The following is a 72,089-nucleotide window of genomic DNA, read 5'->3' as shown; positions in this document are numbered from 1 at the left end:
CACTCTACCCTCCTTAGTGCTTCTGCACTTATTTATTTCTTTATTTCGATGCACCCTCTGTATTTACATGCCGGTGTACATTCGAACCCCGCACCTATCCATGGCTCGTCCTTCAGGCTTCTGCCTTTCTCTTGGCATCCAACACCACGCAGTTGGATCTCTCAATCCAGATATGGCTCTAACTCCCCTCAATTTTAGGGCATTATAATCTTATTAACTTAAGCAGTCCTTCGATATTCGGCCTTTATCAGACAGATGGACCTCAATTGGAGACACACTGTTTCCCTTCCCAGCATCCCGGTGGAACCGCGATTGGCCCCCAACTGCAGATAATGCTGCTGCATGGCTAAATACTTGTAAGGCCCCCAACTGCGAGAACAATTGCATTGCAAATGTTTGTTTTTATATATGGATGTTTAAATTAAATGCAAAATGGCATAGAACACGAGTATTGAAGAGAATCCTCTGATGCAATAGCTAATAACCAGATTGTAACATATTTTCGGACTTTCAAGTGGCTCGTGCTCTGATCAGAAATGTACCTTATGTCACCAGACACATCTTGGGGCAGCAATAGTCACATCACAAAGCAGACATTGCCAAACTGAAAACATAGAACTGCAAAAGAAAGACAAATCAAGAAGGCATCCTTCTGCATCCTCTCTTCCAGGATCTGGAATAACATCCTCATCAGCAGAAAAACGTCCTTGTCTCTGTTACATTTCAGCAAGGAGTGGGATGCCCACCTCTCCAGACATGTTAGGTCTCACAACTCAGGAGCATCCGGCTTCATTGTAAATGAACTTGAATTCTATCCCAGAGCTCTTGTACTTCTTCAACACTGTGTAGCTTCCGGGCTAGGTTAGTGCTCTCTACCTAGGTAGCCTCACCGCATCCGCTAAAATTAAGCGACTGCTAATTAAAGTATCATCAAGGTGTAGCTTCTGCCATGCCACACAGTTTAATACAGAGCCACTTACAAATTACCCATCCAGAGAGGTACTGCCAACTCACATTTCTAAAACAAAAAAAACGAGTGCTTGCCAGCGTGTGGGTGTCAAACAGAGTTACTGAACCCCTTGGCATCCTACCATGGAGCTACTAAAACCTGATATATATTAGGAGAAATTGCCACCTTAGATACCCCATTATCAAAATTCTCACACAAAACTACTGCCACTCTACACATCACAAGACAACGCTTCTGCCAACCTTTAGAGATATATACTGAGCAATAGCCACAGATTACTGGCACAGAGCGGCTGCCACCCTACCCTTGCCAGGACAGAGCTTCTGTGAACCCACAAGGCTTTAGGCAGAGCTTGCACTACTTAATGCACACTGTCTTAAATTAAATAAAACAAATATTTAGGGAGAGAAATTGGGACACTTGAAATCCCACTGTAGATAATCGTAGGTCGATCCACCATTACCCTACAAATTCCAAAGCAGATCAGCAATCATCATACAAATCATAAGGCTGAGATTCCACCAGGAAACAGAGAAGGGAAACAGTGTGTTTCTAATTCATGTCCAGCTGTCTGAAAAATGACAAATGTTGAAGGATTAATTAATAATGCCCTAAAATTAAGCGGAGGGGGTGTTAAAGCCATATCTGAATTGAGAGATCCAATTATTTGGGGCTGGGTGGCAAGAGAAAGGCAGGAGCCTGAAGGTCGAGCCATGGATGTGTGCGCCTTGAATAGCAGAGGGGTTCGAATACACATCGGCATGTAAATGTAGTTTGCGATGGTGCATCGAGATAAAGAAAGGAATAAGCGCAGGTGCACTGGGAAGGGTAGAGTGTGGGCGAGTGCATTTGATGGCCATATTGGTAGAGGGGATTACAGTACATCAGCCCTTGCAACAGCTTAAGAAAAGGAATAAGGAAAAATACAAATAAAATCAAGTAAACAATTTGCAACAATAAAGTGTTAAGTGACTGCAGCCTTCAGCCAAGAAGATATTGTTTCCAGGCCTTTATCTGTTGATACAGAGCAGATGGGAAAACAAAAAGTCCTTATTTACATGAGGCACACCTACTTGCAATAACAAGACCTCATCTTAGAGTGCACTCTACAGTCTATGCATCAGCATTTCTAGCTAATTCTGTCCAGATGTCTTTGATATGGGTTTCACATGCTACAGCACGGGATGCCTTTGATACAGGTTTGATTGACAGCACGGGATGCCTTTGATACAGGTTTGATTGATGCAGCATGAACTGTCTTTGAAGTAGTTTTTGCATGGCTGCAGCACGGGATGCCTTTGATACAGGTTTGATTGATGCAGCATGAACTGTCTTTGAAGTAGTTGTTGCATGGCTGCAGCACGGGATCCCTTTGATATAGCTTTTGAATGCTGCAGCATGGAATGCTTTTGGCGATGCAGAGAGCACGCAGTAAATAGTTTTATTTATTTACTTACTTTACTCCTGGCTGTCGTACATCTGACTCCACTACCCCCAACCATGTCCCTCCCCACCCGCCCCACTGCCCCGTAGCACTCCCTCTGCGAGCCAACACTGGTCAGAAACTCTATTTCAGGCTGTGTGGTGTGGACGTAGCTCTAGTTCAGGATGTGTGTGTGCCAGTAGCTCTAGTCAGGGTGTGTAGTGTGTCAGTAGCTCTAGTTCAGAGTGAGTAGTGTGGCAGTAGCTCCAGTTCAGGGTGTGTGGTGTGGCAGTAGCTCTAGTTCAGGATGTGTGGTATGGCAGTAGCTCTATTTCAGAGTGTGTAGTGTGGCTGTAGCTCCACTTCAGAGTGTGTGATGTGGCAGTAGCTCTAATTCAGGCTGTGTGTGTGTCAGTAGCTCTAGTGCAGGGTGTGTGGTGTGGCAGTAGCTCTATTTCAGGGTGTGTGGTGTGGCAATAGCTATAGTTCAGGGTGTGTGGTGTGTCAGTAGCTCTAGCTCAGGGTGTGTGGGTGTGGTAGTTAGGGCCGGACTGGCTACCGGGCAGTTTGGAATGCTGCCGAGCTGCTGGAAGATTTTACTGCAGTGGGGGCTGATTTAGTACATGGAGACCTGCGTGTACTTCGAAATAATGAAAACAAAACGAAGTCCGTTTAGTACACGCAGGACCCCATCAACGAAATTAGCCCCCAGCTCAGCAGCATTCCAAACTGCCTGGTAGTCAATCCAGCCCTGGTGGTAGTACCTCTAGTTTAGAGTGTGTAGCGTGGCAGTAGTTTAAGTTTAGGGTGTGTATGGGAGTAGCTCTAGTTCAGATTGTGCAGTGTGTCAGTAGCTGTAGTTCAGAATGTGTATTGTGGCAGTACCTCCAGTTCAGGGTGGGTAGTGTGTCAGGAGCTCTAGTTCAGGGTAGGTGGTGTGGCAGTAGCTCTAGCTCAGGGTGTGTGTCAGTAGCTCTAGTTCAGTGTGTGTAGTGTGGCAGTAGCTCTAGTTCAGGGTGTGATATGTAGCAGTAGCTTTAGATCATGGTATATGTGTCAGTATCTCTAGTTCAGATTGTGTAGTGTGGCAGTACCTCTACTTCAGGGTGTGTGGTGTGGTATTAGCTCTAGTTCAGATTGTGTAGTGTGTCAGTAGCTCTAGGTCACAGTGTCTAGTGTGGCATTAGCTCTAGTTCAGGTGTGTGGTATCGCAGTAGCTCTAGTTCAGGGTGTGTGGTGTCTCAGTAGCTCTCGATCAGGGTGTTTGGTGTGGCAGTAGCTTTAGTTCAGGATGTGTAGTGTGGCAACAGCTCTAGTGAAGAGTGTGTGGTTTGTCAGTAGCTCTAGTTTAGGGTGTGTGTGTGGTAGTTGCTCTAAATCAGAATGTAGTGTGGCAGTAGCTCAAGTTCAGGGTGTGTAGTGTGGCAGTAGCTCTAGTGCAAGGGGGGTGGTGTGGTAGTAGCTCTAGTCCAGGGTGTGTGGTGTGTCAGTAGCTTTAGTTTACGGTGTGTGTGTGGTAGTAGCTTTAGTTCAGGGTGTGTAGTGCGGCAGCAGCACTAGTGCAGAGTGTGTGATTTGTCAGTAGCTCTAGTTCAGTGTGTGTTTGTGGTAGTAGCTTTAGTTCAGAATGTAGTGTGGCAGTAGCTCTAGTTCAAGGTGTTTGGTGTGACAGTAGCTCTAGTTCAGGGTGTGTGGTGTGTCAGTAGCTCTAGTTCAGGGAATGTGGTGTGTCAGTACCTCTAGTTCAGGGTGTGTGTGTGATAGTAGCTCTAGTTCAGGGTGTGTAGTGTGGCAGTAGCTTTAGTTCAGGGTGTGTGGTGTGTTAGTAGCTCTACTTCAGGAAGTCTAGTGTGTCAGTAGCTCTAGTTCAGGATGTGTGGGTGGTAGTAGCTTTAGTTCAGGGTGTGTGGTGTGTGGTGTGGCAGTACCTTGGGGTCAAGATGTGTAAGATGGTGAAAGCTTTTTGCCGTATGTTTATGTAGGTCTTGTGGTCTTGTGGCCAGACGCTAAGATACATGAATTATAAGGTGGCTGCTCAGTTCAGAAAGTGTATTCAAGTGGTGTCTATGGCTCAGGATGTATCTGTGGCAGCGTGTCTGTGATAGTGGATGCTGTGCGCCAGCACTCAGGATTGGAATGCGTAAGGTGGTGGCAGTTCCAGAAGTGTGTGCACCTATAGCTCTTCTTCAGCATGCAAAGAGGTGCAGTAGACCTGGAGAGGGATATTGCCTGTGGGTCGGTCTCATGTTATAGTCTCAGCCACTTTGTAGAGACGCAGCAGCTAAAATGTGTGGTGTGTATGATGGAAGAAGCAATATCTGCATGCATGTACAGTGGATCTCCTTACATTAGAATGTGCATGGTGTCGGTCTAAGGATGTATTTGCAGGGAGTAAATCTGCTCAAGGGTGTTTAAAATAGCACTAACGTAGCTCTATTTGAAAATGTGAGAAGTGCCCATGGTGCTAGTTCCTAATGTGTAGGGTGACAGCAGTTTTATCCCAGGATATATAGGGCTGAAGAAGGACTTTTAAAAACGGTAAAGGTGGTCGTTTCCCACCATATGGAAGGAGAAGTTACATTTGCAGCCTATGGCAATAGCTGTTCTGTGGGTCAGTGTGTAAAACTGCAGTGGCGAAGACTCAGGAAGTGTACGACGACACTACGTACATTCATTGTAGTCACAATATCCCTGAATCGCGATGTGTATGGTGTAAGTAACTATGTCACAGGAGGCGTTTGTTGGCACTTGTTCTGCCTCAGAAATGAAAGAGGGTTAGGTCTCTTGTGTAAGTATGTCTATGATGAAAGTAGCTCGCTTTCGGGATATGTAGCTTTCCACAATCTCTGTCAGGTCTTTCTCAATATTGGTCATTTGGGAGAAATGTTGCCAAGAAACATGTATGTCTGCATTTTGGCATTCACACATTGTATAGACGGGTGGCATCTCTACTCCTTGATGCGCCTGATGGCGGTATATGTGTCAGTTTGTCCAGGATGACTTTCAATCAGTTTCTAGTTGCATTGGTTTAAACCAGCCAATCTGAAGGTATTTTATTTCTTATTTTTGTAAAGCATTCACACTGGCCATTGGTTGGTCAACCTTTCATGTGTTCTTCAGTGTATGAACATAGCAACTTTGGGGCAGATTTACAACAAACTAACACAGCGCGGTGTTGCAAGTCATTTTGAATGATGAATTTCACCCAGATCTCTTGACTTGGGTGAATGTTTTGATTTGTTCTGCATTCCGTCCATCAATTGTGTGTCTTTTGCTTTATAGCTATAAATGCTCTGGGTGTGCCCCAACGAGGGTCCCAGGCGTACTGTGCCACTGGATTCAAGCTATCCTGGCTGTTGAGGGTTGAAACCTCTAAATCCGGTCCTAGGAGGCTTGTTTCCGGTCCAGGGAGGACCTGGCTTGGCAGTTGGGCTGGACTGTTCCCATGAGGCACAGGGTCAAGACTGATTTGCATATGGCCAGGTCTAAACTGGGGTGGCATGGTGAGCAAAAGAATGATGGATTTAACCCAGATCTCTTGACTGAGAGGTGAATGTTTTGATTTGTTCTGCATTCCGTCCATCAATTGTGTTTCTTTTGATTTATCTCCCTAAATGCATCGGGTATACCCAGACGTGGGTCACAGGCTCACTGTGCCACTGGATTTAAGCAATCCTGGCTGATGAGGGGTGAAACTGGTACTAGGATGCTTGTTTCCAGTACAGGGAGGACCTGGCTTGGCAGTTTGGGCTGGACTGTTCTCATGAGGCATATATGGCCAGATCTAAACTGGGGGGGGCATGGTGAGCAAAAGAATGATGGTTTTAACCCAGATCTCTTGAGTGGGGGGTGAATTTCTTGATTTGTTCTGTATTCCGTCTATCAATTTTGTGTCTTTTGCAAGTCATTTTGTTTACCCGCACGGCGATAGTTTCGAGGCACGAGGATGCAGCTTATTTACAACAATATGTTGCATCTTTGTGCTTCCCCCTGTGATGTCGCACAAACTGCTGCCATGTGCCATCTCAGGCACCCTTGCACCATGGTGCAAGGATGCCTGCATGGTGGGGAGATTGTTTTTGTGCAGTAAGGGGCACCTGATCCTGTATCACAACTGGCCTGAACTTCTGACTGTGCCCTGGTCTGTGCGACCAGATAGCCGCAGTTGATGCTTTGCGCCTCTTGGTGCTATTTTTACCTTAAACGTTAAAAACTCATAACTCTGGTTCTACTGTTTGGATTTTTGTTGCTTTGGTGTAAGTTTTAAAAAATATTCTCTATTTTTCAAAATCGGCTCAGGATTTTTCTTGTATCGCTATCACATTGTTACTGTTTGAGTACTGCAAAAAAACTTTACACATTACCTCTGAGTTAAGTTTTACTAATTCGTGACAAGCTACCAGAGGGCTAAGCACAGAAGTTCACGCTGTGATTATTTTTGAAGAGGGTTCTAGCCCCTTTAACCCCTTCGAAGCTAATGACGAGCTGGGCTCGTCATGGCGCTTACCTGCCGTGCGCTGATGACAAGGCCAGCTCGTCATAAAACAATGTAAAACAATAATGTGCAGCACAGGACGGGAAAACGCCTAGCAGCCATGTGGTTAACAAACAACCCACAGTTTTACAGTCTAAAATCACATCAAGGTCTCAACCATGAACAGTTGTTTTTCTTCTTTTGCCTGAAAACCTTAAAAATTGCATTTTGTTGCCCCCACAAAATGTTAATGATTTGATGTCTTTTTGCTCATTGTTTCCATATTTGTCTACATTGATTGAAGCATTTTATTATTTTATTTTGCTGCATTCTTTACTTTAAAATTGTTGGTACTGCTTGAATTTAACATTAGATTTTCTGTTGAATGCCTGCTGCTTGTGCAAGGGTGACCAGCTCTTAGGACTTTGCTACCTTGAACAAATAGTGTTTATTAATTTGATACTAGTCACCATTCGACATTAATAACACAATTTGTGACAAGGCACATATGTTGCGTCTGTTTAGAGAAAAAACTCCTGATAGTTCAGTCATTCCCATTTACTGGGTAGGTATTGAGGTACACACACGCCTGGCTTGTACATCCACCAGAATTACCTAGGTATGCAAAGCTTCTTCACATGGGTGTAGAAACTGCTGAAGTTGAGGATACCCAGTTGTATGCCAAATAAAGTTTACATTTCATGGAGGAAACCATGACAATTGTTGCACTCCAATGATGAGGTGAGGAAGATGGCTCCAATGAGCAATTTTCATTCTAATGCCATTCTTCCATCATGGAGATAGAGAATGGCTTAGATGGGTGGTGATATTTGGATGCAGGTGGGTCAGAGGTTGAATATTCTTGTACCTTAATTCACTGTGCACCATTGATGGAGGTAGAATGTCGGAGTTGCATGCAGTGAGGCTACAAAGTAAAATTGCATACGAAGAGTCTATGGGATACAAGAGCAAAACCTCCCAATTTCACTTTGACCCCAATTATATCCTCCTGTTTTTGCTAGGGTTTTCCCACAACCTGGTTACAGTGATTCTCCACAAAACACACTTTCAGGGAAAAACAAAGTTATCTAGCAGTCTGCCGTAACATTTTTCCAACCCTAACTTTTCCAACAGTTTGTGTGATTAAATCAACAACTTTGCCTTTGTGCACTACAGGTTTCCCCCTCATGTTTGTTCCTCTATGCCCAGCTGCAAGGAGTGGGCAACAGCCTTCTCCATATCACACCGTGTCTATAAATTGGGCTGGCATTTGAGACTTGGATGCTCTTGTCCTCTGCAAACTGCTGCCACTATACTCTAAACCTGCTGGCTAGGATCCATTATGCTTTTCCCCCACCTTGCTGGATCCTCTCGAGGGTAGTGGGGACTTTTAGCTGATGGTGAAACCTACAGCACCTTCTTGTGTGTTGGAGCTTATTCAAGGTGCCTTAATCTAAGAAATTCCTCTAAAAACCCTCTTCTCCATTAGAAAGCCAAACAGGAAGGAGAACTGAGCGAATGTTGCCAATGGGTTGTGAAAACTCTGTCTTCCATCTCATCAGAGAAGTGTTCATTCCATCATGGTGGTCGTTGATCCAACCAGAGGTCGTAAATATCGACTCTCTTCAAAATCTTTCTCTGAATAAGTTAAAAAGGGCAACCTTATCACTGTCCTCGAGTTACCCATGTCGCAAACTTTGGGGCTAAAATTAGAATAATCTGACCTATACCTTAATTTGGGCAGACCAGAAGATCACCCACTTTGTTGGACAGTTAAAACTTCACCAGAAATTGTCAGAAGAGCCCACCAACATTGCTGTACAGCTGAAGAAATAGGATACGTTACAACGCTAACTTTTACAATGCATGCGTTTACAACGTAGCTTTTACATCGCAACATCCATTACAGTGCATGATTTTACAACGCATGCCATCACAATGCATTTTTAGAAACTACACTTACAACGCATTCCATTACTATGCACACCATTACAATGCATACTACTTTAAGGGCAACAGTAGCGTAAGTGTAGGGGGTAAAATTACTATTCCCACTCCAGTGCGAGCAACAGTAGGGTAAGTGTTGGATAGTGTAGGTGTAAAAATTACTATTTCCCATTACTTACTTTATAATGTGTTGTAATGGCATGCGTTGTAGTGACATGCGTTGTAATGGCTGCGTTGTAATGGCATGAGATGTAACGGATGTTTCGTTGTAATGACTGCATTGTAAAAGTAGTGTATTGTAATGACTGTGTTGTAATGGTTGTTTCCCAGCTGAAGGAGAAGCAATTTTGAGAAGATGATAGGAGAAGGTGTTTAGTTGGCACTGCTGAAATGTAAATACATTTTGAAAGCAACTCTCATAGCCGACCATAGTTCTTTCCATAATTCAGCTCCCTGTTGTTCAATATTAGACAACTAACTATCAGACACAGAGATTTCTGCGTAAGAGAACTGCTTCTAAAATGGATGTTGTACTCCCATCATTACGACCTGCAATGTTGTTTTTCGGCACAAAGGAGGGATAGTTGGCTGGAGTGAGACTTCTGGCTCCTTCACACTCAATGAGGCTATCTTTCGATTTACACTGCAATTTTGCTAAGCAGATTCTGTTTTTGTATGTCAAGAAAATGTCTAGATATTCTATTGCCATCTCTGAGTTTGTCCTACAATTTTGATATGGCAACAGGGCAAAAACATGGAGGATCAGCCAGTGTTTATTTATAAGGAATGACATGTATGAATTTGAAAATATACAGACATGGAAAGTGTTGCAAGGGCCAATCTATTTCCCCTCAGCCCAGATAGTGGTCGTAGGATGAATATAAACTAACACAAGCACTGGCAGTCATGTAAAGAAGGCAGAGTTGTTATAGACATCAAAGCTAAACAATCGAAGGGAATGCCAGCAAATCCCAGGACCAGCATTAACAGTGAAGCACTAAGTGTTAGAGGTATCAGAGACCAGCTGCAGGCTTTAAGTGGGGGAGAAGAACAAAACAGAATGATAGGAAGAGAGAAGAGCAAGAAAAGAAAGCAAGACAGAAAGAGGCACCATATCTTCAACAAAGCCAGCAGCTCCATCGCACCCCATCTGCGCAACGCCATCAATCTCTCCCTCGAGACCGCGACCTTCCCAGGGAGCTGGAAAAACGCCGAGATCAAGGCCCTACTCAAAAATCCCAAGGGGGACCCAAGAGACCTCAAGAACTTCCGGCACATCTCTCTGTTTCCATTCCCGGCCAAGGCCATTGAGAAGATCGTCAACAGACAGCTAACCTGATACCTCAAAGAAAACAGAATCCTAAAACCTTCCCAGTCAGGGTTTCGCAGCAACCACAGACCGAGACTGCCCTCATCGCCGCCACCGACAACATCCACCATAACATTGAGTAACTTTAACCCCCGACCATGAGAATGACCTGTAGTACCTCTAAAGCTCTCCTGAAAATGTACGGAGGCCAGAAAAGTCTGTTATTTCAGAGTGAAACACATTAGATTACGGAGGAGCCCCAATCTCCCAATACCAGGTAGAGATTGGTCTCGTTAACTTCGAAGATCTCCTATCTTGAAATTGACAATGACCTAGCCTTAGGTAATCTAGCTTCAACCTGTTGGAACTCAAAGGAACCCACAGTGTTAGAAACTGGGTTGTACTTTGACTGGGGTATGAGCCCTAGTCAAGAAGCAACCACAATCCTAATCAAGGTAAGAAGCAGGCAAACCACTAAATTAACCTTTGCTCACCCTCTGGTAGCTTCACACTGAGCAGTCAGCTTAATTTAGAGACAATGTGTAAAGTACTTGTGCAACATTTCAAACAGTAAAACAGTGACAATACAACAACAAAAAAGATTCCACACCAGGGTAGAGAAATAGCTCTTAAGTTCATAAATAAAACAAGACCAAAATGACGAAAATCCAATACGTAGAAATTCAGATATAAAGTATTAAAGAATAAAATGTAAAATAGCACTTAGAAGCAATAAGTGTTCACTTCGGATATCAGTTTTTCCGAACTGGAGCAAAGTCAAAAGTTCAGGGTGATCAAAAGTTCTGTTGTGAAGGATTTGCACCAGACACCAAACAAATGGAGATAAGTGGTTTATTTCAAGAACAACGGTCAAGAGCACCGGCTCCAATGCTGACCAGTGTCCAACTGCCCACCACAGAACCATGCTACTGAACATTTGTGTGGAATACTGTAGAGCCAGGATTCCCTTACCCTGAAGGCATGAGATAAGTACAAGCCTTCTCATGCTCATAATACATAAGCCATGTACAACAATTTCCTTAATCCTTGCTGCATCAATGGCGAAGATGTGGGGTGCAGCCGAATCGATGCATTAGTTTTGATCCACACAGTGTTGACGATGCACCGTCCTTATCCACGCAACTGGGCACTGCATCTGCTTCATAGAGCAAAGAGCTGCGATACAGAGAGTCATAGTCGAGGATTCCATTGATATGGATGTGAAGAGTGGCACAGTGGTGGTTCTGAAGGAAATGCGTTGGGCCGATCCAGGTAGCAGAATTGATGAACCGGTTCTAATCCACGCAACTGGAGCAATGCGCTGGTTCTGATCCATGCAAAGGTGATGATATGCTGGTTCGAAAGAGGATGCATGGGTTTTGCTGGAGCAAGCATCTTAGGCCCGCCACCAAGGGTCCAGGACTGGGGTGGCACCACTTAGCAGACTCACAGATGGCAGAGTCGAGGTGCGGAAGCAGGTAGGTTGGAAGTCTTTTATGTCGCTGAGACTTCAGATCAAGAGGCCAGACAGCTAGCTCTTGGAGTCACTCTGGGTTCAAGTGATGCAGGCCCAGTCCTTCTCACCTAGGGCAGGGGAACAGCAGGCGGCAGGGCAGCACAGTGAGGCAGTAGTCCAGCAAATCAGTAGCCCAGCAGAGTTGCAGTCCTTCAGCGGCGCAGCAGTCTGTCTACCTGGCAGACTCTTCACATTGAAGTGGCAGTGTCAGAGGTCCAGTACTTATACCTAGTTGTACCTTTTAGGTGGGAGAGACTTTAAAGACATGCCTTTGAAGTGTACAGAGGTCCTGCCCTTCTACAGGGGTCATCAAGTCACATCTAAGTTCCCATTGTGTGTGGCTGTTCAGGGGGAATACACAAAGCCTAGCTGTCACCTACCCCTGACTGATCAGACACAGGCAGCAGGCACCAAATGGCAAAAGTAAGAATGCCAACTTTCTAAAAGTGTAATTTCCAGTATTGTAATTTAAAATCAGACTTCACATTAAGTTAAGAATTCAAATTCCAGAGACAGCAGATTTATAAAACGTAATACAAAAATCCAAATGTTATCCTAGTGGAGAGATGGGCCTTCCAGTAGTGAAAAATGACTTTGGAAGTTTTTCACTACCAGCACATGTAAAACTTAAAAGTACATGTCCTACCTTTTAAAAACATTGCACCCTGTCCTCTGGTTTGTTCTAGGCTAATCTTAGGGGTGACATATGTATAAAAAGGAATGGTGTGACCTGTCCAAATGTTTAGTTTGCCAGGTTGACATGGCAGGTAAACTGCACACATAGGCTCTGCAAATGGCAGACCTGAGGCATGGTTAGAGGTCTACTTAAGAGGGTGGCACAAGCAGTGTTGCAGGCCCACTAGTAGCATTTAATTTACAGGCCTTAGGCACAAGCAGTGAAGTTTACTAGGGACTTATAAGTAAATTAAATATGCCAAATGGGTTGGAGCTAATAATAACATGTTTAGACAGGATACCACATGCACGTTAACACTGGTTAGCAGTGCTAAAGTCTTCAGAGTCATGAGGCCAACAAAAACGAAGTCAAAAAAAGAGTGGAGGAGAAAGACAAAAGGTTTGGAGTGATCATGCAGCAAGGGCCATTTTCCAACACACAGTATTCTAACTTTTGCCAGATAAGGAGCATAAGGATCCCTAAAACGTACTTAAGAATTGAGGAATCTTCTTAATTTGCTGTACGCTGTTTAGAATGTCTGAATAACTTTCCTTCCTCAAGCACAGCAGTAAAGAATATATAAGTGCATTACCTGATATGAATGGTGTGAGGCATGCATGCTCCCCTGGGAGCAGGAAATATCTAACAGACTGTATCTAATGCAATTTAAATAGCTCCCTTGGGTTTACTATTCTCCAGAGCATCTTTGGAGAATGGGCACACCCAAGTCACACATCGTCTTCATTGCTAATCATGAAATGTAGACTTCTTTGATGTGGTGTCAGGATGTTCAGTCATAGAAAGGTACTGGCAGAAGATTGTCGACAAACTGTCCACAATATTTGGATGGGGGTTGGACCTATTCCCGAAGTTTGTCCTTCTTGGCAGTCTGGAAGACAACGGTTAGGTTCATGAAACATGATCCCTAGTGGGGTTTTGATTTGTTCCTGCTATGCTCCATATGAGTAAGTACTCACACTCTCTTATAGACCCTTGAGTACAGGAGTGGTAAAGACTAACGGTCTGATGTTCATTACTTAAAGAATTGCTATATTAGGACAGGGGCAGTCCAAAAAACATCAAAGTATTTGGGCTCAGTGGTGGAAATACTTCCATATTGCTCAATGGTCTAAGATGATTGGGAATACATAAATACTTTTTACCCTAATTTTTTTTTGGTAATGCTTAAAAAGTATGCTCTGCATCCAACTGGCAATGCTGGACATGCACCTGTGAAAATTGGATTTTGTGTTGGTGGGGTCAGAGGAAAGGTACAGGACGAGTTCGGTGTCATCCACATAGGATATAATGTTCATGTTATGAGATTTGACCAGGTTGGCTAAGGGGGGGTCATGTTGGTGTTTAAGAGTGTGGGACTAGGAGAGGTGCCTTGTGGTACCCGCGGATGCTGAGTAGTAGGGTTGGAGGGGGATGCTTTGGGTTCTGCCTGTGAGTAAGTGGGCAATCCCCTTGAGGACATTTCCTTGGATGCCCATCCGGTGGAGACCTTGTAGGAGGGTGTAGTGTGATACAGTGCTGAAGGCTACGGAAAGGTTGAGGAGGATGAGGGCAGCTGTTTTGCCTTTTGTTCATGTAGGCTCTAATATAATTGGTGGCTGCTATGAGGTCAATTTCTGTACTATGGCTGGCGTGGAATCCTGATTGCGAGGGATCCAGGAGGTTTATGGTTTTGAGATGGTTGGTAAGTTGAGTGTTGATTGCTTTTTCTAGGATTTTTGCTGGGAAGGGTAGTAGCAAGATGAGTTGGTAATTTTTAAGGTATGCTCGGTTGCCAGAAGATTTTATTTATGGTTTAAATTTATTGAGGAAATAACATACAAAATTCCAGACCCTCGGCTCCCAACAGCAAGCGAAAGAAACAATAAGTATCCCGTTCAGTATTGCCAACGGCAAATAGCATGGAGCGGGCCTGCCAATGAGAAGCTAAGACAACGTTTGAGAAGGAAAGGACCCAACTAACCCCCTTCCCTACCCACACCCACCCCACCCCTCCCTAACCCACCCACCCCCTCGTCCACTTGGAAAGGAAAAGGAAAGGGAAACACATGGAGTTGATACAATATTCAGCTGTGAGGTCCACAGAATCCTTCCTGGAGCGACAGCAGGTATCGGAGTGTCAGAGAGACAAAGCAATCGCAAATATCGAGGGCAGGTCAGTTCCCTGAATTCTGGTGTCAATAATGTCAAGAATGGTCGCCATAGCTCGGGGAATTCTGATCCTCTACCAGCTAGAGTCAACATGAGCTTCTCCATGCCTAACACCATCCAGAGTCTCTGGAGCCAACCTGTGTGTGAGGGGAGTTGGGCGGACCTCCAATGAACCAAAATGTTTTGTGTGGCTGCCCCAAGGGCAATAGCGATCAACCTACCTCTCCGCAGAAGATGTTTTTAGAAGACGTTTGACTTCAGCGTACTTCCATGTGGTGGGGAGGTAGACATGGGTAATGGAGGCATTCAGGATGGGTGTTAGATCCTTGCTGATGGAGCTGGTTCCTTTGTTAATCATGTGGTTAGGGTATGGGTCCCTTGGAGCTCCGAAGTGGATGGAGCTCATGAGGGTGTCAGTTGCCCATGTGATGGATTCCCATATGGAGATGGTGGCTGGGGTGTTGTCTTGGTTGATGTATAGAGCACTGAGGGTATCAAGGGGAGATTGGCGGTTGAAGTATTCGTATATTGTTGCAATTTGGTTGTGAAAGAACTCTGCGAGGGAGTCACAGAGGTCCTGGGACTGGGTGATGGCATTCTCTGTTGCTGTTGGGTTGTTGAACTCGCTGACGATGGCAAAGAGTTCCCAGCTGTGAATAGAGCTGGCTTTCAGGCGGCTGTTGAGTGCTTCTTTCTTGGTGTTCTTTAGTTGGTAGTGGTATTAGCTTGGTTCTCTTTTGAGATTGTTATGTTATGTTATTTTGTGTCTTTTATATCGCTCGGCTACTCAGAAGAGTGTCCCGGCGCTTTATTGACAACCTAGAAAGACAAACACAACACAACAGATTAAAAGAAAGCAGGGTCAACAGAACACGGAAATCTAGGAAGCAAAAAGCCAAGTTTTCAGGCCCTTCCTAAAAGCCAGCAGATTTGAGGTGCTACGTAACGTCAGGGGCTGTTTTCTGTTGTAGGGGGTCTTGTTGATGTGGCAGGTCCTTTCCAGTTTCCTGTAGTTTCATTTGGTGTTGATGAGTTCGCCTTTGAACCATCTGGCTCGGTGGGGGAGATTTTCAGAGTCTGGAGGTTTTGAGGGGGGTGACTTTTTCAGCACAGTGGGAGATACTGGTATTGAACTACTTCACTGGCTCCCTGTCAGGGTTGGGAGAAAGTGGAGTTAGCGATGCGTTGATGGTGTGTGTCCAGAGGTCCTCTGATACCTTGCTCCAGCTCCTGTGGGGGCTGAATGAAAGGTTGGTCAGGGCATGGCTGGTGCAGGAGATGAGGAAGTGTACTATACGGTGGATGGACAAGGTGATTTTGCTGGTGTGGCTGTAGGTGATTTTGTTGCTGGTGGAGAAAATGGGGTCCAGCGTGTGTCTGGCAGTGTGTGTAGGGTTGGTTACTAGCTGAGAGAGTCTGAGGTTCTCCATGATATTGCAGAGGTTGGTAGTGTTGGGGTCTAAGGGGTTCTCCAATTTGGAGTTAAGGTCCCCTAGGAAGAGGACATGTTTGGAGTGGATAGCTAGTGGGGAAGTGAAATCTGCGATATCTTTGCAGACGGTGAGGCGTGCTCCATGTGGTCTGTAGAGGAGGGCACCTCTTGATATGGTGTTGTTGTAAGCATTGATCTAAAAATTGACGTGTTCCATCATGGGTGTGGGGTATCTGTGGTGGATGTGCAGTTGATGTCCTCTTTGTGAATGATGGCAATTACACCACAATGTTTGTTTGGTGCGGTCATGGTGTATTATTTTGTATCTCCTGAGAACAGTGGAAGTTATGATGAGTCCTGATGCCCGATTTAGCTATATCTCGGTGTGAAAGACTAGATCTGGCATGAGGAGGTTACGGTGTCCCAGATTTCCACAGCGTGCTTGTGGAGGGTTTTGGAGTGGCAGATTTGATGTTGCAGTTGGGAGGGCAGTGCTAGCAGGTGAAGGGTCCAGGCATGTGGCGTGGGGGTACGTGGTAGCAATTGATGTTGTAGGGCCTTGGGTCGGGCTCAGAGTTTGTTTCCTGAGTATCTGTGGTGGGATGGAGGGGTACCAGGGATCCAGCAGCTGGGTGCGGTCCAGGTGCGGATGGGCGCAGACAAGCTTGCCTTTGGTGCACTCACTGCGAGGCCGCAAGTAGGGTATCTGGGAGGGGGCGAGCAGCAGGGCTTGGTGCGAGGGAGGTCGGAGGTGGGAGGTGGGAGAGTGAAGGAACAGCTTGGTGGGAGAGCGGAGTTGCCCGGGGAGCAAGTGGCTTAAAAACACAAGAGGGAATCTGTGGGGAAAAAAAGAAACAAAGTTAAGGAATCTGAAAGAAAAAGACAAGGGGCCATATTTATGAAGGCCTTGCGCCGCCGGTGCGTCACTTTTAACATGGGAAAAAGTGACGTATCGGTGGCGCCAGGCTTTCATAAATGAGGCCCAGGTAGGGAATCTGAAAAAAAGACAAGTTAGGGAATCTGAAGGTAAATGACAAAGTTTAGGGAATCTGAAATAAAAGACAAGTTAGGAAATCTGAAAGAAATAGACAAGTTCTGAAAGAAAATTACAAAGTTTAGGGAATACAAAAGAAAAAGAGAAACTAGGGAATCTGAAATAAAAACTACAAAGTTAGGGAATCTGAATGAAAACGACATTTTTAGGGAATCTGTGGGGAGAAAAACTGAGGTTTATGGAAGAGCGGAGGACACAAAAAGAGCGAGAAATGAGGGAAAAGAACCGAAAAAGAGGTAGAAGGATGAGTGGATAGGCCGAAGAGAAGTTATGAGAAAGAGACAGAGATAGCAATTTGTGGAGGACAATTGTAGAGACAGAAAGTGCGGAGAAGTGCAGTTGTTAAGGCGAGCGAGAGAGCGCCTGATGGAGCGAGCTGCAGGGGAAGCGGACCCTACATTTCCCAGGCTGTACCACTTTTCCATGTCATGCGCTACTTGAACCATTTGTCTCTCCCGCCCCTGTGCATCCGCTCTGCGCTGCAAGACGATTAACTTTGGGAGGAAGGGTGGCCTGCCACCGGTGAGAGGGCTCAGTCCACAGGTGGGTTGAGCTGCTTCTTTGCTGCTCCATTTACGCGGTTAAACAAATGAAAAGAGAGATTGTCACTTCCAAATGTATTCTCTGCATAATCACTGCGCGCGACGGCGGAGAATGTGCTGCCTGAGCAGAAGCCCTGTGCATTATAATATTGAACCTTAAATAATATATGACACCAAATGACTTCCAATTTGATTGGGTTTGCGGGAGGGAGGGGATGTTTTCCTGAATTATTGAAGATCTGATGACAGTGGAAGCGTTTCGCTCACCAAGGCTGTCACTTGTCCTGGGCCGTGATACACGAGTGTTTGCATCAATATTTAAAGTTGGAGTGCGTTGTGTGAGCGGAAACCGTGGTTGATGGAGCAATGCCAGCGGATTCCATCACTGGTCTGTGGCCAGACAAGCGCAGGCCCGTACACCGCTGAGCATTGCTTGGGCAGACATCACTGGAGGCAGCAGGGGGCCCTTCAGTCACACAGCATACAGAGCATCAAACTGGCATGCCAGGCTGCAGATTCGCAAAGGCACGTGTGAGTGAAGAAAGGAGTACTGCAGGAGTACTCTATTACATTCTGCTACATGCATTTGTGAATCAGCAGGGCACAGGGCACGCCCAACTCCCTATTAGTAAAAGTGCAAAGAGGGCACAGGCCTATTTGTACAAACTATGCATGAATATTCCATGTATTTTCAAGTTTTAGATATCTTGAGGCCAGATCACAAAGGAAAGGAAGAGTATTTAAAGGAGTACTACGGGGTACTGTACGTACTCTAAAATGTTTTTGTGAGTAGGCCACTTTGCCTCAATTTTATGGGAGGCCCTGCCAACCCTCACTCTTCTCTACGCTCAGCCCCAGACTTATCCCTGATCCCATTGCTGATGGTACTGGTTACACTGGGGCTGTGGGGCTGCTGGGAATTGTAAGTGAGAAAGGAGGAATTCCTGGTGTCCATGGGTGAAACTTGAAAATATAGAATTCCAGTGTGGATGATGATTTCTGTTACTGACCTCACTGGTAACTTGTAATAGGGGCCACAAAGTGGTGCCCACCTACTTTTATAATCTGCACATCTGACAAATGTTATAGAAGTCTCTCTCTTTCATTGTACTATGAACAATTTCTTTTAACTCCCCTTCACTGATTCTTGACCTGCCTACTTTCCCTTGCCCAGATCTCAACCTAACTCTTTTTACAATCCCACACGCTAGCCATGAAACTTTTGGTGTCCTCAAGCAGCACATTCCCAGCTCTGCAATGTGTTTGTCACTCAGTTTCAAGATGATATCAGTCTGAACGACTTGGACAGGGCGCATCAAACTTAGGGGTCATCTGCTTACTGAATCGATGATGCCTATTTTAAGATAACTTGTGGTGGTGGAGGCTGTAGAACTATTTTACATACTAGAGAGATCCAGGCTCTGCCACTATACACTCTACAATAGTCTAATGGGTAGGTGGGCCACTCCCAGTAAGGGATATGACACAGTATGCTATTCTTCAACAATGAATACTCGAGTAGGTTATACACAAGGGTCACTGAACAACTCATTCCTGCTGGGGTTTTAGATCGAACAAAGCACAGACGTGGGTCCTTGCTCACTTTGCCACTGGATGCAAGGTAGCGTGGCTGATGAGGGGTGTTACCTCGAAACCGGTCCCAGGATGCTTGTTTCCAATCCAGGGAAGACCTGGCTTGGCAGTTTAGGCTGGACTGTTTCCATGAGGATGGATTCAACCCAGATCTGTGACTGAGGGTGAGTGTCTGAAAAGTTTCAGAGCTCCGTCCGTAATCTCTTTGTGTTTGAGTTCTTTTAGGCCTGCACAGTATTTTTTGCACATTTTTCTGCATTTGACCTCTGTGGGACTTGGCCCTTTTTGCAGGGTAATCCCAGAACATTTTGCCTTCCTCCTGTATTTTTTTTTCCTGAGTTGTTGTTGGTGGTTTTATGACTCTGGGCACTTTATCACTGCTGATCAGTGCTAAAGTGCATGTGCTCTCTCTTGTAAACTTGGTAAGATTGGTCTACACCTATTTGGCACATTTCATTTACCTGTAAGTCCCTTGTACAGTGGTTTCCCATTTACCCAGGGCCTGTAAATTAAACGCTAATGGTGGACTTGCAGCACTGCTTGCACCACCCATTGAAGTAACCTTTCAAACCTGTCAGGCAGGGCCCGCACATGCAGTTTACTGCCGCTGTGACATGGCATATGAAGTGGTTGCCATGTCTGCAACTCCCCTTTTACTACATATAAGTCACCCCTAAGTTCGGCCCTAGCCTGCCGTATGGGCAGGTGCTGTGTAGGTAAGACGTAGGGCACTGTGTAGGTAAGAGGTAGGACACATGCCTTAACTGTGTGGCATGTCCTGGTAGTGACAAACAGCTTATTTGGTTTCTCACTGTTGTGAGGCTGCCTTCTCATAAAGATACAGTGGGGATTCCCTGATATGTGCTTCAGTGATAATTTCTGATCTGGGAGGGGTAGTGTGACCATGTTTTGGTATGTTTGGAATAGAAGTGCTAAATCTTGTTTATTGGAGAAATTAGATTTATTATTACTATTTTAGAAATGCCACTTTTAGAAGTGGGCATTTTTGTGTTCCCTGCCTGGATGTGTTTCACTGTCTGCTTCTAAATGATAGGGGAGAGGGGATGTGCATTCACTCCAGCAAGAGGGGTTGAGGTGTGTCCTGTCTTTCCTGGGTGACTCTGGGTGAATATCCCAGTTACACTGCAGCCCATAGCAAGTTATACGCAAGGGGGACTCCAGTTAGTATCATGGAACATAGCCGGTTTGTCAGCTAAGTTTGACAACCTTGAATGGAGGCAATACATCACAAGGTTCCAGATAATCTGTCTACAGAAGACTTGGGCAGTAGATTGTGGTCCCTATTATCTAGTTGGGTACAAGCGTTTCTCTGTGCCTGCTCAGAAATCAGGGTCAGGGAGAGCCATGGGTGGACTTTCCATATTTATTGACCTACACATGGAGGGAGTGTGGACTAACCTTAATTGGAACTCCAACAATATTCAGGCTCTCGGGTTTGCCAGAAACGGGTGGAACATGATATTGATCAACCTATACAATGCTGCCGCAACTAGGGGGAAAGAATCAATAACTCAGGAAGTAGATAACAACTTAAGTGCTGAGTTAGCAAGGAGGAAGGGGGCTGTGGCCCCGTTTGTAATATTAGTCAGTGATTTTATCTGCCATTTATGTCCGACTTTATTACCCCCCAATGTAGAATGGTCTAGCTGCCCGATTGAGGAAGGCCCGCATTTCGAGCATACAAATGAAGGTTCGGAATTAGGCAACGTTTTAAAAAGACATTCCTTAGAAAATACTATTGACCTGGTGACCACTGGATGGGATGGCGCTGTAACCCCAACCTTTAAAGGCAGGGGATGCAGATCGTATATAGACTTCATAATGGTATCAAGTCTACTCAAGGATTGGATAATAAGGGCTGAGATCGAGTGGAACACTTTCAGTGACCAGAACCCCTTAGTCCTTGAGCTAAGGAATTTGTCCCTGAAGAAAGTAACGAAGGGAGAGTTGGCAGGCAGTATTGAGAAGTGAACGGACCAGGGAAGACGTCTGACATGGTCTAAAATCAATTGGGAGGCCTTCTATAAATCCCTGATGGAAACCGGGAAAGTACCTATCGGGGAGTGTTTAGATCTCTCGTGGAGGGGCCGCCACTGGTGAGGGCATTCGAGGCAGTGGCTCACCTGATAGACGGCCTGCTAAAGACCACCACTCGTGGAAGGGTAAAAACTACCCCGAGATGGTTTGATAAAGAATGATCCCGAGCACAGAGGGAGTTGAAACTCTGCCTTAAAAGCTACCCCTGGGATAAGTCTAAAATCATACAGTGCAGGAGCGCCTATAAAAAGGCGATCAAAATTAGGAAGACTTCCCTCCAATTACAAGCCTGGGAAGATTTAAGGGATGCCTCAGAGAGAAGAGACATGACATCGTTCTGGAAAACAATAAATAAACCATGTTTCCAGGACAATAACATCCCAGAAATGGGTACCATGATCTTGCCCGAACAATGGTACACCACTTTAAAGGTCTGTACAATTACTCAGAAGTGAATATCTCTAATGCAGGAGTAGGTGGTCAGTGGGTTTCCTCCGTGGAATTTTCTCTGGGGGAAATCACAGTGGCCGTTCAGGTCCTAACTCAAAACAAAGCTCTGGGCCCAGATGGCATACCACCGGACCTTTTCCTTAGCAATGTGGAGTTATGGGCCCCTATCCTTACATGGGTGATAAACGCAGCAATAGCAACTGGCTTACCGCGTTCTTGGTTGACCACAACAATGGTCTCAATCTTCAAGAAGGGGAATAGGGACAACCCCCAGTGCTACCGTCCGATCTGATTGATAGACGTGACGGCTAAAATTCTGGGTAGAGTGATCCTAATGCGCCTTACTGACTGGGCGGACGATAATCGAATCATTACCAACGTCCAGTACGGATTTAGAACAGGGAGATCCACGATGGACTAGTGCTTGAATCTTTACCTGTTGGTGGCCAACTATACTATAGCAAGTAATGAAGCGGTATACCTAGGGTTTATGGACCTTACTGCAGCTTTTGACCACGTAAACAGAGATAAGTTATGGACCCTGATGACTATATTAGGAGTAGTACACAAATGAAGGTGTGGGGTCCTACTACTGACCAACCTGGACCTCAATAGTCGAGAAACAGAACCAAGTGGCTGATCAGGAAAGTTAAGCAAGACCCCACTGCTCAAATACTGGATGAAGTCACGAAACTTGTCAACAATGCCAGGGAGTCTGGAATACTAGGACCCAGAGAATCTGAATATCTTGTAAAAAAACATCCAAGAACTCCCCATCTGTATTTTCTGCCGAAAGTACATAAAGACCTGAAAACACCTCCAGGACGCCCTATCGTGTCTGGGTGCGATTCGGTGTTGGAGCCTATTGCACAATTTGTAGACATTTTCTTGAAACCCTTGGTGGTCCAAGTCCCATCATACCTTAGGGATACGATGGACTTCATCAACAAGGTGGAGGGACGCAAATTTAATTCATCTTCCCAACTACTTGTGACCATGGACGTCTGCTCTCTCTATACACAGATACCCCAACAAGATGGCTTAGATGTAATCGAACTCTATCTGGAAAGCAGACCCCGTCCTCACAGAGTCCCTACTGAACTGATTGTTTCCTTCGCCACATTGGCTCTCAAAAAGAACTTCTTCACATTTGAGGACGAGATGTTCTTACAGGTGAAGGGCTCTGCCATGGGCTGTCCATTTGCGCCCGAAATGGCTATCCTGTATATGGGCCAATATGAGGAGAAGTACGTGTACAATGACAATCCCTATAATGATCACATTGAGCAATGGCTCAGATTTATAGATGATGTCTGGTGCATTTGGAATGGTTCTCAAGCGCTCCTGGAGGAGTTCCATACATGGCTGAACAACAGGAGCCCGGACATCAAATTCAGTCTGAGCCATAGCACCAAATCCTTGCCCTTCTTGGATGTAGAGATTATGGTCATAAATGAAGAACTTACGTGCTCATTATACCAAAAGAAAACGGATAAGAACAACGCTCTCCATTATAGGAGCTACCACCCGAGGAGCCTTCGGGACAATCTCCCGTATGGGCAATACCTTCGGGTCAGGAGGAATTGCTCCTCAGTACAACAATTTGAGCTCCATGGGCAAGCACTCACGGCCAAACTACAGGATAGAGGCTATCCGCAGAAGCTGCTCAAACACTCTATGAAGAGAGCGAGATGGACTCCGAGGGAACACCTCCTGGAGAAAAGATCGAGAACCACCACTCAGAGGATTGTGTGCGTCTCCACTTTTGGACCCCATACCAGTGAATTACAAAAAATCATCAGAAAGAGCTGGCATCTGGTTAAGGAAATCTTACCAGACGCTGGCACACTATTATTTGCCCTAAAGAAGAATCAGAGTATAGGCCAGATGATTACTTCTACTAGGCCGCCAGCAAAAAAAGACACGCAGAGCACCATCTTCGGGTCAACACCAGTCAAGGGACATCGCAAATGCGGTACGTGCACTGTCTGCCACATCACAATGGAAGGCTCACTTTTCACTGATGGGAACGAATTCTGGCGCCACGAAGAACACACCAACTGCAAGACCAAGTACACAGTGTATGCCATCCAGTGCCCCTGCAAAAAGTTGTACATCGGCAAGACCACGCAGGAGGTGCGCCAGAGAATTATACAACACAGGTCCCGTATAAACAATAAGACTCTTACGGCACCCTTGGTGGCCCATTTCCTACAACAAAAACACACAGTGAATGACATGCGATGGACCGTTCTGGCAGTGATCCGAGGTGGCAGTGGTGACCCAGATGTACGCTTGTCACAAAAAGAAGCGTATCTCATTTTAAAATTTGACACTTCCAACACAGGATTAAATGAGATGTCTGAATTTTCTAACTTGGGACCTTAATCTTCCCCGAATAGCTCTGGTACTGTATGTGCAACTTGAATGGACCTGCTTTGAGCTGGGAGACTGTGGCTGCAGTCTCTATTCCTTACTTTCACTATGGCTTTCACTCGTTATGCTGTCATTCTTGTCTTTCTCCCTTTCCCACTGAAATTATCATGGGGCTAGACGGGTATAGCAACACCTGCTTTTTAATGATAATCTCCACAGTGTACAGGGGCAAATATCCATTATTGTTTTGAATTTTTGAAATGCTTGTGCTATGTCATACTGATAGAAATGATGTACATAGAGTGTATTTCTCCTTTGATCTATTTATTATCGTTATTTATTCCCTCGTGTTTGAAACGGGCAATGAATTGCTGGATTTTTTTTTACAGTTAGCCAATCACATGTGGGTAACCTATACACGAGTCATCCAGACATGCAAATACCACCTGGTTCCCCGCATTTTCACAATCGATAATTCCCTACACTCTTTGGACTGCAAGGACCAAGATCCTTTGCACTACATCCAATCGCTAATGCTGCCGTGCCTTTAAGTAGCTTTCAGTAGGGCGGCGCCGATTCACCAATCTGACCTGACCGGCAGACACGAACACCCACGGACTCCAACCTTAGAAGGTTTGAAGTAAGTTAACTGCCGCCTTTCTTAATTTCCACTCTCAACGCGGCATAGTTAGTGCTTCACATCAATCATCTCACGGACTGTGTTTATCTCCAGCTGACAGCGAGAGATTGATTCCCGCCCAGACGCTCGAAAACAGACCGTGGTCCGTTTCCTTCGTACAGCGCACAAGGTGTGCAGGTAGGAAACGTCTCTGTTTTCAAACCTTCCTGAATTTTTGAAGCGCGAACCTTTTCCGTTTCGGAGTTTGAACTTGTCAACTCTGTACCTTCACTCCCCAGCCTTCTTCATCTTAACAATACACCGAAAAGAGAATGTGAGTCCTCGCTGATTAATACAGCTCGCCTTGGGCGCCTCTGATTTCGGCATCCTTGACACCACATTCAGGTATTTTGCTACTTTATTCAAACCGTCCATGCGTGATATACCTCATGACACGCAGACATTGATAGCCTCCACTCTTGTCTTTTCAGAATAATTCCAGTGGTCCTTCCCCTTCTCTCCACGCAGCCATTGTGCTGGCTGAGAAGGTAATCTTATTTATTCATGGGTAGTCAGTCTGAGCATTACTTTGTCAGAAATATATACTCTATATACAGCTGCTGACACCCTCCCTAAATTCCCTTTCAGGTACATCTTTACCCAGTCCTCGTCCTGAGGAGAACCTAGAATAAACAAGGTTCGAAACGCGTTGACCCCCAGCCTGTGTCAAGAACTAAGGGTGCAGTTAGGGACAAACTCATACCACTATTGTGGGCCCTTTCTGTAACTTCTTACAACTCACTATTCACAGGTGTTGTGTGACAGGCAGGCTATTCCTTCTCAGTTCCGCCCTGTTCACAGGTTTTTGTTATCAAAGGACTGGTTTCATTTCTTTAATGATTTGTAAAAAAGTGTTCAATTTGCAACCATGTGCTTTTGAATTCATATCGCAGACAACAGTTGGTGTCATCATAATAATTTGATTATATGTTTTCTCATCATTTCTATGTTGCCTTTACTGTGATATATTTTTGTATATATTTGTATATATTCTTTCACGTTTTTGTACTAACTGTTGTGATGGAGTGTCTATTTGATGCCATGTTTCCTATGAAATATTACAAAAGTTTTTTCAAAAAATACTTAAGTTGTTGGGTAATATTTAAACCCTTGGCTGCACGGCACTCATTGGCTGTGTAGTTACGTACTCTGTCTCTAACTTTCCTATATTAGGAGTAGAGCAGCGTCTGGTAAATATTTTGAGAGCATTGCACTGGAACACCTCTGCTAATGTACAGTTTAATTTGGAAGGGGGCACCACAGAATTTTTTCCCTGCAATAGTGGGGTTAGACAGAGATGTATTCTGGCCCCCTTTTTGTTTTCATTATATATAAATAATTTAGACCATGCACTAAGTGAACTAAAGGTGGATTCCCTAAGAATAGGAAATCAACCAGTTCTGCTGTTGCTGTACGTGGACGACGCGGTACTGTTAGCTCACACCCCCAAGGGACTGCAGTGTCTAATGGATGGGTTTGTAAGGTTCATGGATACCCTAGATCTATCGGCCAATCTTGAGTCCTTTGTTATGTTGGCTGGTACTAAACCATGTAAGAAGTTTTCATACAGGATAGGCACACATAAAATAGGAGATGTACACACCTTTTCTTATCTTGGCCTGTTATTTGATGGTTTTTAAAATTTTTAAACTTTAGTTGTAGAGCAATGTTCTAACATTAGTGGCCTCGGCTGGGGCCATAATGAATTATGGGCGGAGGCTGGGGAGGTGGTCACCAGAGCAAGTTATGAACCTATATAGTTCTGTAGGTTGCTCTAAAGTGACCTATGGGTCAGAAGTCTGGGGTTTTGTTAATACACAGCAACTTCAGGTGGAGGAGAATAAATACCTAAGGAAGGTCCTCCAAACCTCAAAAAGTACTCCGGCCTTGATCGTCCATGAAAAACTGGGAAGGCCATATATTGAGGACCTGGTTAAAGTTAGACCCCTTTTGGCCTGGTTAAAGATCTGGACGAATGCAGAGGCTGACCTGAGTAGGCAAATTACCAGAGATTGTCTGGGTAGGGACAAGGGTATGAGATTCCCATGGTTAATCTATGTTAAAAACTCTTTTGAAAGAATTGGCTGTAAGGATCTCTTTATAAATCCAACGGAAATCGTCCCCCAAGACAAAGCCCGAGTAAAGAAATTATTCCTAGAGTAGGTAGCCTCGCGCAGGGCAGTACAGGATGGAGGTAAATCCTCAGTCCACGCATATAGCCAGGTCCAAACAGGGGAAGGCATAGAACCATATCTCGCTTTCATACCTAACTCATAGGAGAGATTTTTAATTACCCGTTTTAGGCTCAACCTTTTACAACACCTCCTGGCGGACCCCCCAGGTTTTACTTCAACAGTTGAGCAGAAGAGTGCCTGTGGCTGCGACAATCGGTGTCCGCAGGACACCCTTCATTTTGTATTATTATGCAGATTTTATGTATTACCAGACGTAGATTTTTAGTAGGTATTTTAAAAGAGGCCAAGTTTTGACAAGCTAAGGTTGCCCTCCTATTTCTGCAAAGGGCCAATGATCCCCTTACGCTGACTTGTGTAATGAATTTTCTCAAGGTTGCTTTAAGGCTTCGGAAAACAAGAGGGCTGTGTTGATTGAATTTTTAATGTAATCTCTTCTCCTTCACATTTGTAACCGCAGTGCCACAAGATGCTATGAATTGTGAAGTGTATTTTTATGACTTTTTAATTGCATAATTCTGTACTTGCATGGTGTTTTTTAAATACCGAATAAAGGATTTTTGATTATTGACTCAGAACTAGGGTGAATAGACCTTGGCTGAATTTAGAGTAGCTGGAGGAGATTTCCCTTCGATCTGAATAGACCTCGTCTGCACTTGGAGTGATGGGAGGAGTTTCACCGACAGCTGAATAGGGCTGTGCCTGCCTAACACAATGCTGGCACCAACCCCCTGTGATGTGTCTGAGGCTAGTGCCTGCAATGTAAATGGGGGTGTTGTGCACTTCAATAGTTTTGGAAGTGCCCCCCAGAACTTAGGTTTAGTTTAGGGGCTATAGGGGCTATGACCCCATGGAAGAAGAGAAGATACTGCGTGGGCAACCAGAGGTCTGCTGTGTGCCAGGAGGAATAAGGAAATGCACTTCTGCCCCCTGGGTGGCTGCAGGGACTGCCCTCTGCTAAGGGGCCCTGCGTGCTGGCCTGCCTGTGCTCTGTTCTCTGCCTGAGTGACCTCCCAGGGCTTTTTAACTTGCCCTGTGTGATTTTGCCACAGCGCGTGGTGAGCGAGGTGTTTTTCCCACCCTTGTTGCAGAGCGCATGTGGAGCACTGTACAGGGTCTGAAGACTACTTTATTTTAACATAAACTAGCTTGGGTGCTTTTACTTCCCAGACGGGAGGAGCGTTTTTGTTGCTCTGCTACATGAGAAGGGTGAGTGTGGTGCTGTGTGTTCTTGGAGCCAAGACCTTCCCTGATTTGGGAATGTGGCCGCTCTCCAGCTGAGCAGGTGCCACATGTGCACAAGGCGTTGCCTTGCAACAGGCCCAGAGACTACAGAGGCCCGAGTGGAGGCCTTCCACTTGACCCCGCCCAGCACCAGACGGCATATGTGAGGGGAGCGGAGTTCTAGCGCTTCCCTATGTATGTTTAGGGCCTCAGGGTAGCAGAGGCCAGCGTTCCCAGGGCTTGAGTGGTCCGACTGCGGGAGCTGGACTTGGTGGCATTTGCCCAGATTGCAAAGGTGAGGCCGCCTCTGCGCACATTCCTTACAGACGACTGCGTGGCCCCAGAGAGCTCCCAACAGGTTGCCCCACCAGTATTTGTGCTGTGTCTATAGAACGAGGTCCCGTTTGGGACCTTTGGGGAGCATTGTTTGGCCAGATCGCTCTCCAGACAGCCAGCGGCCGGGTTTACGCCCTTGTTGTGCTTGGTGTGGCTGGCCTGGGCCTGTTACACTCCCGGCTGCGTTTGGGGTAAATTTGGTGGCCTCGTACCAGGGAGAGAATTTCAGCCTCTGCGTACCGGATGGGAACGACTTCATCCTTGCTTGAGTTCAGGAAACTGCTCAAGACATAGCTCTTTAGCAATTAGCTTTTCATGACACAGCATGGCAGACCGTGAGCGCCTAGGCACCTCCTGGTAGTAGTGTGCATAAGAAATTGTTAAAAAAATAAAGAAGCCTCCACGGATGTCCTGGTTCAGCTGAGGCTGTTGGAAATACCAGGTGAATTGGTGTTGGTTTACAAGGCCCTGGGTCCTGGTATTTTCTGCCATGGCAAAGTGTACTACTACCTCGTATGCCCTGAGGATATCATGTAGTTGGTATTACATTGTCAGGGCTGCACCCTATGTACTGTGATGGTGATTGTCTAATGTTTGCACAGTACTAGTAGTTACTATAGTGCACTGCTGATGATGTTTATGCATAATGTTTTATGCTGAGTGTAATCCTACCAATAGTTACTTGTCATCCTAGTTGTGATGTTTATGACCGTGGCCCGATAGTTGGCCAAGGGATTTATGTAATCCGTGTGAAGTCATGACAAGTGCCTAGTGGCACCATAATATATGTTTTTGTCATCTAATGTGTTTTATGGATAATACAAATGATATTTTTATAGAACCTTGTGTGTAGTCTCTTTTTGGTGTGCCTAGTTTGTAACTGTTGTGTGATTGTGTTGGGCAAATGCTTTACACAATGGGTTTGGGATAAGCCTGACTGCTCTGCCAAGCTACCAAGGGGTGAGCAGGGGTTATCTTCAGTGTGTAACTCCCTTGCCCTGACTAGAGTGGGGGTTTCTGCTGGGCTTAAGTGCATACCCTAGCCAACCAGAAACCCCATTTCTAACAACCTCTTTAATTGTAATTAGCATCTCCATGGTCACGAAATGCACCCTTCCGGTTAAAGATACTGAAGGTGTTTCCTGCATAATATGTGAATTTATGGACTCTGCATGTATAACAGAGGATCTGTGTAAGGATAATAAAGCAGTCTCTTTCAACTACTTGTACAAGAAATATGCAAGGATATTAACAGGTTTAATGCAGTTTGCATGTTTAAATTGTGCACAAAGATAGTGAGAATCTCCCTTTAGAATGGATTTATAGGAACAATGTAATGATGCTGAATGTTTTCGATAGACACTGTCCAGAGGCATTGATTTCTCAGAATCATTAGCAGTGACTTTCATTACATTGATTTGTACTCTTGCAGTCTCCATTTCATGTCTGGCAAACAAGTTAACTTTTAAAAATCCACACAATATTTTGACCCGTGTCTTGGTATGATAGAACTAAAACTGTAAATTTCTCCCGGAAGTTCTTTAAATTATACTTTGAAATGGTGGTTCGAACTGCATATATTTGAAAAGTCACTACCAGCAACCATTCAGTAGGTGGAGACATCTAAGTCTAAAGTGTAGTAAATTTTCACACGGAAATGGTGAATAACCAAAAGTAGTAACATTACTACAGAGTGTAAATCACAATTTACAAGTGTAGATTTGCTTCTGTGTAATTTGACCTTCGTGAATGTGCCCCCTAGAGTTTTTTTAATGCAACAATTGAAGACGAATGCAGGATGTAACTATTCTATGTGAAGAGCAAGCCAAAAAAAAGTCAGAGGGAAACCTCTGCATTATAATCAAACCATGTGATTTCAAGTCACAGAAGAATGTTGTTGTTTTTTAGAGTTTTATATAGCTCAAACTAGACCCGAAGATATCGGGTATCAGAGCGCTGTACATAGCACCAGTTTCGTTACATGAGGACACATTCATTTTTGTTTCGCAGGGGAGATTAAGTGATTTGCCCAGAATCACGGGATGTTGAGCGTCGGTGCCGAGACTCCAACCCGGTTCCCCAACTTCGACGTCGACCGAACATGACAAAAAGCCTTCCACGGATTGACACCTGCCTTTAAAACAAGGCTCTATGGACTGAACGAAACCTCCCAACCCCAAGATGGTGACATTGCCAGGAAAGTAAGATGAGAGAGGTGGTCAAGAATTGTGAAGTACAAGCAACCTTCCCTGATAGTCAGTAGATCATGAAAAAAAACTAAATCTAGTCACACATCTCACTCAACAAGGCACTTCATTCTGAACAGCTTCTTAGCTCTAACAATAGATGGGAAGAAACACAGGATGCGGTAAGTGAGAGAAGGGAGATTTTAAAAAGTCAGTAAAAAAACTGCAGTTTCAGGTTCCTAGACACAACCGTGAAAACATCAATAAATGTAATACCTTCTGTGGACCTACCCAGATGTGATGTAAGTGGGTGGGGAGACATCCTAAAGGATGTGGTATTTGCATTACAAGGCCCACACTTTCCACAAATAAACTCCCTGAATCAAGGAATTAGCTCCTTTTTTAGGCACATGCGCAGTCTCGCTGGCGAGATTTAATGAGTTAGAGTACGTTTCACCAGGGAGGTTAAACCCCGCCCCTCTTTTCCATTGGCTGGCGTCACCGTTCATGCTAAACTTTGGCCAGCCATTGGAAAAGAGGTGTTAGTGACGTACTCTTTCTCTTTTGGAGCCGTCCCACTTGGACTGGCTTCCTTGACTTACTGCTGTGGTAAAAGGTTTCTTATCTTCTTTAGGGGTCCAAACAGATGTGCCCATAATGAAGATCAGAAACCTTTTACTCCAGCAGGAAGTCATGCCTAGCCTGTCCAAGTGGGACGGCTCTAAAAGAGAAATTTCTTTCATTTTAGTGTAATCGCGGCACCCACGCTTTACTTTTACAATGTTACAAGTAAAGCGTGGGTGCCGCGATCATACCAAAATGAAAGAAATAGAAAAAACATCTATTTCTTTCATTTTGGTATAATCGAGGCACCCGCGCTTTACTTGTAACATTTTGAAAGTAAAGCGCGGGTGCCGCGATTATACCAAAATTAACGAAATAGATGTTTTTTCTATTTCTTTCATTTTGGTATGACCGCGGCACCCGCGCTTTACTTTTAAAATGTTACAAGTAAAGTGCGGGTGCCGCAAATATACCAAAATGAAAGAAATAGAAAAAACATCTATTTCGGTATAATCGCGACACCCGCGCTTTACTTTTAAAATGTTATAAGTAAAGCGCAAGTGCCGCTTTTATACCAAAATGAAAGAAATAGAAAAAAAATCTACTTCTTTCATTTTGGTATAATCGCGGGTGCCGCGGGTGATGTGGGTACAGGACAGGCGGATGAGTGCTCTTAGGGTAGGAACAGGGCTTTGACTTGATGTGTTTTCTCTCGAATGGCGGTGTGGGAGCAGCCATTTCCCCCCTTGTATGCTCTGCTGGGTTTAGACTGCTGCCGGCTGCGTGTTACAGAACAGCCTGTCGTGTAACAGCGGAAGAGGTCTGACAGGGGTGGGCACAGGGGCGAGGAGGCAGCCAGGGTGCAGAGCAGGTTTAAACCTGTTTATTGTTTATGCTGATCCCAGCAACACGCCCCAGGAGTCGTTATAGTGGGGCATAGGAGAGATTAACATTTTGCTGAGTTAAAGGGCATCGGGGTGGCACATGAGCGGAGGCGGTTATCTTTAAAAGAGTAGAATGGGGCTCCGTTTGTTTGTCTTGCGGATTATGGTGGTTTCTGGGTTTGAGCACACACCCCAGATGCAGATATGCGGCACTCTTCGAAAGTAACATCTTGCAGGGTTGGAGGGGGCATGAAGATACAGGGCAGAAGGGAGGACGGTCTCCATTAAAAGAGCAGAATCGGGCTCCGTATGTTCGTTTCAGGCACATTCGGATAGCTCGGGATCCGGAAACACACCTCTTGTGCAAATATGTGGCAGAGGAGAGGAGTTGGCCTAACGGCCAGGGCAGTCGACCGTGAATCTGGGAAACTGGGTTCGAATCTCGGCAATGACGCTGAACACCCTGTGATTCTGGGCAAATCACTTAATCTCCCCGTGCCTTACAGTAATGAATGTGTTCTCATGTAATGTAACTGGTGCTATGTAAAGCGCTCTGATATCCGATTTGGGTCAAGTTTGCGCTATATAAAACTCTGTAAAAGAAAAAAAACTCTTGTTAGGGGCAGGAGGGTGCATGTGAGTAGGAAGGAAGACTTTCGACAAAAAAAAACCTAGGCAACTAATGGTTTTAAGACATACAACAATATAATATATAAGGACAATTGGCTACAGCTTATTACAAAATTACTTATTTTATTATTAATTTTAGACATTTAGAAAAATCAATGACACAAATGCAATTAAAAATGACAAAGGAACAAAATTGGAATCATATATCATACAATATCAATAGAAATCATACATTCAAAACATTTTATACAAACAGAGGTTAAAAAGATTAAAAATCTAAGTGGCAGAATGGGTCTCTACGCGCGTTTCGGCGAACCAGCGCCTTCTTCTGGAGTAGCCACATAAACTCTAAAAAATACATATAAAGAGAAATCAATAATTACACATTGATCAATTAAAAGTAACAACATAGTATCTTTAGTTCTAACTAAGTAGCCAATTTGTACCTTTTCTAGTCAGAATATTCATACATGACTTTGATAGAATTATTTGTCTTTTCATTTCCTTGCATTATCTGGGAAGTTATCATTAGGATAAGGGGTCAAGGGGGAACTGATAAACATGGATTCACTCTCTGTCAACGAGAATTTTATGAAAGACTAATATATAATGAATCAATGCATCAAAAGTTTAAACAGTAACCTTCTGAATATATTTGCCTGTAGTGTCTATATATATAGAGTAGAGAAACATTTTTGACTGATATTCTCAACTCTAACTTTTATTGAATGTTAAAGTTCAATTTCTTATAAGCAGTTAATACTTACGAGCAATAGTAACAATACAGCTAAAGTTGATAACGTTTCAATTTGTTGCCCGAATATTCCCTTTGTTGATTGAATGTTACAGGCGCTTTAAAGGAAAAAAGATAGTACATCTCTTTTGTTTAATCTGTTCAGTGCTTTTGCCCTTCTTTAGTTATTGGTGTGTGGGACTCTTTTCGAGTTTACCTGATTAGATGAAGCCTATCGGTATAGTTCCCGCCAACCGGAGACTTCTAGCAAGCTGGTTATATAGGTTTGGTCAGTTGAGTCTTCTTTTTTATATTCGAAGATCCATATATCAGATTATCTATTTTGAGAGTAAAAGTCAAGACAGGGATATCTGTTATTATTTGTTGTCTTTAAATTTAATGTGCTTGATTTAATAAGGGTACTCTCTTTGACTTGCTCTATAGGTACTCTCTTTAACTTGCTCGAATAGGTAGCTATTCTGCCTGTTGGTATAGGGGTAGGTAGTATATTTCAAAAGAGACTTATTGTTTTAACTTAAGCATTTCATTTTTAAAACAATCGACATACGGAGCTCTGCCGAATATCTTCGGGTAAGAAGCACTTTGCGCGCCAAAAATAGATTAGATCTAGACTCCTTCTCCCCTTCCCTATCCAGTATTCTTATAATTATTTTTGTTATGCTCTACAGGCAGGGAGATCTTTTAAAACAATCGCCTCATATTTACTACCCATGGTCCTTGGAGAACCTTCCTTAATCCTACAGTAACAATATATGACCAAAGGTAAGAATGTTAGTTGTCTAAATTTGCCTATTCCAAGCGAACTATAAATAGAGAAATGCTTAAGTTAAAACAATAAGTCTCTTTTGAAATATCCTACCTACCTCTATACCAACAGGCAGAATAGCTAGCCCTCCCCCTGGTGCATGTGAACGGAGATAACATACCAGATTTTCATATCCAGCATTCAATCCTAAGAGAAAGACAAGCCCTGCACTGCTTTTATCATAGAAATTAGGAGTTAAGAACCAGTTAAATAAGACGATAAATGAAAATTTAAATAATATAATAAAACTAATAAGGGGAATGAAAATATTTTCGAGTTATTTACCAGATCTTTGATACCAAAAAGTACATCCCCACCTATCGAGCAAGTTAAAGAGAGTACCTATAGAGCAAGTCAAAGAGAGTACCCTTATTAAATCAAGCACATTAAATTTAAAGACAACAAATAATAACAGATATCCCTGTCTTGACTTTTACTCTCAAAATAGATAATCTGATATATGGATCTTCGAATATAAAAAAGAAGACTCAACTGACCAAACCTATATAACCAGCTTGCTAGAAGTCTCCGGTTGGCGGGAACTATACCGATAGGCTTCATTTAATCAGGTAAACTCGAAAAGAGTCCCACACACCAATAACTAAAGAAGGGCAAAAGCACTGAACAGATTAAAACAAAAGAGATGTACTATCTTTTTTCCTTTAAAGCGCCTGTAACATTCAATCAACAAAGGGAATATTCGGGCAACAAATTGAAACGTTATCAACTTTAGCTGTATTGTTACTATTGCTCGTAAGTATTAACTGCTTATAAGAAATTGAACTTTAACATTCAATAAAAGTTAGAGTTGAGAATATCAGTCAAAAATGTTTCTCTACTCTATATATATAGACACTACAGGCAAATATATTCAGAAGGTTACTGTTTAAACTTTTGATGCATTGATTCATTATATATTAGTCTTTCATAAAATTCTCGTTGACAGAGAGTGAATCCATGTTTATCAGTTCCCCCTTGACCCCTTATCCTAATGATAACTTCCCAGATAATGCAAGGAAATGAAAAAGACAAATAATTCTATCAAAGTCATGTATGAATATTCTGACTAGAAAAGGTACAAATTGGCTACTTAGTTAGAACTAAAGATACTATGTTGTTACTTTTAATTGTTCAATGTGTAATTATTGATTTCTCTTTATATGTATTTTTTAGAGTTTATGTGGCTTCTCCAGAAGAAGGCGCTGGTTCGCCGAAACGCGCGTAGAGACCCATTCTGCCACTTAGATTTTTAATCTTTTTAACCTCTGTTTGTATAAAATGTTTTGAATGTATGATTTCTATTGATATTGTATGATATATGATTCCAATTTTGTTCATTTGTCATTTTTAATTGCATTTGTGTCATTGATTTTTCTAAATGTCTAAAATTAATAATAAAATAAGTAATTTTGTAATAAGCTGTAGCCAATTGTCCTTATATATTATATTGTTGTATGTCTTAAAACCATTAGTTGCCTAGGTTGTTTTTTGTCGAAAGCTTTGTTTTCCCTGACCTAGGAACCATCGTATCCACACTTTCAGGGGGTCCTTGTTAAATACACGTCAGTAGGAAGGAAGACTGCCTTTAAAACAACAGAATAGGGCTCCCTTTGTTCACCCCGGCACATTCGGAGAGTTTCGTGGTTCGGGCACACACACTATTAGATGGCAAAATATGTGTTGGGTACAGGAGGGTACAGCAGAGAAGGGAGGGAAGTTGTTTGTAAATCAGCAGCATCGGGTTTTTTTTATTCGTCTTGCACATTCGGACAGATCCGGGGCTTGAACACACACCCGGACATATTCCTGGACGGTTGATTTTGAAAGAGCAGAATCTATCTGTGTTTTCGTCGTTTTGCCAGTTCGGATAGTTTCAGTTATCGGGCGCACACCTGGGAGCAGCTGCTTAGTGAGTAACCTTCTTGCCTGGGATCGAGGTAGGTGAGGCACAACATTAAGGAGCAGAATCAGGCTCCGTTTTCCACCATTTGCATATTCAGACGGTACAAGGGCTAGGACACATTCACAAGTAGCGCTGTCTTGCTGTCTTGCTACAATGTCGGTGTAACACACACATGCTTTGCAGTCTTGTTGGGGCGCAGGGCAGGGTAGTCCTGGTACTGCTGTGAGGAGGCAAAGGGTGCTTACAGAGAATCCTGAGGTTTGGGCACCAACAATTGTCTTGTATTAGGGATTGGTTCTCTTTTTGACGCAAAAGTGTTGTTTGGCCACAATTTACCCTCTCCACTTGCAATAACAGCCAGCTCTGTCGTGGAGGTCATGGGACCAAACTGGTAGTATCCCAACCGACCCCCCTCCCCCACATGGGTAATAGGGACCTCGCAACTCACAGAGCTGAGGTGACCTGTGAGACACATGTAGTGGTGGCAGCTTGAAACACAAGAACCAGGTCGATTTTTCGGCTGCATGGGACAGTGTGGGCGAATTCGGATTTCTGCCTCCTATCGTCGTTCCTCCCCCCAGTCTGTGTACAGATGCAAGAACCTACTTGGGTCTTATAGTGTGACCTGGGGAGATGTAGGCAGGAGGAGGTTTGGGGCAAAGCAGGGCGCTGGCCGTGGTTTGGTCCATCTGCACGTGTCGGCGGTGTGGGAGGGAAGCAGCCATTTCACAGCCCACTGCTGCTTTGTCCGTGGTTTGCACAGCTGGGGTGTGATGGGGTACCTCTACCCCTCCTGGGGCTGGGATCAGACAGGTCACAGGGGCAAGAGGAGGTTGTGGATACGAGAATGGGTGGAGGGTGGGGATCCCCTGGCATTTAAAGCAGATATGGGCACTTTGCAGCAGGTGGCCATGATGGAAAATGCAGCAGTCTTTCACTGTTGGCGTTTTATACACAAGCGTCCTTGCTCTGGGCTCTTGCCTGGGCTGGAAGCGTGTGGCTCTGTGTGTGTGGTTCTGTGTGTGTGTGTGTGTGTGACTCTGTGTGTGTGTGTGTGTGGCTCTGTTGAAGGACTGGGTTATTTAAGACCCTGGGTTATTTGTGCCAGGGGACAACACCTGAAACCTTCGTGGGTAACCTGCTCCGGCGTACAAATGACAGAGACACGGGACACTTCCTTCGGCGTCAAAGATTCGAGCTTTATTTACTGCAGGGAACACAGAAATCACGGCAAGTACAACGCGTGCTACTTGTGGAGACTGCTTCAAATTGGTTCTGTGGATCGCTCCTTTTATACATGATTCACCCATAGGTTTACATGGTACACAAAGGTTTATGGCTTAGTTCTCATAGTTATCCCCTAGAGGGGTCGCTTTGGTCTCTTTGATACATTCAAGGTCCGGAACATAAGTGCGGAAACATTTGGTGGTTCCCAACTGTAAAAACCCATCTTCCCACCATTAGTGCATTCCAATCAGCAGTAAAACAGATCGAAGAAGGAACAAGGACAGGTGCGGAGGAAGATGGAGACAGTGGGGAATTGGAAAGGGTGTAAAAGGGGAGGTATCGAGAAACACGAGCTCCTGGCATCAAAGGGACGTGCCTAATGAGATGCACGGCTGAGACAATAGACCGGCACGGCAAGATGAGTCTCGAGCGGGGCCATTTGCCTTACAGTATCATCCCCCTCGTCATAAAGACACTTTCAAAGGACATGTGTCTTCCGTACATATCTTGGGAATCCCAGGGTCGCGAAGCGGACAGCGTCCGTTCGCTGACTACTTGAGGGCAAGAGACAAAATGGATGCCATATCTAAGATGGAACCCGTGAGTACAGATAGAATAACCCACATAACAGACGAACGGTTTAGGTTAGCACAGCGAAACTGCATACACCCACTAAACTCGTCATTTGCGGTTCATAGATACCAGACTCGACCATATTCGTGCGAGTCAAAAACATCACTTACAGTTGTCACGGAACCTCAGACGCTCCTTTTGCCCTCATGTAGGCAAGCACTAGTCGGAATCATACTCGATATTCATCAGACCATCTAGATGTTGCTGTAACATAGCTCTGTCCAGCTCTGTCCAATCGAGCTTCTTTGGTAACAGGCGGCTGACTTATACACGTTGTAGCACAGAGGCCACATAAGGCAGGACCACACTGCACACAAAGGCAGCACGTGAACAGGAACGCCACAACAACTCCGATAATCATCAGAATCTTCCAACCCCAAGTCGACATCAGGCCCCAAAACCACCCAAGTAGCGTCCAACCCCCTACGTCCACGTGTATGGACTCAGAGATTTTATGCAACTTTGAGATGGCTTGATAAACAGTCGGAGCGTTATCAGGAATGAAAATACAGCAGCTTGAATGGATCACCTTGCATACCCCACCTCGATCTGCTAAGATCACGTCTAAAACCATACGGTTTTGTAACGTCATAAGTCTATCCGCCTGAAGTTCTGTGGTGATATTACCAAGGGCACTGGCAGTAATATTAGCTGTCGATTCCACCACTCGAGTCAACTGTCTCAGGTTCCTACTATTAATCATAGGCCCCCAAAATGGGAGGAAACCCTTGAAAAAGTCTCCTGCCTCTTGACCGGCAGTGTCCTCTTCGCTAATTACGCCTCTCACAACTCTAGTCTTGTGATAGTCTGCATCTACAGTGAACGTCGGAGGCAACAAATTTGCGATAAAACATGAGCCCGTCGGGCAACCATGCATACGCACGATCATGGCAGATAAAGTATGTACCCTTGGCAGCCAGAAACACAGGGGACGAGACCATCGGCAATATGTAATTTTCAGTGCAAGCACTCTCTCCAAGTCGGGCTTTCGATCTTCGGCCACGACCTATTAGACAAAAATTACCAATGTGGGGTACGACCCATATCGGGGGCGAGCTTTTAAGCTGTTTTTCACTAGTGAACACACTATACTCGCCTCTACTCAGGACCCTATAGGCTTGTACCTCTTCTTCTGGAATAAGCGATGGTTCATAGATATCTCTATCTAGATCCTCTATCGCTATAGACAAAGGCTTTTGATACGAGCCAGGGCCAGAGTAGGGGGATCGTGGCTCTCGATTGGGGTGGGAACCTAGTGCGCTTCGAAACATTGTTTGAAATGCTCGAGCGGAACCCTGTGAACTGTACGGCAAAACCAAATATGGAATTCCCTTATCTGTGGTATGTGGCATCAACCCACACACCCAACAATTTGTAGTGTTAACCACTAACTGGTGCTGGTGAAGGAGCTGAATAAAGGAATTATTGCGAAATTCTGCACGTCTAGCCTGCTCGTGTTCGGGTAAGATATGGAAAGAATGAGGAGATGCAGTAGAGGTGAATTTAGAGTCAGAAGTAGGAGTAGGTGTAGGTATGGCAGAAGGTAAGAAGTACGACATCATATAGTACACCCCACCCGCCAGTAATGCAGAAACAATCAAAAGCAATACAAATATCTGAAACATAAAGCATTTCGTACGACTAAGTTGCTGTAGCTCGAATCTTTGTGCCTGTGCTCTTTCCATGTCCATCAGCTTTGAAAACGCCATCCCCTATGACCGTCCGCAACGTTTCTTGACGCACTTCGTTCTGTGTAGCAGTAGTCAATTCCTAGGAGTTCCCAGGAACCGACGGTCTTTAACCTAGCGTCAAGACCTACTAACCAGAAAGAAGTACGCGCGCGGCCCTACAGCCTTTATTTACAATATATATGCAATGTCTCTCAGCTGTGGAAGCAAAAACACATAGAAAAAAACCTTCAATATGTACAAGAATAATTGCAATGATACAGGTGTTCAGACTGATCGTGGAAAACGGGATAATGCAATTGCCAAGGGCAAAACAACACTTTATTTGTCCTTAGTACTGGATCGCAAAAAGTATCGAGTTTTCCCAGGACGTGTCTGTTCGTCAAACAAAGGATCCGTTGAAGAGACAGCGCTCTGTTGATCGGTTGAATGTTCTGGTCTTGAGTCTTTTGATGACAAATGTTCAACAGTGTCTTTCTGCTGCACCGAGGATTCTCCGACAGGTTGTGCGTCGCTGAAAGGAACAAACGCCGGCAATCCTTCGGTTTCAGTTGATGCAATGCCTCTCCTCACCCACGAGTCTGCCGGCAACGGAATAGGGACTTTCTTCGTATGGGTGGCGTGCACCCAGTTTTTCCGACCCTCTAGACGAACAGCAGTTCTCGTGGCAAGGAGGACCTGGTAGGGTCCGGTGAACCTGGGCTCCAAGTTCTTCTTCCGAGAAAAGTTTCTGGTAACCACCCAGTCTCCAGGCTGGAGCTGGTGGCCTGGACCCTCCGTCTGCGTCGGCAATGCTTCGTAAACCTGTTGGTGAATTAACCTCAGTTTAGCAGTCAGATCATGAAGATAGTCAATCAACATTGGGTACTCAAGATCACGGAACACACCGGGTCTAGGGACCCCCACACATTTGCAGGACGACCGAACACTATTTCATAGGGACTAAGCCCTACTCGGGAGTGTACGGTTGCCCTTGTTGACAGTAAAGCCAAGGGTAAAGCGTCAGGCCACGAAAGACCAGTCGTAGCCTGAATCTTTGCCAGTTTTAGTTTAAGGGTGCCATTATACCCTTCAACCAAACCAGCTGACTGGGGATGATTGGCGCTATGGAATTTTTGATTAATTCCAAGGCCTTTGCACACACTCTTCATCACACTCCCCACAAACTCACTTCCATTATCAGACCATACAACCCGAGGCATTCCGTACCGAGGAAAGTATTCCTTCATTAGGATTTTTGCCGTTGACAAAGCAGTGTTGTCCTTGAGAGGATAGGCTTCAATCCATCGGGAGAACGCGCAAACCACAACTAAAACGTATTTCAGGTTATTGCATCGCTCCATATGGATGAAGTCTAATTGAATCACCTCAAAGGGACACGAAGGGGGAGCAAAACTACCAGGAGGAGTTGGGGTTCCCTTACCAGGATTGTACAACATACATACCATACAGTTCTTAACCAATCGTTCAGCACATTTCGTGATACCATCATTCTTCCACACAGGAGACAGCAACTTACAAATACCTTTCACGCTAATATGTGCTAACCCATGTACCATTGTCACAATAGCCAGCACATACGCATCTGGCAACATCCATCTCTTATGTTCCGACAAGTCCACCCAACAACCACTCACATCCAACTTTCCCGTACTTTCATTCCACTTCTTCTTTTCAGTCTCGGTGGCCTCATTTTGTATCGCCTTCACACTCTCGATAGTGTCCTCACACATACTAGTCTCCGCAGGCCACCTAACCGAACTTGCCACATACATCCGAGTGCTAAGGTTCCGGGCAGTCTCCTTAGCAGTCTCATCCGCAAACGCATTACCACGTCCAACATCATCCGTCACCTTACGATGTGCACTACATTTAACAATCACTACCTGTTTAGGCAACGTAAGTGCATCCAAAAGATCGTTCACAAGTTGGCCATGCTGAATCTTCGTACCATGCGATGTCATAAAACCTCTCTCTCTCCACAACCGTCCAAAACTATGCGCGACACCAAATGCATACTGACTGTCAGTATACACATTCACACGTTTATCTTTTGCTAACACACACGCTCTAGTTAAGGCAATCAGCTCTGCAGCCTGGGCAGAATTCTGGTTCAATCTCGCAGCCTCCACAACAGTACTCAAAGTTACAACAGCATACGCAGTGGTCACATCACCATTCGGTAATTTAGAACACGAGCCATCTACATACAATGTTCCATCTGGATCTTCTAAAGGAGTGTTTTTAAGGTCCACTCGACCTTTTGTTTCCTCCTCTGTTCGCAAATAGCAGTCATGGGCTGCTATTTCATCTGACTCTGTACTAATGGGTAACAAAGTTGCCGAATTCAGAACATTGCAACGTTTTATCTGAATATGACTTGCCAGCAGCGTCAACTCGTATCCAGACAACCTCGCACTTGTCAAGTGCTGAGTTTTCGTACGATTCAAAAGAGTGTCGACTGCGTGCGGAACCATCACCGTAAGCATATTATCCATGACCAATCCTGCTGATTGTCGGATGGACACCGCAGCTGCCGCTGTTGCTCTCAAACAACTCGGCAATGCTCTAGCTACCGGGTCCAAGGTCGAGGAAAAATATGCACATGGACGTTGCTTACCACCAAAAGGTTGCGTTAAGACACTCAAAGCACAGCCTTCCCTCTCGTGAACATATAATGTGAACGGCTTACTGTAGTCAGGGGTACCTAACACAGGAGCAGAACACAATGAATCACGTAATTCAGAAAAACTTTTCTGACATTCTTCCGTCCATGGTAAAGGAGTTGAAACATCCTTGCACGTAAGAGCCACCAATGGTTTCGCTAGCAATGAAAAATTCGGGATCCATTGCCTGCAATACGACGTGATACCTAAAAAGGCACGCACATCTCTTTGTGTTGTTGGCACAGTCATTCGCGCAATTGCTGCAATTCTCTCTGGGGTCAACCGCCTTCCCTCCTTTGACAATAAGTGACCTAAATAGGTTACTTCTTGACAACAATATTGGAGTTTAGAAGGTGACACCTTGTGATGTAGGTCACAGAGATGTTGCAGCAACGACACCGTAGCAATTTTGCAAATGTCCTGAGTATCCGCAGCTACCAATAAGTCATCGACATATTGGATTAAGGCCGCACCAGCCGGCAACGTAAACGCATCCAGTTGACCCTTCAAGGCTTGACTGTAAATCGATGGACTCTCGCAGTAGCCTTGAGGAGCGCGTTTAAACCGGAAGCTGCGCCCACCAAGAGAGAAACCGAAAAGGTCTCTACTCTCTTCAGCAATCGGAATACTGAAGAACGCATTCTTCAGATCAATCACCGAAAACCAAGACGCAGAGGCTGGAATCAGAGTCAGTAGCGCCGTGATGTCAGGCACAACAGGGAACTGAGGAATCACAATTTTATTTACCTCCCGTAAATCGATAACAAAACGATTAACAGGTGGCTTCGAAGGATCAGTTCGTTTTAAAATAGGCAGTACAGGGCTGTTGCACACGTTTCCCCAAGTCTCTTCAATAACGTCTTTGTCGATCAAATCATAGATGATCGCTAACAGTGCTCGTTCACCATCAAGAGAGATACGATACTGGGGAATACGTGGCAATCGCACATTAGATTTCAACTGAACAACATAAGGGGAGATGTCAAGCAGGGCCACATCATTGGGACCTGTTGCCCATAAAGATGCAGGAAGAGAACTCAATTCCGGTGGAAGCTTATCGAGAGACAAGTACATAGGAGAGACAACCCTCTCTCCTAACGTAAGCTTTACACCCACAGGAGAACAATATAGAGTTGCATACAAACGTTTTAGCAAATCCAGACCCAAGAGATTTTCACCACAACCAGTAGTCAAAATCAACGGAGCTTCAAGCTCACGTGGCCCAATTGTAAGAGGCAAAGGGCGTGAAACTGGATTGCTAACGGGGGCGCCAGAGAATCCAACAGAAACATTTGTTAAGCCAGACAAAGGTGCGCCAGGGAGTTTCGAATGCATAATGGAACTTTTCGCTGCACCAGTGTCCAACAGAAAAGGCTCAACGACGCCCGATGCAGCAACTGCGACGTAAGGCCCTCTCTGATCAACCGGAACTGATACCACTCCCTCTCCTTGTCTATGGCTGTCCTAGTAATTACTGTCGTCAGTTCCCTGATTGACGTAATAATCGTCTACGTTGTACTGCGCAGATCGTCCTTGCGATGATCCACGTTGATCGAAACAATTATTAGAGTTTGATGGGTTATCTGATTGATCGTTTTGAGCACCACGACCTCTACCACGTGATGCCTGCTGAGAACCACCACGACCTCCTCTAGATGAGTTACCACTATTACGATCGTTCAAAACAGGACAGTTGAATTTTATATGACCCTCCTGTCTACAATAGGCACATTGATTGTACCCTAACAAAGATCTTTGGGAAGAGGAGTCATTTCTAGATTGTGGTCGATTAGATTGCGACTGCGATCTATTTTGCTGTGAAGCATTCTGACTCGAACGCGGAGGATACGCTTGCTGTAACAACACTTTAGTTTTAAGTTCTTTCGTCTTTTTATCAGCTCGGTCGTTCTCCTCTTTCTCTCTGTTCTCATAATACTGTGCTGTAGCCAATATTTGAGCCGAAGTAGAAACGGCCCACGCACTCTCAGAGTTTTTCAACTTACTGCCCAAGTCAGGCAATAAGTTAGAGACAAATTTATCCACGAACAACCGTTGACCACCCTCAGTGCCCATATCCTGCCCACTATGATCGATGAATGCCTCCTCAAATCTCGTAAAGAAGTCGGAGACACTCTCGTCCTTTTTCTGCTTACAAGCTGACAATTTGTCCCAATTCACCCTCATAGCTGGCATAAGAGTTTTCATTAGTGTAATTATTCTCTGAGGGAGAGCAGCAATCAACTGCTCGGGTTTAGCACCACCAGTTTGCAACCCATCCGCCGCTATAATGGCAGCCCAATCACCGCCCAATTCATTGGGATGGTTTTCCTGACGAATCTTAGCCCATACCGGTTGCGGTACTACATTGCCAAACAGCATATCAATATCGGCAAGATTCATTATCGTAGCATCTACGAGCTGCGATAACTCTTTATAATACCCTGCAGGATTCTTGCGAGGGTCAGGCAAAGATTGCTTCACCTGCAACACTTCTGATCATTTCCATGGGAGATGAATCCACACTCTCTGGAAGTAGGGTGGAACAATGGGGTTAGCATTAGGATCGCCTGTCATCCACACAGGTGGAACTTCCCGCATGGGAAACTGACCGGACGCATCTAACTGCCTCTCAACGTCCTCAACAAACAAGGCTTGAGGTATAGGAGTGGGACGGAAAGATAGCAACCGCTCAACAGCACGTCGAACGTTGGTATCCACTATCAGTCCATTCGAGAACTGTAGTTGTAGATCAGACAGAGCGGTCAACACCTCGTCAGGTGCATCGGCCGATATCTGATCACGCAAAACTTTACACATTTCTTCGAAAACAAATCTTTGTGTTGGTACATTGAATTGACAGAACGTATCAAGTACAATACGTGGAGGATTTCTAAGAGGATGCGTCATCCAACCCATCGCCATGTTATATAGCGAAGCGCGCTCCCTACCACCGGGAAGCTGACTAAGTCTCTGAGGACCATCTGAACCGGCGGACCCAAGGACGGGTCCAAGAGAATGGAAGAAGTTAGCCGCAACAGGAGAAGTACGACTACGAGTAGCTGAAGAAGTATAGCACAAGGGACTAACAAGAGAAGGAGTAGAAACAGAAGCGACAACAGGAGTTAGTAGAGCAGGAACAGTAGCGGGAGCAGGAGTATGCGGAAGTGGAGGAGCAGTAGGAATAGCAGTAGGCAAGGGAGCAGGAACAGTCGGAAGAACAGGTGCAGGTTGAGGAACAGGCTGAAGAACAGGTGGAGGAACAGGTACAGGGGGAACCACTGGAGCAGCGGTACCCTGCACATACGGAGGTGGCGACTTCATAAGATAGGACATTAAAGGATCCTCAACTGGTTCTTCCTTCTTATCCGACTCCGTAGGCAAAGCAGGATAGCATTTATCTATGGACATACGCTGTAGCCTATCGAACACTTCCTTTTCCTTATCCTCCTTATCACGCTGAAACTGCTCTGCTTTCTTTACAATGGTAGCAACACCATCTCTCTGATTACGTTTAGTCTGTCCGATCTCCTTCTGGCGGGCTTCTTTACGCCACAACCGAAAGGCATCAAACATGGCCGGCCTTGACTTTTTCGCAAATAATTTAGCTTCTAAATTGTCTAAGATTGGAGTCTCAAAGCTACCATGAGGTGGCCAACTAAGGACACCATCCTTCTTAGTATACCGAATCCAATAATCATTAAAAGTAATCGGGCCTAGCCCGTGCTTACTGTAGAGCTCATAAGTGGGAGTTCCAACCGGAGGTATCGGACACGAGTCCTCCAGTCGGGAATCCGTACCACAACGTCTGAAACAGCTAAACAAAGTACAGCGACCAGGCATCTTGCACACTAGCCGTGTTTCACAAACTTCAAGGGTTACGGGATTTACCAAGTCCCAGCAAAGAGCGAAAACCCTCGGTTTTTGGCGTCTGCAGTCGTCAAATATCACAACAAAATACCAAGAACCACAAATGCAATGGAACCATGCAACAACCAAGTAACCACAACCAAGAACTCTGGGAGCGACCCACAAATACTTAACTCAAGGATCGATGGCGTCACCAGGAAGGCCCGTCAATCGTCTCGCTATACCAAGGTCTACGCCAGGCGCCAAAACAGGTCTACAGTCAGGGCAGCAGTCCGTCGCAGCCGTCAGGAGGCGGGAATCTTCGCGGGAAAAGTCTTCGGGCCACTTATGTCGACAACAGGATCGATGAAGCGGAGTGCACCTTCCCTCGGAGATTTCACACGAAGTTCCTCACGATCGTCGGGCTTGGACCGGTACCACTGATGCAGCCCCACAGTGGGCGCCAACTGAAGGACTGGGTTATTTAAGACCCAGCGGTGCCAGGGGACAACACCTGAAACCTTCGTGGGTAACCTGCTCCGGCGTACAAATGACAGAGACACGGGACACTTCCTTCGGCGTCAAAGATTCGAGCTTTATTTACTGCAGGGAACACAGAAATCACGGCAAGTACAACGCGTGCTACTTGTGGAGACTGCTTCAAATTGGTTCTGTGGATCGCTCCTTTTATACATGATTCACCCATAGGTTTACATGGTACACAAAGGTTTATGGCTTAGTTCTCATAGTTATCCCCTAGAGGGGTCGCTTTGGTCTCTTTGATACATTCAAAGTCCGGAACATAAGTGCGGAAACATTTGGTGGTTCCCAACTGTAAAAACCCATCTTCCCACCATTAGTGCATTCCAATCAGCAGTAAAACAGATCGAAGAAGGAACAAGGACAGGTGCGGAGGAAGATGGAGACAGTGGGGAATTGGAAAGGGTGTAAAAGGGGAGGTATCGAGAAACACGAGCTCCTGGCATCAAAGGGACGTGCCTAATGAGATGCACGGCTGAGACAATAGACCTGCACGGCAAGATGAGTCTCGAGCGGGGCCATTTGCCTTACAGTATCATCCCCCTCGTCATAAAGACACTTTCAAAGGACATGTGTCTTCCGTACATATCTTGGGAATCCCAGGGTCGCGAAGCGGACAGCGTCCGTTCGCTGACTACTTGAGGGCAAGAGACAAAATGGATGCCATATCTAAGATGGAACCCGTGGGTACAGATAGAATAACCCACATAACAGACGAACGGTTTAGGTTAGCACAGCGAAACTGCATACACCCACTAAACTCGTCATTTGCGGTTCATAGATACCAGACTCGACCATATTCGTGCGAGTCAAAAACATCACTTACAGTTGTCACGGAACCTCACTGTGTGTGTGTGTGGCTCTGTGTGTGTAGCTCTGTGTATGTGTGTGTGGTGTGTGTGTGTGTGTGTGTGTGGCTCTGTGTGTGTGGCTCTGTGTGTGTGTGGCTCTGTGTGTGTGGCTCTGTGTGTGTGTGTGTGGCTCTGTGTGTGTGTGTGTGCAAATGCAATAGGTCTCGCATTTGCGAGAGATTAAGCTATTGGCATTGTAAGTGACAATGACATTTATTTATCTGTTTTCAAAATTAAACCATAAATAAAAAGCTTGTCATTTACAATGCCAATAGCTCTAACTTTTTCGAAGACGAGACCTATTGCATTGTAAATGCTTGTTTTCTGAGTGGCCCGGGGAAAAGGTCTGGAATTTTCCCACCTTTTGGCGGTTGCGATACAGGGTACCATTGTGCGTTGAAACCTGATGCTTTACCAGGGGAAATTAGCAATTACCAGTCAACAAAAATGCCAACAGTAAAGTTCTTTCTTAAAAAATTACAATCAGAAAGGAATGTGACTATGTAGACTTTCAGCAATGCCATGGCCCCATAGAAAGAATACATTATGTTTCTTTTACTTCATCCGATATGGATGTTAGTAAATGCCAGCATTTTAGTGTTTTTCAGAATTTTTCGACATTTTCTGTGTTTCTAATGTACATTTTTGCCTTTGCTTTTATTGTGTTTCCTGTTAGAAAACGGGTTAATATTTTGGGAGTAAAGTTCCCATATCCAGATATTTAACTCACTCTGGGTAGGTCACAATAACGTTCTAAGAGAATCTCTACTCACCCTTGGTAACAAAGGTAACACGCAGCAGACAAGTACTCAAAGGAATGCATGTTAATTACAAACAGTACCAAACATCATTAAAGTTAAGAACATGACATAATACATTTTGTTAACCAATTTAGAAGAATACAAAAAAAAGTATTTAGCAAAAAGAAACGAAAACGATAAAAATCTGATGAAGAGACCGAGAAAGGTTTTAGGGAGAAAAGCGGTACGAAAATACACTGCTCCAGGAACTTCTTGTTATGTTATGTTATTTAAACTTGTTGAGCGCATGAATACCCTGAGGTGTCTTGGCCATAAGCACAAAGCACATCACAACTAGATCAGAGGCCTAGATCTGAAAAAGCTAGGGGGCATGTTACCAAGGGCCATTATCGCCGCTTTAGCAGGACTTTTTCCCGCTAAAGCGGCAATAATTTTATCGCCCTATTACCAAGCTGTCGCTAACACCAGTTAGCGACAGCTTGTAGGCGATAGCGGGCATTTTGGGGCCCGCTTTGCATGTCAGCGTTAATTATCGCTAATGACATGCAAAGTGGGCATGCCAAAATGTCAGCGATTGAAAACAGTTGCTGCAATCGCTATCGCCTATGATTAACACAGGCGTAGTTTTGGAAATATTCGCGCTAAGCGCGAATATCTCCAAAAGCTAACGCCTGCCCTGACCAGTTCTTAGCCATGTTATCCAACGAGAGGTGGATAACATGGCTAAGAGCATTGTCACGGTAATGCCTGAATATCACTGTATTGACAGCGATATTCACGCATTTCGCCCGTTTTTTATCGCTTCTGAGATAAACCTTGAAAATAGCAAGGTATCTCAGCGATAAAAACAGGTGAAGGGCGGCGATAGGAATATTCCCGTTAAGCCAACATAGTGATAATTATCACTAGTTGTTGGTAATATGCCCCTAGGTTTTAAGGCCCTTCCTAAAAGAAATCAAGGAATGCGACGATCTAATATGCAAAGGAAGACTTTTTCAAAGTTTTGCTGTTCCAGAGCTCAGGCTACGACCATCCCAGTTGGCTTCACGAAATCTGGGAACAATCACATACTTGGCTGTGGTGGACCGAAGCCGTCTGCTAGTATGATACTGCGTGAAAGGGTTTTAAAGAAAAGTAGGTCCTGTATTGCTTAAAGCTTTACGGGCCAAACATAAGACCTCAAACTTAATATGGCTTAGCACTTGTGAGAAAGCAAATTGTGGCAGTGATTCTACCATTCCTGTGTGGCATGGTGGAATTTACACCACTCTATATGGGCCCTGGAAATGTATCCCCCCAATGGTCAGTATCCACAAAACAAACATCAATCATGTGCTGGAATTATTCTCAAAAAAGTATACAAAAAAGGCGATGGATGAAATGACAGCCACTGGTAATTACTCTCACAGCATGTGATGGACACCTCCTTGTCTCCACATGACCACCATAACTTATATGTTGGTCTTCCATAGAGGAGTCACCACCGAAAATGGTGATGTACTCGTCGGCCTAAATTGGGTGGATGGTTCTCACTGTTGTCAACAGACACAATATTCCCAAAGTGGTAACCAGGGCAGGCAACGCCATTCAGAAGTTTGGGGCATATTATCAAGCGGCAACGATAATTATCGCTGGCCGCTCTTAGCGAGAACCTATTTATTACTGGCTATCGCTGGCAATTATCGCCATGCTAGCGCTGTATTAACAATGCATAGAGCAATGGCGATCATTTTCCAGCGATAGCAGTGTTTTCCATGGAACATCGCTGGTTTTCCAGTGTTGTTCCATGGAAAACGGCAATTACCTTTCTGATAGGACCCTGTGGTCGTTTCAGTATAATCCACCCCCATTGTTAGATATAGGTAAGTCAACGTGGTTTTTGCCAAAAACTAAAGTCTGCTAAAATGTGTGAGCCTCCTTGTAAATATTGCGATGTACATTTAGCAATATTTTACAAGGTAGTCCGTCAGCAGTACGTCCAGTGACGCCCACATTGCATCTTATTAGAGATGCAAAGCGATGCGTCTGGAAAACGGGTGCTAGCATGCGCTAATGCATGTTAGCACCACCTTGTAAATAGGGCGATAAAAATATAGCTGCTTTAGCGGCAAAAAAAGTGCAGCTGAAGTGGCGATACTGCCCTTGTTAATATGTCTCTTGTTCCCCTGAAATCATAATTTGATTGGGGCTTTAAAATGGTGTGGACCATTCCCTTAGGATCCTCATCTGATACAGCTAACTTGCCTACTATGGGCTGAAAGTAAGAATGAATTCTATCACCAAAGACAGACTGTGGTAGCCATCACCAAGGCTGACATGAAAACAGCCAGTAGGTACAGAGGATGAAGACATGCAGAAAATGAGGCGTAGCTTCAGCAGCACAAATCAAAGAAAGATCAAGATGGCTGAAGGCGGTGAGAGACAGGAGTCATCTGCAGCAAGTTAGGGACAGGAGCAGTTCAGCGTAATGGCAAAAGATTTTTTTTCACTATTAATTAGAAACCTGTTTCCAGGGATGAACAGCAGAATACCTCTAATGAAGCATATGTTGAACTCCATGTAAATACACAGAGGCAAAAGTCTCTCTAATTAAGAGAGTTCATGGCCAGCAGTAATCACCTTGTGTGAAATTCGATTTTTGAATATTCAAATAAGATAAGACCTGTGCATCCCCGTGCGAGTAACAAGTACTTTTACGTACCTTTTAATTTTCGGGGCGCATGGAATGCACGCCTGGTATGGTTTGGGGCTCCTGCAGATACTGGCAGCCCCAGGGGAAATCGCAGCAGGTGTGACTTTCAGCCCATTCGCACAAAGCGATCGTGGGCTTTAAATACCGAGGCTTTTTTTGTTTACGCCTAGCTGCTCCCAGGGGAGGTCTGCAATGTGGGTTTGCATGTTGCACCAAAATAAAGTGTTGTGAGAGCAAGAAAGAGCCTTGCGTGCAACGATTCCTACCGACAGGAAAAGCTGGCGGCAGCTCTTCGCTGCCTTCAGGGAAGACTGACTTCATCTGATTAATAACATGTACAGGTTGGAGATTTAATATTTCAGCGGACATGATTAATTGCGGCGCGATATGTACACTGCAAAGTTGTTGTGGACTGCTGAGCTGATATGTCTTGTGTAGAGGAGAGGAATCAATTTCTTTGACTGCTGCATGGCTTTCATTTCTTCAGCTCATCTCTGGAGGTCACAGCTCCATCCATTCCTAGGTTTGTTCTGGCGGATTTTCCACCTTAGCATCGCCAGAGCTTTTGAGCCACCACATATTCTATGAGTGTTCATACTATCTCCATTGCAGCCACTTCTGTACTAGCAACTAGTCTACCAATGTTCACTCTGCTAGCGCTAAAGATGCCCGTTTCTGTAATATCATTTGTTCTACCAATTGTCACACTGCCACCGCCAGGGATGCCCATTTCTGTACTATCAACTATTCTATCAATTTTAGCATCGCCATCTCCAGGAATGACTGCTTCTGTACTTGCAATTATTCTATCAATTTTCATACTGCCATCTCCAAAGATGCCCGCCTCTGTACTACCAATTATGCTACCAATGTTCAGTCTGCCATCTCCAAAGATGCCCGCCTCTGTACTACCAATTATGCTACCAATGTTCAGTCTGCCATCTTCAAAGATGACCGCTTCTGTATGTTTTTTTTTTTTTTACGGACTTTTATATAGCGCGCACTTGACCCGGTATTGGGTATCAGAGCGCTTTACATAGCACCAGTTAAGTTACATGAGGACATATTCATTTTTGTTAGGCACGGGGAGATTAAGTGATTTGCCCAGAACCACAGGATGTTCAACGTCATTGCCGAGACTCCAACCCGGTTCCCCAGATTCAAGGTCCACCGCCCTAGCTGTTATGCCAACTCATCTACCACTTGTTCTACCAATTTTCAGGCTTCCATCTCTAGTGCTGCCAGCTTCTGTACTACTGAATATTCTACTGGTTCTTATGCTGCCATCACCTGGAATGCCCGTTTCTGTACTGCCAAATATTCTGACAGATCACACACTGCCATCTTCAAAGATGCCTGCATAAGTGTTACCACTTGTTCTACCACTTCTCACACTGCCATCTCCAGTGCTAGTGGCTTCCGTGCTGTTTCACTAACTCTGGGCCTGATTCACAGAACTAACTTAAGACAAAATCCTAAACGTACTACTTTTGGTATTCACAGCAGTTAGGATTTTGTCTTAAGTTTGTCTTAAGACAGACTTAAGACAGACTTAAGTTAGGATTTTGTCTTAAGTCTGTCTTAAGTCTGTTTTAAGACAAACTTAAGACAAAATCCTAACTTCTGTGAATACCAAAAGTAGTAAGTTTAGGATTTTGTCTTAAGTTAGTTCTGTGAATCGGGCCCTCTGATTCTACTGTTGTGTTCTTGAAGTGGGTAGTGGCAGCCTTAGGGGTATCAACTTGGGGCCTACACTCCGGGGCATCTAGGTCTAACTAGGCCTGACACGTAACCCTAGAAATAACTGAGGCGGACACTGGGAATAACTTCTTGGCTCTCCGTCTGCGCGTCTGACTGCGTATGTGCGTGCGGGGCCCCTATTTATTATAGCAAGTCACATGACTCAACGTTGGCACGCTCATGGCGTCATGGGCGTGCCAGAACCAAGGACATAACATTCCTCCTAAAACATGAAGAAAAACAACAACAGAAAACACAAACATTAGCAAACAGTCTGTCATGATCTTTTCTTTTGGCACACTCGGCTCAAACTATTATTCAAAAATCTCTGGGCATGATTACTGACATCACTCTCACTTTTCATGAACAGTCTTACGTGAAGTAGTCTCGTAGCCGACAGGAGGGTGTGGGGTTTCTGCTTAGTCCATGTTGCAACTCCCTCCGACTTGGGATGTCCTTTTCCATGACTGGGATGGTTATCGGCGCCTCACTGACTGCCGCCTCAGGGTATTGCACGTCTTCCGGGGCTCCAGAATTTTCGCTCGGCTCATCACTCACTGCTGCCCTGGCGCTGTTTCTCTGGGTGACTTCTTGGCTGGGTGCTGTTTCCTGGTGTGAAGAGCTGACTGCAGTCTCAGTGCCATTGTCGAACATTGGGGGGACAGGGTGACGTTGGCTCGGGATGGAACCGTTTGAAATGGGACACATTTCTTGTTACTGTTTCCCGCCCCCGGACGGCTATGATGCGGGTGCCTTTCACGCCAATCACTCGCCATGGTCCTTTTTCATAGTTCAATCTGAACTTTCCACTGGTTACCCTGTTTCGGATAAGCACTAGATCACCTCTGTTGAATTTTACCATCACAGCCCTTCTTTTCTTACTGATTTGAGCAAAAGTGGCTTTTCTTTTCTGCGCAATTCGACCTTCGTCTCCCCCCTCAGGTGTCCACCTTGGATGGTGAGGGATAGAGTCAGTCATCACTCGCTCCATGAGGACATGTGCTGGAGCCACCCCTGTGGTTGAATGTGAGGTCTGTCGGTAGCTTCGGAGGAACGTGAAGATGGCCATCTCCACTGACTGGCTCTTGTCATGGGCAATGCGAATGACCTTGTTCAGGGTTCTCATAAATCGCTCTGCCTCTCCGTTGGCCTGAGGCCAGCGAGGGGTGATGCGCCGATGCTGGGTGCCGAGGGAGGACAGATAAGCAGCCAGTTCTTGTCCCTGAAACGGGGGCCCATTGTCTGTGCGGAGTTCACGCATCGCCCCATGAGCAGCAACAATTTTCTCTATTTTGGGGATGACTTCCCCGGCACTCGTGCTGGTTATGATTTCCACTTCCGGGTATTTGGAATGGTCATCGATCATCACTAGTGTGTGTCCCGTCCGGGAGGCTGCCGAAATCCATACTGACTCGTTCCCATGGCTGTCGTGGTCGGGGTTCCACTATGATCGGGGCTTCACGAGGAGCATCCCCAGTGACTTGGCAGGCTGTGCACGATCTCACCACATTCTCCACCATCTCGTCCATCAGGGGAAACCATACTTTTGATCTTAGACTTGCTTTGGTTTTGACCATTCCCTGGTGACCCACATGCGCAAGTTGCACCACCTGGTCAGCCAACACAGCGGGTATTACCAGACGATGCCCTCTCAGCAGGCATCCAGTGTTGTCCTCGTTTAGCTCTTCCCTGACATGATACAGGCTCTCCATGATCTTCTGGGCTTCTGGTGTGAGCACCTTCCAGCTTTCCTTGGCCCGGTGCCATTTTGCTGTTCGGAGAGCCTCTTTGGCCCTCTGTAAGCAGGCATCTTGCGCCGTGGCATTCGCAATGTCAACTACGGAGAGGGGTCGCGGACATGACCGTGCTATCACCCATTTAACATAGACCTCCGTTTCTTCTGCTTCTTCCATTTCTTCTGGGGTGGCTGGCCTAGGATGGCGTGAGAGGTAGTCCGCCGGCTTCTTTGCCCCTGGCTGGTATTTAACGTTACAGTTGTACTCCTGCAGTTGAAGCATCCATTTCTCGATGCGGGGCGGCGGTTTTGTCGAGGTCCCCGAGAATAAGGCCACCAATGGTTTGTGGTCGGTTACCACCGTGAACGGCTTGCCATACACATACAGGTGAAAGTGCCGGCACCCCCAATGGATGGCGATGGCTTCTTTTTCAATTTGAGAGTAACGCTGCTCCGTGTCTGTAAGGGACCGACTTGCAAAAGCAATCGGCACCCAGTCCATTTCGTCCCTTTGTTTCTGCATTAGGACAGCTCCGAGTCCGGCCGGCCCGGCATCTACCGCTATTAGGGTGGAGTTGCGAGGATCAAAGAATGCGAGTGTTGTGTTACTCGAGAGGGACTCCTTGATGTCGTGGAAGGCCTTCTCCTGTGCCGGTCCCCAGGTCCATGGCGTGGAGTCTTTTGTGAGTTCACATAGGGGGAGAGTGAGGTTGGCAAGATCTCTGATGAACCTCCCACAATAATTAACCATGCAGAGGAAACTCCGGACTTCGGTGACAGAGGTGGGGGGTGGTGCGTCTTTGATGTCTTTGACTTTGTCTGGGTCTGGGTTGACTCCCTCTGCGGAAAAGACGTACCCAAAGAATCCTATCTTTGTTCGCAGGAATTTACACTTCTCTCTATGGAGCGTAAGTCCAGCGTCTCTCAGCCTGCGGAACACCTGGGTTAGTCGTTGATTGTGTTCTGTGATGGTGCGGGCATGTATCATTATATCGTCGCTGACGTTTATCACCCCTGGTATGCCTGCGATCAGCTCCTGGATGACATTCTGGAACACCTCCGCTGCGCTGGAAACACCAAAGCTAAGCCGGGTGTACCTTCGAAGGCCGATGTGGGTTGAGAAAGTGGTTATGTTTCGTGACTCCTTGTCCAGTACTAGCTGGTGGTATCCCGACCGTAGATCTAGCTTTGAGAACCAGCAGGCTTCGGCCATTTCTCCGATTAGGTCATCGATGGTGGGAGTTATATGACGCTCTCGCTTTATGGCCGCATTGGGGAGGCGCATATCCACGCAGATTCTGACTGCCCCTGGCTGTTTCGGTTTCCTTGTGACCACGATGGGCGACACCCAGGGGGTGGGGCCTGAGACCTTTTCAATGATGCCAGCCACTTCCAGTTTTCAAAGCTCCTCTTCCACTAAGGGCCGGAGATGGAACGCAATGCGTCTGTGTCTCAGGGCCACCGGCTGTACCGTGGGGTCGACATGCAGGTGCACTTCCCGGCCATTGAAGCGTCCGATGCCCTCGAATATGTCAGGGAAATCCATGAGGAGCTGCTGCACCGACTCCTCGTGGACACCAAAAGCAAATGTCACCACACCCAGGTCTTCGGCCGCTCTGCAGCTTAGCAGCATGCCTTGACCCTCTTCCGACACGAAAATGTTCGCGTTGATTGTTTTGTCCCCGTGGCGGACGGCCGCTCGGAACTTTCCTCGGATTTTGAGGGGTATGTCCTGTCCGTATGCGAAGAGATTGATGGGAGTAGGGCTCAGGGCCGGAGGCGTTGCCATGGTTCTGTAGAGCGTTGCACTCATGAGGTTTATGGACGCTCCCGTGTCCACCACCGCCATTATGTCTTGGTCAGCCACCCGGATTGAACATTGGGGGAGCGTTCTGGTGCGACGGGCGGCGGTGCCAATCATGTGTACTTTGTGCACCGACCGTTCTTCTTCCTCGTCGTCGTCCATGTCACTGTGGCTCTGCTCGCCTTCCGTCACTGTGTTTACCACTTGGCGGGGCCTGCGGAATTTCTTCGAGTGGCACACTTTCTCTAAATGATTTAGCTTGCCACATCCCGAGCAGCGCTTCCCCCTTGCTGGACATTCTGGTGCCGGGTGACGCGGGCCTCCGCAGTATCCACATGAGTGTCCAGATGCCCCGCTCAGTGTGTGGGGTGTCTTTTTGTGCCACTTGGGCGGCGTTTGGACCTGAACTTTGTTGACGGGTTCTGCCTTGACGGTTGCTTGCAACGCGGCCTCCATGTGCGCCGCTCTGGCTTTGGATAACTCTTTTGTGCGGCCAAGAGTGAGAATGTCGGCTAGCGGTTTGCCTGATTCTTCCAATATTCTTTCCCTCAGTTTGGCAGAGGCACAGCCCTGTATTATTTGACCTCGGATTTCTTCCGTTATATCCGTGAACCCACAGGATAGCGCTAGCTTTTTGAGTCTAGTGTGGTAGGTGTCCAACGACTCTTCTGGCAGCTGACGCGCTTGTCTGAACACAAATCATTCATAGTCCTGGTTGGCCATGGGTTCAAAATGGGCATTTAGGGTATTTATCAGCGTGTGATGTGTTTTGGGGGTCGCCTCTGTGAGTGTTCTCGCGATGGAGTGTATGTCCTTGCCTTCTAGGTGGAGCACCATGGCTCGCTTTTGCTCTTTGTGGACTTTCGTGGCCTCGAAGAATACTAGGAGTCTGTCCACCCATTCTTTCAACTTTGGGGCTAGTGCTGAGGGCGCACCCTCCACCACAAACGGTTCGATGGGCGAAATCGTGGCCATCGCCCTGACGGCGCCTGATCAGGCCTTCGATGGGCTGGGAGTCCGACGAAGCTGGCACTCGAAGGGGCCGGATGTGGAAGGGCGCGTGCGACCGGCGCGCTTACCACGGGCAGACAAGGCCAGCAGCGAGACAGGCAGGCGCTGCGTCCGCTAGATGCGTGAGAGGAGGCAGGGCACCGCCCAGTTCGCCATGCAAGACGGACAGAAGCGCGCTTCACGCACGTGCCGAGGGGCCAGGTGCGGCGCTGGGTGTGAAACCACCGATTAAAGAGCACACGGCCCTCTGCCACGGGTAGGCGATTGTGACGATGCGCAATGCCGGGTGACGCTGAGCAGCACGGCCCCACCAGTCGACGTGGGACGGTGGCACACGGCTCACCTGTGTTCCCCCAGGGATCGGAGTCTTCGCCCCAACTGCGCACCGCAGGGGCGTGTGATGCCGTGAGGCACGAGCACCACAAGCCGAAGAGCGGACTCGCGGCCGCCGCACGGGACAACAGGCACACACGCACCCCAGGCGAGGATTCGGCATCCCACCCTCGTCGTTAGTTGTTGTGTTCTTGAAGTGGGTAGTGGCAGCCTTAGGGGTATCAACTTGGGGCCTACACTCCGGGGCATCTAGGTCTAACTAGGCCTGACACGTGGCCCTAGAAATAACTGAGGCGGACACTGGGAATAACTTCTTGGCTCTCTGTCTGCGCGTCTGACTGCGTTCGTGCGTGCGGGGCCCCTCTTTATTATAGCAAGTCACATGACTCAACGTTAGCACGCTCATGGCGTCATGGGCGTGCCAGAACCAAGGACATAACATCTACCTCCTCCAATGGAGCCATTAGCAGTGCCATATGTGACAGCAACAACTCTGCACCTAACAACTGATCCTCTTTCTGAGTTTGATATGGCCTCCTCGTTATCCAGCTATCCTACCTCTCAATCGGTTGTCTGATGTAAGATCAATGTTAAAAATATTGTGTGGATGGAATATCGTGTCAAAAATATCGAGGACTGAAATATTGAAAAGGTAAGTGCAAATAATATAGATTTACTATTCTTAACTCCACATCTACATACCTTGAAGATGTAAATATCATCAAGGTACATATATGTGGAGTTAAGTATAGTAAAGCTTTACTTACCAATAGAAATTTACCTACACAATACTTTTGTCCTCAATAGTCTTAAGACGATATTTTGCCCACGCTATATTTTTGACTCGTTATTCTGTACAAACACCTCTCATTTTCCTGACCACTTTCACTCCCATCACCACCATCATTATCACTTGTGTTCAGCATTGTTCATCTCTGCTGCATCATTTTCACCCCATTCTACCACTCCAACATTCACTCTCTCACCACTCATATTCCACTCCGCGCTATAGAAGATACATTAAATTCTAGTAGCAGCAGCCATGCCTGTTAAACTTTTCCGTCTCCTTTCTTTCTGTATTTTAGAAGCATTTATCTGCTTCAAATGTGCTACTGGCTGCACTGCCTTTGGGCACTAACACCTACAGCCTACTAAAACCATTATGTGAGTTTTGGAGCCAGGGGCATAATGTCATAAAGAGAGCCGTGCTATATGTACAGGAATTTATGTAGCGCAAATCACCAAGCGGTTTCTAAGCGCTTGCTTAGGGAACCCGTCCTGGTATTCCCCGGTGAGATAACCCCAGCAGGGTATCCACAAGGTGAAAGCCAGGCATCCCACCGCGAGGGGCCGTTGTGGAGATTAAGCAAGCTATTGCCCAGAGTCGCAGAGTGTGAGCCTGTGAATCGAGTAGGCACTGAAGCGAGAATTGTCAAGTCCATGGACATTTTAGGACTCAAGACCCCGCCAAGCCGGGAATTGAACCCTGGTCCGGGCCTGACCTCTGCTTTCAGGTCTGCCTCCTCTAACCAGTGAGCCACACTTCTCCACTATATGCAGATGTCACTGCACACAAGTAGTCCTGGTTTAACACGTTCCGTGCTCGCGTTGGCCAACGGCCGACACAAGCCCTACATTCCGGGTGCTGCGCATGACCATTGGCCGGCGCAGCCCCACCCGTTCTGTAGAACACCCCCACTGCGGCGAAATGTTCGCTGTGGTAAACAGGTTAAATAGTTGGCCTTCTTCATCTTGGTGCTGTTCAGTAACAACAACAATAATAATAACTGTTAATATTATAATTGTCACACCCTGTTCGGGGATCACAGTGTAGATTGGGCTTCTGGTCCTTGATCGTGTCAGTTTAAAATGTTAGCCTCTGATGTTCTGGAGCCCATCATACCAGAGTCATGCAAACAGGGGCCAGGTACACCTTATCCACACTCGACTGTCAAGGTAGCAAGGGTGAGCAGTCAAAGGCTTCTTAGGGAGGTATTGCATGGGGTAGAGACCCGCAACTCAGTCACACAACAGGCACAAAAGTTCGCTGTCAAGCCCAGTTCTTTTCTTTCAGTAAAATGAGAAGCATGTTAATCACACAAAAATGAGAAGCTACACACAAGAAATAAATGGACGAGATTAAAGCGCAGTTTCCGGCTCACTCTGGGCGCATCTGAATAGCTTCCCTGGTTTCTGTGACTCTGAGGTCAGTTCATATTATCTTTACTTGATAGTTCTCTATAATAGGTGTTACTATGCAACCCACATACATCTGTGTCCAAGGAAACAGTCAATGATCAGTTCAAGCAATGTTTTTACATGAGATGTTGCATGCTTGTTAGGCTTAAGTAACACGAGTGCAGCGACAGGGCCATGTGGGCCATCCTCTTTCTATTTACACAGGGAACAGTGTAAACTCAGGGGTGCTACAGAAGTTGATTCTGATCAGGCAGGCTCCAGCACTCCCGGAATTTGGATTCCATCCTCTGATTCATGGAGCAGGTTCCAGCCTTGGTGTGTGGAAGGTAAAGTCAGAACTAGTACATTGTCTTCCTCTGGTGGCAGTGGGCACACTGGGGGATGGGTGATCTGGTTCAGGTCTGTTACTTAACCCCTTGCCTGCGGGGCTAATTCCCCCGCCGTGCTGGGGGGCGGGGGCGTGCACAGCACCCCGGTGCTCATGACGAGCTTAGCTCGTCATGAGCCACGATGGCCGTGTGCTCATGACGAACTGAGCGGTACAAAAGTGGGTGGTGATGGACGGAGCATCTGAATCAATCAAACACTCACACCCAGTCAAAATATCTGGGTTTAATCCATCACCGTTCTTTAGCCCACTCTGCCACCCCAGTTCAGACATGGCTATATGCAAATCAGTCTGACCCTGTGCCTCATGGGAACAGTCCAGCCTGAACTGCCAAGCCATGTCTTCCCTGGACCGGAAACAAGCTTCCGAGGACCGGTTTCTGGCATTCCAGCCGTCTTCAGCCCGGCTTGCTTGAAAACAGTGGCAAAGTGAGCAAGGGACTCACGTCTGAGCATACCCTGCCACACTTATGGCGGCCAAAAGTGGTACAAAAGGGGGTGGTGATGGACGGAGCATCTGAATCAATCAAACACTCACACCCAGTCAAAAGATCTGGGTTTAATCCATCACCGTTCTTTAGCCCACTCTGCCACCCCAGTTCAGACATGGCTATATGCAAATCAGTCTGACCCTGTGCCTCATGGGAACAGTCCAGCCCGAACTGCCAAGCCATGTCTTCCCTGGACCGGAAACAAGCCTTCGAGGACCGGTTTCTGGCAGTCCAGCCGTCTTCAGCTCGGCTTGCTTGAATCCAGTGGCAAAGTGAGCAAGGGACTCACGTCTGAGCATACCCTGCCACACTTATGGCGGCCAAAAGCGGTACAAAAAGGGGTGGTGATGGACGGAGCATCTGAATCAATCAAACACTCACACCCAGTCAAAATATCTGGGTTCAATCCATCACCGTTCTCTAGCCCACTCTGCCACCCCAGTTCAGACATGGCTATATGCAAATCAGTCTGACCCTGTGTCTCATGGGAACAGTCCAGCCCGAACTGCCAAGCCATGTCTTCCCTGGACCGGAAACAAGCTTCCGAGGACCGGTTTCTGGCATTCCAGCCGTCTTCAGCCCGGCTTGCTTGAATCCAGTGGCAAAGTGAGGAAGGGACTCACGTCTGAGCATACCCTGCCACACTTATGGCGGCCAAAAGCGGTACAAAAGGGGGTGGTGATGGACGGAGCATCTGAATCAATCAAACACTCACATCCAGTCAAAAGATCTGGGTTTAATCCATCACCGTTCTTTAGCCCACTCTGCCACCCCAGTTCAGACATGGCTATATGCAAATCAGTCTGACCCTGTGCCTCATGGGAACAGTCCAGCCCGATCTGCCAAGCCATGTCTTCCCTAGACCGGAAACAAGCTTCCGAGGACCGGTTTCTGGCATTCCAGCCGTCTTCAGCCCGGCTTGCTTGTATCCAGTGGCAAAGTGAGCAAGGGACTCACGTCTGAGCATACCCTGCCACACTTGAACGAACTGAGCTCGTCATGGCTACACCCGTTTCTTTAGAATGCTCAGCACAGCGGGGAATTAGCCCCGCATGCGAGCGTTGCGGCCATTATGACGAGCTCAGCTCGTCATGAGCACACGGCCATCGTGGCTCATGACGAGCTGAGCTCGTCAGGAGCATGGGAGGGGTTAAATGTATAAACACTTAGGGAGTCTGAGAAACCTAGGGGCAGACATGGGAAGACTCTAGTTACCCTCCCACAGTCTGCTCTCTGCTCTTTTTAACCCCCCCTCTTCTGGTCTTAGCAGCTCGGCTTCTTGTTTCTCAGGCAATCTGTGTCTTCAGGGTTAAGACATGTGTATTTCCATTCTCGGTAGATCACGTAGGTTCCCAGGTCACAGGCAGACCCACATAACTTCCAGCAAGATGTGTAGATGTCCGGAGATGTCTTGTTACCTCTAGGAGTCTGTTTGTCTGCAAGACATCAGCCCTGGATCTCAGCAGCTCTTTGAGTACTCTGCTGAGCATGGCCTTCCTTGGTCTTGAAGAACATGAAAATGGAACCAAGTAGGGTAGTTTGGCCTCACCATTATACACATTTCTCAGACTGGGGATGTTGATCGTACTATCATTGGCCAGGAACTATTTTTTTGGTAGCTGCCTTCTACATTTCAAGTTGAAAATGAATTGAAAATATATTAATAAAGCACCGAAAAACCCAAAGTGTTAAAATACCAGATACAACAGCGCAGATAGAAAAAACACTAAGTAAGTGCCCTAGGTAATCCAGATAGAAAAAAATCCATGTTTTGAGGTATGTTCTAAGCAAGAGATGATCTTCTATTTCTTTGATATGTCTTGGAACAGCTGCAGTGTGGCTGTTGCATATGAAAGAGATCTGACAACCCATCTGGCTATGCAAATTCTGGGCACTGCTTCTGGCCTGTTTTTGACTGAGCAGAGCACTCATCTAGGTACATACCATTGGAGCTTAGTTCTGATAAACCGAGGGCCAAGATTATGTAGTGCCTTATGCACTATAGATAAAATCTTAAACATAATTTTTTTTTAATTGAGACTACTTAGCCACTGCATGACTGACAATGTTTTGGAAAGTCCAGGATGAGTCAAGCAACAGTATTCTGGGTCACCTGCAGTTTGAGGGAAGCCTGATAGATATTTAGGTACACTAAAGTACATAAAAAAACTGATGGATGGAATGTTTGAATTAATTTCAGCCTCTGGTAATTATTAAGGCCGCATTCCAGTCCATCCTTATTTTGCACACCATGCCTCCTCAGCTTGGAGATCCCTACATGCAAATCAGTCTTGACCCTGCTCCAAAGAGAACAGTCCAGACCAATCAGCTAAGCCAGGTCCTTGTCCTCCCTGAACCAGAACACAAGCAACCCAGGACTGGGTTTATCCTACTTAGGGCTCATCAGCCAAGTATAGCTTGGTTCTAGTGACAAAGTGTGCACAGGCCCCACGTCTGGGCATACCCATCTAATGTAGGGTGACACAGTAAAGTATTATAAAAAAGTGGTGGATGGAATGTTTAATTTCATCTCAGCCACTTGTAATTACTTGGGTCACATTGTAACCATTATTATTTTCAAATAATGAAACTTTAGCTTAGGCCCCTCTATGTTCAAATCAATCTTGACCTGTTCCAATAGTAATAGTCCACACTGAACTGCCAAGCAATGTCCTTCCTTCCCTACTTAGGGCTCACTAGCCAGGTATAGCTTGGTTCCAGTGACATACTCTGCATGGTACTCACGTCTGGGCATACCTTTCCGACTTAGAAAGACATACAATCAATTAAAGAAAGAGAGGGGGAGTCACGCAGAAGGGGAAGAACCCTAAAGTCCAAAAACTAAGCAAGCCAGATGAAGACAAATCAGTTGCTTCAGTTAACATCGGGGATGAACGGCAAACTCTGGAAACTGCAAATAAAGGAAAGACAGATGGAAGTGGTATTGGTCTGCCAGTGTCTATTGACGATTTTCTATCCAGAATAGACTCTATAATGAATTCCTCCCTGGAACCCATTTTATTGAGACTTTTGGCAATTGAGAATAGACTGGTGGAACTTGAAAGTTCAATGACCCTTGTTGTAAGTGCCACGAGGGTTGGTATGGGGGTGGTGGGCACGTTAGAGACTCCTCGAGGGCGGGGAGTGGAGGGGGCTCTTCAGTGCCGATAGTAGCGGTAGGCCCTAAATCCCCTGTAATGGTAGGGGCGGGACCCAGTCCCAAATCTACAAATTCTCTGACACAGGGAAAAACAACCCACTGTATGGATATGACTATAGAGCCGCAGCTTGATCCCTGTTCTGGTGCTAGTGTTCCCCAGGGTCATTATGTCCGCGAGGCAATGGGTTCTGTCCATAGTGGAAGACAGAATGGAAGTGAGACAGAAATAGTACAGCAACATCTAGATCTCCCCCCGGAGTGCTTGCCCTATGTCGTTGTCCTGACAGGTTCAAGTCAGGACAATCTGAAAACGATGAGCAACTGAAAAATAAAACAGTGCACTGGTTAAACACCAACAGACCACTCCCTCGTGACACCCAGTCCAAAATATTATTTGTAAGAAGGGTGGACTGGGTAGGTCCTAAGAAGAAAAACTTTATAGGGGATTGCATTGTTGTTAATTTTAATGATCCAAAGGTAGTTGATCATGTTTGTCGGGGTGCATTGGAACACTCACAAACCCATATCCAGGTTAGGCTTCTGAGCCACTTCTACATCCCTCCAGGCCCTATGGTTGATACAGGGAACTTTGAATTAGTGAGAGGCAAGGGTTGCCACCCCGCTTGGATGGCCAGTCGTTCATTTGGGAACCAACAATTTCTAATCCCATTGCATAATAGATTTGCACGTCTGGATTCAGTAGACTGACTGAATTCTGCTGGCATCGATTCACCTCGAATCATGGACATAAAAAAGGTTATAAACAACGAAGGGCCCCTATATAGGTCAATGTTTGAACCTACTAGACAAGTGGAAAAAGGGAACAGAAACATTGAAATACAACCCATATTGGATAGCAGAAGAACTAATGTGACTATTATGGGCAACAACCAGTATACTGTACTAAAGAGTGTAAACTACAGGGGCAGTATAATAATACCCAGACCGATGCTGCCATTATATTTAGATCCCCACGAAATAGGGAAAAGACAGATACCACTATCCCAGACAAACACCATACAGGGAAGATTTGAAAATGCAATAGAAGGGGAGGGCGAGGCAGAGGCCTGTAAACTGCTGAGCTGGAATATCGCAGGTTTAGCCGCGAAATTATATGATCCCGAGTGGTTGTCATTTGTAGATAGCTATGATACATTATGTTTCCAAGATACGTGGTTAGAAAGGGCAACTCACGTTCAGGGCTTTATTACATATCACAGCCCCACAATTGTTACTGAGCATGGTCGTAACAAGGGGGGTCTGTGCACATATATCTCAGTAAAGGCTGGGGTATCAAATGTAAAGTTTAATCATGGGTCTGAGTTTTATCAAATTTTGAATATGAAGTTGAGAGGGAACAAGGAAGTGGTGCTAGTGAATGTTTATAATAATGTTCCAACAAAGGGCGTGGCTTGGGCGCCGATGGCGATGGTCGCCTGAGAGCTCGGCTCCGGGACTGAGCCCGGGATTATCCTGTAAATCGGAGGCCGTGGGGCACCCTAACCCCCGCAAACTGTTGATCGGATCGACTGGGACCTGCCGGGGCATTTGGTGCAGCCCGTACATGAGGTGATCCGACGGAAAATCGAAGTTTGTGGATCCGCGGAGTGTGCCCAACATGGCGCCCGGACCTCATTGTCCCCTTGGACGGGACCATTGAACTGGAGGAGCATCGCTAGCTACAGCGCACCCTCCACCTTTTCGTTTCCCTGCGATATGAGGGTCTGGGTACAGATCTGATTGGACTCAGACAACGGGGGACGCGCCTGGAGGGTCGGATGCCCTCACTATAGTGGACCTCGGCACACGGACGCCTGGAGGCCCTGCCCGCGGCACTGACCCCCCTGGGCCACACTTGGCTGCATCTCCCCGATCGACCCACTCCCATGGGAGGCACTGCCCCTAGCCGCCACAAAGTCTCCGGTGGTGTCGGTGACCCTCGCTCCGGGTCCTCATCAGCCAGGCGGGCCTGCCCGGCCTGGCGCCAACTGTCTCCGCCTCCTCCCCAGTGCCCTCCGACGACGTGGTGGTGGCGCGGGCCGAAGCTGTGGAGGACCAACAAGCCCTGGAGACGGGGATCGCCGACCCTCGACCCTCGACCAATAACCGGGAGAGACATAGCCGAAGCCCGCACTCGGTGGCGCCTCTGGCTGGATCCACACAGCGTGATTCCTGCGACATGGGGAAACCAAGGGGAGCCAAGGGGACTACCCCAGCCGCATCAGACTCAGAGGCCCCGGACAAAGAGGAACGTAGAGATCCGGAGAGTTCTGGTGGCGCACCATTGCAACAACAATTTGACCGTGTCTTAGAGGCGATTGCGACCACACGCTCGGCCCTCCAGCAGGACATTGCCCAGGTGGCGACGAGTCTGGGCCTCCTTAGAGCGGATCACGGCAAGCTTTCGGATAGGGTCAAGGAAGTGGAGGGTTCGGTGAAAACCTTGGAGCCAGCGCAGCGCACCCTGGCCGCGACAATGGAGGATGCCCTATCCCGGATTACTGCTCTGGAGCAACGAGCGGAAGATGCGGAAGGCCGTAACAGGCGCAACAACATTCGAGTGGTGGGCCTGCCGGAGAAGATTGAGGATGGCGACATGGTGGCCTACTTGGAAGCCTGGCTCCGAGACACAGTGGCTCCGGAGGGTCTGTCCCCCTTCTACACCCTGGAGCGAGCGCATAGAGTTCCAGCGAGGCCGCCGCAACAGGGCCGTGCCCCGCGACCGGTGGTGGCACGGTTATTGCACTTTCGGGACAGAGACCTCATCCTCAATGCCGCCAGACATAATGGCCCATTCAAGGTGGCGAACAGCCAGGTGAACATCTTCCCGGACTACACCTATGAGACCCAACGCAGGCGGTTCTCATTCCTGGCGGTCAAACGCGAGCCCCGGAGCGAAGGCATCCAATACTCGCTCTTATTTCCCGCACGGCTCCGCCTAATTGTCGATGACAAGACTCAATTCTTTGATACCCCGGAGGATATCTGTAACTGGCTTGAACTTTATAGAGCCGGGAAAGATGGCTTTGGCTCCTCATCTCAGCTAGCGGTGGAGCCGGGACAGCGACGGCGATCCAAGAGAATCCGGAGTCGCCGTGGCCGGTCGGGAGGACCCTCAACTGCGGAGACATCGACGGAGCGGAAGGGAGTGCTGGAGGTGTTATCTGCGTTGTCTGGCTCACGGGACGGCACCATTGAAGAGGAAGCGGACCCTGGTGACGAGGGGGGACCAACGGACTCGGAGGAGTCGGTGACTGATAGCGTCCACACGCCGGTGATTACACCGAAATCGGTTGAGGACCTTCTGGATGGACAGGGTTGACGGGGTGAGCTGCATTCGTTTGGGTGGGGGCTCGAAGCGGGGGTGGCGGGTACCGGCGATTGATCATGATTCCCGGGCAGGTGGGGGTGGGGTGCCTTGCTCGTGCCCTGAGGGTTTTCTGTACTGTTTTGGGCTAGCTTTAGTCCTGGTAGCCAGAGCGTCGAGGGCCCACTGCCAATGCCCAGCCCGCAACTGGCCCTTAAGGCCTTCCTACGGTGGCGACCGTAGGATTAGTCGGGGACAGGGGGTTTTTTGAGGGTATGGTTTGGATGGGAACTAGATGGTGCTATTTGGGTCCTGTTCTGGGGAGGGTGGGTGGGGGTTTGGGTCGAATTGGGGTTGTTGAGTTTTGGTTGGGGAAAATGGCCGCCATCAGTGCTGGGTTGCTTGTTGTTCTTTCTTTGCTGGGACCCAGATGGGGAGACTTTGCACGAACAATATGGGACAATGGCTGATGTTGCTAATGTGAAATGTATTACTTGGAATGTGCGGGGGCTTCACACCATGTCTAGACGGCACAAAGTGCATGCTTATTTAGTGCGTAGAGGAGTACAAATGGCGCTGCTGCAGGAGACCCATCTGAACAAAGCGGAAGGGGCGGCGCTACAGCGTAGGTGGAGAGGGCAGGTCTTTTGACCGTCGTACTCCGCGTATGCCAGGGGGGCGCTGATTTGGATTAGAGCTGGGGTTCCCTTCCAGGTCACGAAATCGGTGATGGACCCGGAGGGGCGCTATGTGGCCATTTCGGGCACTCTACGGGGAAGGGACCTAATCGTTTGCTGTGTTTACGCACCCAATGTGGACCAGGTTGCCTGCTTTTCCAGGTTATCGGGCTCGTTGGCCCACTTCTTCTCCGGGCCACTTTTGCTCGGTGGAGATTTCAATTCAGTAGTGGATGTGGAGACTGACCGCTCGCATCCGCCCCTCGCTGACTCTCCGGTTCGCCGTGTGGCTAAAGGTCGTAGGGACTGGCAGACGCACTGGGGTCTGACGGATATTTGGAGGGCGCAGCACCCCGACGCGAAAGACTATTCCTACTTCTCGGGACTGCACAAGTTACACGTTAGACTAGACGGATTTCTTGGCTCGACTGGACTGGTTTCAGCGGCAGTCCGGTCTGAATATTTAACCAGGACCATCTCAGATCATAACCCCCTCCTGCTGGACCTTCGCTGGTTTCCTGGGGTGCCTGCGGTGCCCACCTGGAAGTTACGTCCTGAGATCCTTGAGGACAGTGTATTCAAAGCGGACCTAGGAGATAAGATCACGGAATATTTCGCATCCAACAGGGGCACTGCGAGCTCGAGGGCGCTGGAATGGGATGCTTTTAAGGTGGTGGTGAGGGGTTACTGCATCTCCAAGAAGGTAGGCATGAGGCGAGTTATCCTTGACGACTTAGATACTGCGGATCGGAAACTCCGTGAGTTGGAGCTCCGCCGCCCCGGGCGCCCTGAACTCCAGGAGCGCACGGTAGAGGCGAAGGAAGCGGTGGCGGCAGAGGTCGAACGGCTGCGCTGTTTCGACTACAAGGCTTATACGGTTAGGTCCCTTGCAGAGGGGGATAGGTCGAGCGCACTGCTAGCATGGCTAGCTAACCCTACGCGCCAGGCCTCACTGACGACGTCCATGCGCACGGCGGACGGGACCGAAGTGCACACTCAGCCTGAGATCCTGAGCTGTTACCTGCACTACTATGAACGCTTGTACCGCAGTCGCTCTGCCAGAGACCCTGCCCTGCTTGATGATTATCTACGACCCCTGGAGCTCCCGACAGTGGAGCCTGACGTGGCGAAAGCCCTGGGGTCAGACATTGAACTGGGGGAGATCCGCAGCGCCATTAAAAAGATGGCGAGGAATAAGACCCCGGGCCTAGACGGTCTTCCTGTTGAATTTTATGCAGCTTATGTTGACCTCCTAGCACCAAGGTTATTGATAGTGTACAGAGAGGCGAAGAGGCTTGGTCGGCTCCCCGGCTCGATGTGCGAGGCCTTAGTGGTTCCCCTTCTCAAGTCGGGAAGGGACTCGTCCGATCCGGCGTCCTACCGTCCTTTATCAATGCTGACGGTCGACTATAAAATACTGAGCAGCATCTTGGCTTCAAGGTTGCTGGTTCACATGGGCTCCCTGGTACACGAGGACCAGGCTGGTTTCATCCCCAAGCGAAACACGACCATGAACATCCGTAGGTTGTTCCGCTTGCTGGGAGAACCGCTCGTGGACGCCCCGTGCCCGGTGGTCCTATCGGTAGATTTAGAGAAGGCCTTTGACAGCCTCGAATGGGACTACCTGCGCACTGTATTACTGCGATTCGGCCTCGGCGAGGGTTTCATCAGATGGACAACGGTCCTCTACGCCTCGGCATCGGCCAGGGTTCGGGCAGGCCCGCTGGTTTCCTCACAATACCCGGTGGGGAGAGGCACGAGACAGGGCTGTTCGTTATCCCCGCTTCTCTTTGCGTTGGCGGTGGAGCCACTGGCGCTGCTACTCCGATCGGGAACCCATTATAGTGGCCTGCGGACACCTTCAGGCCCACACTACATTTCGCTCTACGCCGATGACCTGTTGCTCTTCCTTGAGGACCCGGTTGCTGCCCTGCAGGGGGCTGCGACGGTGCTCACGGCGTTTGGGGAGATCTCGGGCCTTCGAGTGAACTGGGCTAAGACCTGTCTTTTCCCGGTTCGCAGAGGCACGCCTAGCCCTGTTATCGATGGAGAGATTAGATGGGAACCTTACTGCTTTAAATACCTGGGGGTGTACGTTTACCATGAACCAGCTGACCTCCTGGATGGGAATATTGCTCGCAGCACCCGAGCGCTACGGGGTAATATGGATTTTTGGGCTACGCTACCGCTCTCGGTGGCAGGGCGGATTGCTTTGCTCAAAATGGTGGCGCTCCCCCGGTTGCTGTATTATTTCCGAGCGCTACCGATCTGGATCCCGCCGGCCACATTTAGACTCTTACGGTCGATGATGGTCGGATTCCTCTGGGGCTCGGGCCGCCGAAGAGTGGCCCTCAAGACCCTGATAAGGCCGAAAGACGAGGGTGGGCTTGCGGTGCCGGACTTTGAAAAGTACTACCTGGCGGCGCAACTACAGACCCTCACCCAGGAGATTGCCAGGGAATTCCGGGGCCCGGAGGACAGGAGGGGCACGGGGATGGCCAGACATGTTCTCTCCTTCATAGCGCTGCGACAGCGTTTGGCCTTACAGGACTTATCGATGGAGGAGAAGACCATTCGCCTGTGTTGGAACCGAGTCCACGCACGGGGCCAACTGCGAATACCGTATGCGCCCGAAATACCTTTGGGCATGCTGACGGCTCTGCCCCATGGCGGTGATTGGTCGCGGTTAGCGGACTGGGAGGACGCGGGCTTTCAATTGGTAGGGGACCTCTACGAGGACGGGGCGCTTTTGCTCTTTCAGGAGCTTATTGACCGCTTTGAGGTTCCTCGCGGCGACTTCCTGTTGCACTCGGCCCTGGTCCGGGCGATCCAGGCACACTGGAGGCACGGGCACGAGGAACCCCCTACGTCTCCGGTGTGCCAATACGTCATGATGTCTGCGGGTACGGTGAAGGCGGTCACTTGCCTCTACGGTAGACTAATCAATGAGGGGCTGGCCCCCCTAACCACTTTGAGAACCCGTTGGGAGGAGGACATAGGTAAGGAGATCCCAGAGACGACCTGGTCCCAACTCGTGCGGCGAGCCTGGAAGGGCACGCGTCACGCCCGATTTCAACTGGTCCACTATTATGTACTCCATAGGGCATATCTGACCCCGGCGAAAATCAAACAGTATTTTGCTACGGGCTCTGCGGACTGCCCCAGGTGCCAGGCGCCGGAGGCAGACCTCCTCCACATGTTGTGGTCCTGTCCGGGATTGTCCTCATACTGGACGGAAGTGGGGAAGACCCTGGAGGAGGTAACAGGGAGGTCCTTATTGGTTGATGCGGCAGTGGGACTCCTCCACTGGTTTCCACATACCCCCAAAAACAAAATTACTAGCAAATTCATTGATTTGGGGCTTCTCCTTGCTAAACGAGAGGTGACCAGGAACTGGAAGGCACGGGCTGGTCCGACGGGAGGCCGATGGCACAGCGAACTCTTGAAATGGGCAGCGGGAGAAAGCACGCTGAGGTATCAGTTAGCTAGGAGACAACATAACGAGAAGGCGCAGGAAGCAGCGCTGGAATGGGAGACATTAGTACAGGCCCTAAGGGATTATTGCGCCCCCAGCGACTCCGACAGTGAGGAAGCAGCTCGCCCCGAGTCTCGATAGGCAATTACACATTACAGATCTGGTACTCTCCTCATGGGTCCTATCACAGATCCTATTGCGGTTGATGCCGTGCACTGATGGCGGGGTGGGGTGGGGGTTCATTCGGTTCATAGTGTTCTGAGGGAGGGGTTTTCTTTTGGTTTTGTAGGCTTGTTTAGAAAAGCAGATGACGGATAGTGGATCATCCGGACCAGCTTCGACTTCCTGTTGAGCCCCCATTGGATCTTGCCGCCCGACCATTAGGTTGTGGGCTGAATGGCTGTGTAAGGGTACATATTACTGGGGGACAGAGAGTTGTATTTCACTGATTTTGATTGATCTATAATGCTGGTCAAATATGTAACAATTTGCTAATTCCTGCAATAAAAATATATTTAAAAAGAAAAAAAAAAAATAATAATGTTCCAATAAATCTAAAAGAGATTGTTATGGGGGATCTGGGTAGCATCTTAAAAACTATAGAGGAAAATATGGCAGAAGATATGCCTTTAATTTGGGTAGGGGATCTTAATTGCCGTCTTTATCCGCACAGCGAACATGGTATCTGCGGCCTAGGCGAAGATAATGAGAACACCTCTT

Source organism: Lissotriton vulgaris, chromosome 5, assembly GCF_964263255.1.
Source record: "Lissotriton vulgaris chromosome 5, aLisVul1.2, whole genome shotgun sequence".
NCBI lineage: Eukaryota > Metazoa > Chordata > Amphibia > Caudata > Salamandridae > Lissotriton > Lissotriton vulgaris.
The sequence above is the reverse complement of the archived record's forward strand: the minus strand, read 5'-3'. Positions refer to the sequence as shown.